The following is a 62,643-nucleotide window of genomic DNA, read 5'->3' on the forward strand; positions in this document are numbered from 1 at the left end:
CATTACAGATTTTTAATTATCCATGCTTGCAATTACTGAAAGGTATTGAATTCTCCACCTGTAATTGTGTAGTCCATCTGTCCTCTCTAAGATCTATGAGTTTTTGTTTTACGCATTTTGAAGCTCTGCTATTGAGTGCACCCATATTTAAGATTAATATGTATTATAGATAAACTGAACCCTTTGTCATTATATAATGATTCTTTTATCTCTGGTAATATTCCTTGGTCTGAAGTACAGTTTTCTCATATTATAATAGCCATCCAGCTTTGTTTGGAAAGTTTATACATGCTACATATATTCCATCCTTTTACTTCTAATCTATGATGTTGTTATACTTAAATAGCTATCTTGTAGAAAGGATAAAAGTTCTTTCATTTTTATCCATTCTAACAATCTCTGTATATTAGCCAGGGAACAGTTAGGAGACAGAAACCACAAATGGGGATTATCTACTAAAAGAAAATAGGAATTTTAAATAGAAGATATAATGCCAAAAGGAAACAGTGCAAATGTCCATCAACAGATGAATGGATAAACAAAATGTGATATATATATATATATATATACACACAAACACACACACAATGGAATATTATCCAGCCATAAAAAGGAATCAAGTAATGATGCATGAACAACATAGGTGAACCTTGAGGATATCATGTTGTGTAAAATAGGACGGATGCTAAGGGACATATATTGTATAATTTCACTGCTATTAAATAATTGTAATAAGCAAACTCATAGAGCCAGAATCTAGAAGGTATGTTAACAGGGGATGAGTTGAGGGTAGGGAATAAGGAATTAAGGCTTAAAAATGACAGTTTCTACTTGGGACAATGGAAAAGTTTTGGTAATGGATGGTGGTGATGGTAGCACAGCATCATGAACATAATTAACGGCACTGAACCATATATGTGAATGTGGGAAGCTACCCTCTGGGATGTTGAAGAAAGCTGCCCACAAGAAAATCACCCCCAGCAAGACATCTGAGAACCTACCCTCTGTAGTTCCAGGGGAAGTTAACCACATAGGGATGCCACACTGTAGAATTATTTGGTAAGTCTAGCATGGTGTTGGTGAATTGAGAAGCCACACTGTGGGGTGCTAGCTGCCCACCAGAAAACGCCACGTGCTGCTGCCCACTGCGAGCTGCTGGCTCCTGTGAAGCAGGACTCCGTTGAGAGTTGCTTCTCAGAATCCTAAGAAAAACCTTTTCCTCCTGTGATGTCCCTCCAATGCCCTCTGCTGATAAATTATAACATAATGCCAAAGTGTTCGTAGGGTTTACCTTCTTAAGTACACAGCAGAAAATGAAAAGTGGATTTGGAGCTGAGTCAAAAATGGATAACTGACATAGGTTGTCTTGATCATTTGTGTTAAATTTTATCACGTATGTCTGAATTTAAATCTACTCTCTTGCTAGTTATTTTCTACTTGTCTCATTTTTCCTTCTTTTTGCCTTTGAATTAAATGAGAATTTGTTATTCTTCAATTTTACTCCTTATTATTGGCTACCTTTTAATATTTGAGTGTCTATTCTAGGGCTTATAATAGACACCTTTAACTCATTTCAGTCTATCATTAAATAATATTACATATTTCATGCATAGTATAAAAACATCACAACCATATACATCCATCTATTCCCTCCCATTTTTTTGTTATTGTTCCCATAAATTGTACTTCTATGTTGTAAGACTCATAATACATTAACCCTTTTTGCTTTAGGAATTATCTTTTAAAAAATCTAAAGCTAAGAAAAGCATCTTGTATATTTATCTTCATTCTTACCATTTCCAGTGATCTTCATATCTTTGTATAAATCCAGATTTCTCACTTGTGTCACACTCCTTTTGCCTAAAGAACTTAGAACTTCTTGTACTGCAGGTCTGCTGGCAATGAATTTTCTAAAGCTTTGTCAGAAAAAAAAATGATTTCTCCATTATTTCTGAAATATTTTGTAGGGCAAACATTTCTAGATTAATTTATTTTTTCATTCAGCATTTTAGACATTACTTCAATATAGTCTTATTACAAGCAGTTTTAATTACATACCATACTCGATGTCTTTTTAATTTCATTATTTCTCCTGTTAATATAATCCTATGACTCTGAATGTAATGTGGCTTTCTTCTCTTTATTTCTGCTTTCCAACAATTTGATTATGATGAAATCACTGAGGTGAAGAAGAGGGGTCCTGAGGATGCCACACGGCTGCAGTCAGTGTCGTACACATGGATTGGCCAGGTGGGTGGGGAAGGGGATAAAAGACCAGAAGGCCAGGATCCAAGACCAGAGATAGAGATGACTCCTTAACTTCTGCCCTTTCTCCAAGCCCTTTCCTTCCCAAACCCTTCAACACTGACTCTGTTGAGTCATTTACTAGGTCTCAGGCACAGGCTCAGGTCCCTGGTTTCCCACTCCCTTCTGCCTTTTCTGCCCTTCTTAGCCCAGAGATGGAGCTACTTGAATTTATGCAGCTCCCAGGCCTCCAGGTCTTGGCAGACCTCCCCTGCCTTGAGTTGGGACCACCTGAGACCTCCAGGACAACTATAAAGTCCAGGTAGCTAGGGTGGGGAATGCCTGCTTCAGGGATCTGGGGGTGAGGGTGTTTAGAATCGGTAGCACCATGCACAGCCTCACAGAAGTTATAAACTTTCTGTTTTGATTTGCTAAAGCTGCCAAATGCAATATACCAGAAATGGATTAGCTTTTATGAAGGGGAATTAAGTTACAAGTTTACAGTTCTAAATCCATGAAAATGTCTAAACCAAGGCATCAACAAGAGGATACCTTCTCAGAAGAAAGGCAGCTGGCATCCGGGGTCCCTCTGTCAGCAGGGAAGATACGTGGCAGGCATCGGCTGAGCCTTGCTCCCTGCTCCGCAGCTTTCAGTATCTGATTCCAGGGGCTTTCACTCTAAACCTCACTTAGCTTCTCCAGGGCAAACTCCAGGTTTCATCTCTTAGTTTAGAATCTCCAAACGTCTGTGCCTGAGCTCTCTCCAAAATGTTTCCCTCTTAAAGAGCTCCAGTCAGCTGATAAAGACCCACCTTGGTTGGGTGGGGCCACATCTCCAAGAAAACAACCTAATCAAAAGATCCTACCCACAATAGGGTGTCACATTTCCATGAAAATAACCTAATCAAAAGAACCCACCCACATCTGGGAAGGCTGCATCTCCATGGAAACAGCATAATCAAAAAGTCCTACCCATAATCCGGTGAGTCACATCTCCATGGAAACAATCTAATCAAAAGATCTCACCCACAACTGGGTAGGCTGCATCTCCATGGAAACAAGCTAATCAAAAGGTCCAATCCACAACTGCTGAGTCAATCTCCATGAAAACAACCTAATCAAAAGGTCATACCTACAACTGGATGGCTCATATTTCCATGGAAACAACCTAATCAAAAGACCCCACCCACAGGGAGCCTGCACCCACAAGATTGGATTAAAAGAGGATGGCTTTTCATTGAACAATGGGAAACTGAATCCCAACAAGAAAGTCTGAAATAAATGAGAGTCGTTGCCCAACAGAGGAAAACAGAGTCTACTCAGCCTGCACCATGCCAGGCAATATTTAAGATCTTATGGAAAAGGTTGTCTATTTAGTCCACAGGAAATGAGAAACAATAAGGCCTAAATGTGGCCTATAAACTTTAAAGGCTGTGCAGAAAGCAATCTGTTAATTGCAATCTACCTAAGCAGTACACTGAACGGCTAGTGTATACTGTCTGGGAGCCTCAAACAGGAAGAGAAATCCATAAAGTGCCCTGGGAGCATATGACTACAGGGGTCATTTTCTTCTGGGAAACCCTCATTTGCATAGATTTAATGTCAAGTAATTAAATGACATATGGATCTGAAGTTAATTATTCTCAAAAGGAATGAATTAAATGCTTGAAAAGGTTATCAGAGAATAACCTTTTTTTATTTTATTTTTTGCTGCTCAAAGCAGCAAAAGTTTCTTTTGAAGTAATCCATATTCCAAAAACAAATCTCTGTAGATGAATGTCTCCTTAAAGATAAAATAAGAAAGCTGGAGGGAAAATAAATCCAGTGGTGGTAGAACTGGTAATAGATTCTCTGCTTGTTAATATGAAAACTGTAAACAGACAGTAGAAATTCAAATATTTATTGATGCAGTACAAGATATTTTTGTCAAAATTTCATAGCTAAAATGAGCCCTTCCTTAAATTACCTTTTAAAAACGTGCATGGGGGCACTTCTCAAACTTTCAAATGAGCTCTTGTTGGTGACAAGTTCACCAAAGGACTCTGATGCTCACACAGGTAATGTGAATCAATAGTCCGGTCATTTATGGGTCCATAAAATACTATGACTGGCATTTGATTATGAAGCAAGTTTTAAAAAAATTGCTACCAGGGGAGTCCTTGAAAAATACTTTATCTATTATCCCATTTGACACTGCTGGGGGGTAGACATGTATTACCAAAATTCAGAACTCATTTATTCAGAACAACAACAAATTAAAAAACTACCACAAATTATGAGGGCTACACTTACACTTATCTCTGTTCTAAGGAATTTGCCTACATTAACTTATTTAAAATTCACATCAAGCTAGAGGGAAGATTTTCTTATCACCTATTAGTAGAAAAATGAAATCAAAGCACAAACAAATTAAAGTAACTTCTCATGACTTATAGAACACAGCCAGTTTTAACAAAATTTCTGTTTGAAGACAGGTAATGTGAATCAATAGTCCAGTCATTTAATCACTGCCCTTTGGATCCCGGATCTTCCTTCTTTCACTCATCCAGCAGAATTGCTGGACATTTTCAGCTTCACCACATAATGTCAAGTAGCCATTCAAAGAACTGTACAGATTAGCAATTTCTATTACTTTTGTTTTCAAAAAACCAATCCCACCTCCTCCAGATCTTGTAATAGGGACCGATAAGAGATATATTTTTTTAATGAGTATAAGATATTGCCTTGGAAGGACAGCTAGGACATCTTTTATCTAAGAATAAAAGAACTATTTGAATACTTTTGTGTGTAGGGTAACCCATCTCGGTTAAAATGTAAACTGTGTGCAAGATAATGGGAGGACACACATCATAGGGTTTATGATGGTTAGCCCAGCAATGTGAATTTGTAGTACGCTGCCTAACACTCTTCACATTGCAGAGAGCTTTACTCTTTTTAATAGAGGCAGCCATTCTTGACCTTGAAGTGTGTTATCTTCAAGGATGCTAGGAAGTACAGGTAGAAGTTGCTGCCTTTAATTGAAAAATGTCCAATAGCCGTCATAAGAAAAATCAGGTTAGCCTGGGGCAATCAGATGCTCAACTGGGTGTCTTCAGATTTGTCGACCCTGCCCACACCCACAGCTGACTAGTCACAACGTTGTGGATTTGCCGACAATGGGTGTCAACTAAGACGGAATGGTGGGAGCTGTACACTTGCTCCAGCAAAGGATCCTTCTGGGTTCTTTCAAGTGCACAGCTGAGGCTGCAGCTCCATTGGCAGCTCCTGCCTTTAACGAAAAAACCTCTGGTAGCCTCTGTTAACTTGCTCTGCCTTTTGGATGAGCGGAGGCCAAGGCTGATGATATTGGGGCGCCTCTCATAGCCAGTGCCCTGGTAGAGCTAGCTACTGGAGGAGATACTGTTGCTGTCCTGATAGGTCATGGCCCATGTCCTGAAGATGTTGATCTGGTCCATGGATTATAGAGCTTTGTGGCAGCAGCCCTGGACACCTCCCATCTAAAAGCTGCTGCAATGGGATCCTGGATTCTCTTGAACTTCTTGTTGGATATCTAGCTTCTGAGGAGGTCACCAACCAAGGTAGGAACTATCCAAGCAGGAATTGCAAGTTTTGCAACTGCTTTTGTTTGGAAATCCTCTTGCAGCCTTTGCAGTATTTGAATTTGAACTCTGTGCTCTAGCCCAGGCTTACTCTGGGCACTTTGAACCTCCAGGAGGAGGGGATGAGATCCATATAGAGTCTGCCAAAGGGATCAATAGCTCAGAAAGCATTCTTAAAGATGGCTCTTTTTTTTTTTTTTAACGTTGGGCTGCTGAAAAGATTTTTGGCTTATAGCTGCCTATTGCTCTCTCAACCCAGGCTTTATTTTCTGGGGTTACTTCTCTGGTCCCTGAGATGCAGACCAATGGAACAGAGAGGACTCCTCAACCCAATGCTGCTGCACTTGGGCCCTGGGATGCTCTGCAACTCCTTGCTGAAAATCTTGCTCTAAAGGCAACAGTGGTGACCTGATTACTCTTTGGGGCGTGGCCTGCTGTTGCTGTGAACATAGGGACTGTCCATTATTTTGAGGATACTGACTCTGCTGCTGTGACTGAATGAAGGGACATCCCTGCCCTAGATTCCCATGCCTCACATGCTTCAGAAGCGGTTCCTGGAACAGTGGTTTCTCTTGAAAATTCTGAGGCTGTTGAGGCTGCTGCAAATGACGATACCAACGACTCTGCTGCTGTCCTTCCAATGGTGAATAATAACAATGGGCCATATTCTGCTCCTCCTGCTGCTCCCCCACTCCATGTATACTATGAACAGAGTTCAAAAGGAAGGGGCTGCCATCCTGGCTTCTCCCTGCCTCAGGCCTGTACTTGTTAAAATAATGCACGGAAGGTATAGGAGGCTGAGCATACACTGATGAGCTGTAGCTTGATAAAGGATAGGCAGGAGAAGGTCTTCTTCCTTTCTCATCTTGATAAGCCAAAACGAAGCCTGGTTCCTTTTCAATGCCTGGGTTGTCAGAGCCATCTGAATCCACCTGTTGAGAGGGAACCCACTCCTTCTTCAGAAAGGAGCTGCCATCTCCACGCTCCTGGGCACAAGAGAAGCCCTGTTTAGTGCTGTATTTTGGGGCTTCAGCCTGGACATCCAAGAGGCTTGGAAGTGGGTGATCTTGCACAGGGTGCTCATGTAGTTTCCTAGCAGCAAATAATCTGTGTCTCTCTCTAAGTGGTAGTCGGGCTCTTTTGTTCTGGAACCAGTTCTAAAGGAGAAGAGAATATTGTTTTTATAAAATCTACTTAAGCGGTTATATTCCACAATGCATTTCTATAATGTAGCTAGACTTTGAACTTAGATTTCATTGCAGCATTATTGCTAACTTGTCTTCTGACCTGGAAGAAGATGTGAAAAATCCTTCCCGAGGCTGCACATGTGGTTACAGAGGTCACAGACTGCACATGAGCAGAACCACAAGTCATGCCTCCTGAATGAAGTAGCCCTTCTGTACCTGCAGATCCAGCTTTTCAAGATCCCCACCCCCACCCCCAACCTGTTTGCAACCCACTGCAATACAGCCTTCTGCATTGAAAAACCAAACAGTATTTCCAGTTGTTCCCTGAACACATTGCACTGTTTCCACAACTTCTTTATTTTACTCAAGTTGCCTATATTGTTGGCACCCTTTCTCAACATGAAAAAGTTAGAATGGACATAGCCCAAATACCCCTAAAGATTGGGAGAAGAGATGTGGCCTCTCTCTTCAGCCAACATGACCACCCTCACCACCCTCCCCCTCTCTGTGTGGGACATGGGGTGTGGACCTTCCTGGCAATGTGGGACAGAGATTCTGGAATGAGCTGAGACTCAGCATCAAGGGATTGAGAAAACCTTCTCAACCAAAAGGGGGAAGAGTGAAATGAGACTAAGTGTCAATGGCTGAGAGATTCCAAACAGAGTCAAGAGGTTATCCTGGAGGTTATTCTTACACATTAAGTAGATATCACCTTGTTGTTCAAGATGTAATGGAGAGGCTGGAGGGAACTGCCTGAAAATGTAGAGCTGTGTTCCAGTAGCCATGTTTCTTGATGATGATTGAACAATGATATAGCTTTCACAATGTGACTCTGTGATTGTGAAAACCTTGTGTCTGATGCTCCTTTTATCTACCATATCAACAGAAGAGTAGAACATATGGACTAAAAATAAATAATAGGGGGAACAAATGTTAAAATAAATTTAGTTTGAAATGCTAGTGATAAATGAAAGCGAGGGGTAAGGGGTATGGTATGTATAATCTTTTTTTCTCTGTTATTGTTTTATTTCTTTTTCTGTTGTCTTTTTATTTCTTTTTCTAAATCGATGCAAATGTTCTAAGAAATGATGAATATGCAACTATGTGATGATATTAAGAATTACTGATTATATATGTAGAATAGAATGATATCTTAATGTTTTGTTTGTTGTTAATTTTTTAATTAATAAATTTAAAAAATTTCTGGATCACTACAATGATGTTTCTTTTAGTCTCTAGTGCTTTGGACAGCTAGGAAGAAAAACCTGAAATTGTGGAACAGTAACCCATATCAAGCTTTGAAATCTGTTCTGTAACTGTTTGTTAAAATGTACTTTGAAAACCATTGCTTTTTGTGTATATATATTACACTTCACAATTAAAAATGTTAATGCATACAAAACTTTGAACATTTGACTTACATCAATTACAGATACATAGCAATGGACTTGTTTGGCCAGTTCTTCTCTGGTTGTAAAATCAGGGTAAGGATCCTCTACAAATTTATTGTTAAGGATACTCAATTCTTCCTTAGTAAACTTATGTCTTTGTTTTCCTTTTCCTTTTCTCCACTTCGTTTCTCTTACTTGATTATGGCTATCCTTTTCAAATGGTGATCCTGAAAAAAGTGTAAGTGGAAAGTGAAAAGCATTGTATTGTCTAGAAAAAGAAAAGACTACTTAGTACACAGTATTGGTACAATTAGCTATTGGTTACCCATTCATAAAATAAAATTTTAAAGTAGAGCCTATCACATAACTACTGACAATAATAAAATTTCAAGTATATTAAAGGTCTATCTTCAAAATTATGATTTATGTTCTCCAAGGTAGAGAAAGAATTCTTTCATCTAACAAAAATGCACGTACTACCAAGGAAAAACCTGATAAAACTCTTGGAAAGAATATCAGTCTCATTAGTAACGGGAAATACAAAGAAATCAGGTCATACCCCTTTGATAACCAACAATATAAATGTGTGGTAGGGCAGAAAGAATAGTCAGAATTAAGGTAAACAGCAAACCAGTATCAGTGTTTACAAGAATTCATTGTTTGAGCCACTTTGGAAAGCAATTTGGTTATATACAGTTAAGGCGAAAGCATACATGCCCTTCAACACAGCAATCAAATACTTCCAGGTATTAAAGAACAAGTGTGGTATGTCAGGTTTTAGACAGTAGCCAATTGAGAAATCAGAGAAACTGAGTTCGAGTTTAAAATTGTATTGTCCCGGGGCAAGGTTCCAGGTCTGGGTGCTCAGGGTGCAGGCGGGGGAAGTCGCACCCCCCTAGGAGCAGCGAGGTTAGATGTAGGCTAGCTAGTGGGGGTGCTGACGATGCCTACGGGGCCTCCTGTGGTAGGTTAGGAGTTTCGGGCGCTTTAGGGCCGGGGGCATAGCTACGGGCCGTGTGCAGTGGGGATAGATACGGGCCATGGCCAGGGGGCATAACTACGGGCAGTGTGCAGTGGGGGTCCTTTGTCAGGGCAGGTCCTGATTGGCTGAGTTTGAACAGCTGTATGCCCAGATGTTCATGGTTTTAGTTAGGGTGGGGGCCTTCCAGCCAAAGGCTACCGGGCCAGGCCTTACATGGTATTGACATAAAAACAAACATTTGACCAATGGAATAGAATTGAGAATCCAGAAATAAACTCACGTATCTATGGCCAATTGATCTTTAACAAGATAACAAGTATATTAATTGGAAAAGGATAGTCTTCGATAAATGGTGCTGGAAAAAACTGGATATCCATTTGCAAAAAATGAAGTTGGGCCCCTACCTCATATACTATACAAAAATTAACTCTAAAAGGATCAAAAACCTGAAAATTTAAGAAACAAAACTATAAAACTCCTAGAAGAAAATGTAGGGAAGCATCATCTGAACCTTGAGTTAGGCAATGGTTTCTTAACCTTTGCAACAGAAGCATGAGCAACAAAAGAAAACATAAAACGGACTTCATCAAAACGTAAAACATCTATACATCAAAAGATACTATCAAGAAAATGAAAAGACAACCTACAGAATGGGAGAAAATAATTGCTAACCTTTTATTGGATAAGGGTTCAATAACTAGAATATATAAACACCTTCAATTCAACAACAAAAAGACAACCCAATTACAAAATAGGCAAAGAACTTGAATAGATATTTCTCCAAAGAACATAAATAAATGGCTAATAAGCACATGAAAAGATGCTCAGCATCATTAACCATGAGAGAAATGCAAATAAAAAAATTTTGAGAAAACATATACCAAATATTGGTAATTTAAAATAAAATTGATAGGGCGGTGCAATGGTGGCTCAGTGGTAGAATTCTCACCTGCCATGCCAGAGACCCAGGTTCAATTCCTGGAGCCTGCCCATGCCAAAATAATAATAATAATAATAAATAAAATTAATAATAGCATTGAAATATATATATCTGAATGTGATTAAAAGGGGAAATGTTAAATTGTATATATGATAACAAAAAATTTTAATTCATGAAACTAAAATACATAAACACTGACCCCTAAATTAAACCATGGATTATAGTTAATAGCGCAATTATAAAAATGTGTTTTCATCAATTGTAACAAATGTTCCACACAATGCAAGGTGTTACTAATAGGGTGGTATATGGGAATTCTGTATTTTCTCCATGATTTTTCTGTAAACCCACAACTACTCTAAAAGAGAAAAAAAAAAAAAGAACAAGAGGGGATAAAAAATAAAAATAAAATCAATAAACACTTGCTGAATAAAAAGACATTGCACATATAAATAATATTAGAAATTTAAAAAGGGACTATCACATAGATTTATAAACTTCAGGAACTTTTGGAATGATGGAAACGAGTTTATCTTGATAGTAGTAGTAATTACAAGACAGCATGCGTTTGTCAAAATTCCCAACACTGTATACCCAAAAAAGGGTAGTGTTAATGTAACTATATTTCAATAAACCATAATTTAAAATAAACGAGTTCTCAAGAAGATACTGTGTCAGGTGTCCACAAGACTACCTGCATCATCAGAGAATAGCTAAGAAGGACTTCCAAGACTCCCAGTTGTACTCATGGTTAAGATTTATTACAGTAATAAGGGAAGATATATAGTCTGGAGGAATCCATATGCTTCTTTATGCTCTCCCACCCGTGAGGGCACACAAAGCACACCCTAACCCTAGCAACAAAAATGCATAGCCTTTGTGCAAGTTTGTGCCAGGGAGCCCATTTGAGACGCAGAGCCCTTGTTTTGTATTGGGGGTTGGTCGGGTAGGCAGCCTCTGCTTAGCAAGGATCAACCTCCTCCACTCCCAGAAGGCAGATGCTCAGTGTAAACCACATTGTTTGCACAAACAATGTGGGGACAGGGAATCCATTAAGTTAACTGTTGATTGTAAACAGTCTGAAACCCAGGCTCCCAGCCACAGGGCCAACCTCAGGCAAAGCAGACCTTTCAAAGAATAAAAGTCTCAGACATGCTATGTTAATTCTTTTCTGTACAGTCCATCCCTTAGGCCCTTGGCCAAAGTGTCATTCCAGTAAAATAAAAATATATCAGTAGGATTCCACTCTCCCAGGGTGAGACCAACTAGCCCTCAGCTGTGCCCTCGGGGATTTGGATTTTAGTCACTTAAAACAAATCCTATTAATGGATAAAGCACTATCTTAGAAAGCCAGGTGGCCCTACTTAAGCTTTTGTGTTCATCTTTTTTGCCTAGCCCAAGGCATCGATTCAAACTCAGGATGACCCTGGCCAATAAACTGAAGTTGACCTGAATACCTACAATCTCTGAGGACCAAGTATAAAATATGAATAATACAACTGAGTCATTGGTTTCAGAGAGGCTGCCTAAAGGCAGCCAATTCCAAACAGTTTTGCTTGCACCGTTCACCAGTTCTTGCCTTACAAGTGTGGACCACTGGAGAAGTTCTTTGTGCAAAGTTGAGTAACTGGGGCCACTCCCTGTTGTCTCATAGTCAATGCTGTCAGGTATGATTATAGGCCCAGTATTCACTTTGAATTTAAAATGCCGCGAGCAGCTTAGAAAACAACACAGTCCTTTATCTTCAGGAAGAAAAAGTTTTCAGGAGCAGTTCTCTGGGCCAATATTGTTTCACAAGAGAATTCAACAACATTGTTCCTCAAATATTTAAGAAACAAATGATGCCAATCTTACACAAACTGCTCTAGAGAACAGAAAAGGGGGAAATAATCCTCAACCAGGTTCATGGAACCACTCTATGCATAAACACAGATTTGCAAAACCTTAAAATATGAGCAAACTGAATAAAGCAATGTATAAAAATAATATATCATGATTATTTTTTGTACATTATTATTCCAGGAATTTGAAGTTGGCTTAACATTAGAAAATCAGTCGATGTTATTAGCCAAATTAACACCATATTAACCAAATAAAGGCAAAAAAAATGATATGGCCATACCAGTTTTATAAAACAGAATATCCACTTTTAATGGAAACTCTGCAAACTAGGGATAGAAGGAAACTTAATCCGACAAAAAAGAATGTAAAAACTTATGGCCACATCACTCTCAACGGTAAATGTGGACAGTCTTAGATCAACAGGTTCCCCAGAAGAAAAACCTGAGAAGAAATTATTGTGCAAGTAATTCTTAGTGGTGAGAGCTCTCAGACTGAAACCGGCAAGAAAGGAAGGTAAACAGGATAGAGCAGGGGGAAAGTAGGCAGTTATGGGGGAATCCACTGAAGTTCAGCCTTAAACTCATCACATAGGGAGCCCTGAATCATCTATGGCATCAAAGACTTAACCAAACTTGAAGCAAAGTGGCTGGACTTTGGTAACCCTTATCATTCATTGGCTGTGTGCCACCACCAGGAAGATGGCATAGCCTCCCAAGCATTCCCTTTCCAGGGACCTCCCCACCCTCAACAGGCCAAGGCAATACTCAAGGGGGAGGGGGAAGTCATGAATTGATAGCAGCCAACACTCGAAGAAAATCGGGGAATGGTTATACTGTTCCGGTAAAAGTTATCTAAGGGTGGGGATTCCTGGGGGGGAAGGGGGCGGGCAGAGAGCAGGCAGAGAGAGACAGAGGACTTTGTGCTTAGAGGAAGTACTACACTGACTTTTTTGAGATTGAGAGCGAAGAACTCCCATTATCACTACTTATTATCACCTCTACACAACATTGTACCAGAAGTCCTGGGCAAGAAAAAGAAATGAAATATATAAGGTTTGGAATGGAAAAAAAAAAAAAGTCAATGGGCATTATTTGAAAATTATAATTATAATTATGTATACATATAAAATCCAAACAAACCTAGAGATCAATTGTTAGAATTAATCAGTGCGTTTAGGGAGAGTTTTGAATGCAAGGACAACATACAAAGGTCAATTGCATGTACATACAAATAAATAGAAAATAAAAATTTAAAGAGACAACTCATAAACACTTAAAAATCAAGGGTTAGGAATCAATATAGTAAAGAATCAAAATTTCTATGTGAAAATAAAATTTGAGAGACATTTAACACTTAAATAAAAGATCTAGACCATGTTATGAATGTCGCTTTCCCCCACAGATTCAATGTAATCCCAACAAAAATCCTGATAGGAAAAATGACAGTTGTTTAATTCCAAATCTCTCCCTGCCAAAAAACACTATAAAATCAATAAGGAGAACAAATAAAATCGGAACTGAGACCAAACGAAGAGCCATATTAATAAAATGTGAATGCCATTAACTTGTCTGTAAAAAAAATTTCAAATTAGCTCACAAAGCAAAACTCAACTCTATGCTGCATGTAAGAAACATTGCAAATATAGGACGTAAATCCATACATCTATGGCCAAACATTTTTTTTGGCTGAATGATTTTTGACAATTATTTGTCAGAATGTATTTAATGCTAAATACAATAATTCAGGGAAGAATAGTCTCTCCAACAAATGGTGCTGGGAAAACTGGATGTCCATTTACAAAAGAAGGTGGCTGGGTGCATGGGTGGTTCGGTGGTGGAATGTTACCTTTCATAAGGGTGGCCCGGATTTGATACCCAGACCATTCACGCAAAAAAATTAAATAAAAAAATAACAAAAGAAAAAAAAAAAAAAGGTGACCTACTACCTCCCATGATATAAAAAAATTAACTCAAAATGGATCATGGGCCTAAACATAAGAGCTGAAATAATAAAACTCTGAAGAAAACGTGGGGAAGCTTTCATAATCTTGGATTTTTTCGTGCTTTCTTAGATAGGACAATGAAAGCTGAGCAACAGAAGAACCATGGTTCCCTTCTCCTAAATGCCAGTAAGTGCCCTGTAGTTAGTGTGACAACCAAAAAGCTGCATGCACACATTTCCAAATATTGATTTTACTGACATTCCTAGCTGCAGCCGGATGAGTAAATGAGCTTCTGAAAGTTTCCGTTTCTCCATATGATAACAGGGTCTTAAAATACTGTCTATGGTATGGAGCTATTAAAAAGATTAGATGACCTAGGGCATTATATAAGATTCTACAAAGGTTCCATGCACTAAGGTTACTTTCCAGACACCTACAGATAAGTCCTGAAACCTCGAGGGCCCAGCCTCTTCAGAACATCAGCTAGTTTCATCTCCCGACCCCTTATTATTGACAGCCCTTCCAACATGAAAAAGTTAGAATGGCCATAGCCCAAACACCCCTAAAGAGTGGGAGAAAGATCAAAGGTGAAGGTGAAGTTTTACAGAGAAGGTAGGGTTTAACAAAGGAATATGATTGCTGAATCATTATACTGATATTTCTTTTAGTCTCCAGCATCTTAGAAGTAAAAAGGTAATATTTAAATTGTAACACACACCAAACTCTGAAATCTTTTCTACAACTTGCTACAATGTGCTTTGAAATACATTGCTTTTTTGTATATGTGTTATTTTTCACACACACAAAAATAAGTCGATTGTGGTGATAAATATTTATTCCTTCTAGCCTCCAATGTTCTGTAGCAACTAGAAGGAAAACTCTGAGATGATGGTATGGTAACCCATGACAAGCTCTGTAATCTTGTTGAAGAGTGCTTTGAAAACGATTGTTTTTTTTTTTTTTTACTTTGTTTTGTATATATGTTATATTACACAATTTAAAAAGTTAAAAAAAAAAAAGGGCCTCGGCGACTTAGTGTCAGAGTTCTTGCCCGCCACACCGAAGACCCAGATTCGATTCCCAGTGCCTGCCCATGTAAAAAAAAAAAAATTATTTTTTAAAAGATTAGATGAATAATTCATGTAAAGCATTTTTAATAAATCCAGTTTCATACTAAGAACATAATAAATTTTGGCTCTTAACTCTTTTTTTCCTGAAGCTCACAAACTAGGAAAGAACTTTCACCATTTTGGGTTCCAGACCACGCCTAAACCAGAACCCAGCACCGAGCACTGAGAGCTAACTGGATTGGGAGAGGGAGGCAAGGGGGCTACAGGAGAGGATTGTGGAGGCTATTTCCTGGCCCAATGGGTCTCTACCCAGATTACCTCAATAAAGAGGAAAAAGACCCAGCCAGGCCTCCTTAACCTAGTCAGTACAAATTCCAAGGCAACCCCCAAAGACCAAAGATCATTTCAGGGGAAAGTATTGTAATTGACCCTGGAATTTCCATATTCAAACCTCATTAAGAGACGCCCTTCACTTTACAAATAAAAAGGCATAGATTCCTTGCCTCTCAGCAGCAAGGGTGATGTCCAGTGAGGATTGCTCAAATGCTTAGAATACTCAGGTATCTATCCTCTTGCTGGAATATGAAGATTAAATCAGCAACTGTATGAAAAAAAATCCAAACCCTGGTCGGGGCTTGTCTTGGAAACACAAATAATGACAGCTTCCTTTCCCTATTCATAACTTTCTTTCCTCGATGAAGTTTAAGAGTTGAGGACACAGTGGAGTAAACCTTACGAAAACCAGAGACTTATTGGACCTTCAGCAGATGTTGTATCATCTGTGCTGAGATTAACCTCACAAATGGTAGAAAGGGCCAGAAGGCAATCGGGGAGAGAAGCCCTAGTGTTTTGTAAATTCCGTCTCTCTGGGACAAACCTCAAGCATATCAGCCTCCCCCCTCAGAGACAGAGGGCTCTTGCATAAATTATCTGCCTGAGAGTCATAACTCCAACCAACGGGGATGGGGTGTTGAAAGTTATGATTTCCCCCTTTTACACTGGGAAGAAGCAGAAGTTGGAAGACATTAAGTGCTTTGCCCAAGGAGAAAGAGCAGAAAGAGGCAGAGGCCAGAGGTCAAGTCAAGCCTTTTGTCCTTAGAGCTTTTTTAGAAAGAGAAATCAAAGCCAGAACCTCAATGCTTGCGTATTCCACCTTCTCACAGAACAGGAAGGTCAAGTTCCCATCCATATGTCAGGTTCAGAATGTCCCAAAATATTTCTGAACGTCACAGAGTATCGACTGCAACATTTGTAAAATGTGGAATAAAGCAATACCCAGGACCACTTCCACAATTCCTCCATGATAGCACTTTTGGTTTTGGGAACTTCTTGTTTTTACTTTTTTATTCTGCTAACTTTTAAACATATATGAAAGCAGAGGGAATGATACAATGCAGCTGAAAATCCTATCGCCCAACTTTAATATATATCAATACCTGGCCACTCTTGCTTCAGCTGTACCCCATATAATTCATGGTCTCCCCAACCATTCCCCCTCATTATTTTGAAGTGAATCCCAGGCATATTTCATCTGATATCTCTAAAAAATAAACGAAAAATCTTTTAACGTCACCACAGCAGACTTCATTTTTAAATAGTGCCTATTTCCTTAAGTCCTAATGCCCAATTCCACTCTGAATAGCAACTGAAGAAAATTACATCAGTAATACTGGCTATCCCCAGCCGATATGCCTTCACTTTTAAAAGATGAAAGCTCAAACCTGAGCAAAAAACTAGTAGATCGCGCAGTTTCCCAGGAGAGAGCACCGTTAGCTTCCCACCAAAGGCACTCACCATTGGAAGCCATGTCGAACCTTGAACCCAGAGTCTTTCTGAGTGATCAATGTGGTGAACTCCAGAGCAGTGTTAACTAAATATACCCCTGAGGTGCCCACCCTAGCCACAGCTCCACCCTGAACTCAGCTCCACCCTAGGCTCTGCTCCGCCCTAGATAGACCTGTTGATCTCTTTATCAAATCCACTTTTTCAAAACCTAGCTTCAGTTCACTGAGACTAATTTTCTTATTTAATCCCCGCAATACCCTTATAAAGTGAGTAGTACTTTATTCCCACTTAACAGTTGAGGACCCTGAGGGCAGAGTGGGCCACACGCAGCATAATCAGTCTGACCTCCAAGCCCATGCTTGTCACTATCGTCCTATTATGTTATAAACCCCACGCTCTATGATGAAGCTTGGTTAGGCTCACAGCTGATCTGCATTGCTTGATGTATCATTGACTGAAGAACACCGGCTTTAGGGGCAGGTGAGACCAGAGACCAATGCCGAATAAGGATTACAGACATTAGCACATCTGCTAACTCATTTTATCCTTAAGATAAGATGTGAGAAAACCAAAATTTCCATTTTCCAGATAGGGGAACTGCAGGCATTTGAGATGTTTCTTCTTCACAACTGTGGGCGGGTCTTTGTAGCAATCAAAATGTATGGGAGAAGGTAGCAGCGTTTCTATATTCTAGGTATGGAAAGTATGACCCGTGCTTGATAGCTGTTTCAGATTAATTCATTTGAATTCAGAGGGATCCACGTGTCCCTCTTTCTACCTAAACAAATCACTACCGATTTATAAGAACTAATTAGGCAGCAGGCCACAAGAGCAGGTTTTTCATACATTATCTTATTTACATCTCATAGTTGCCCTAGGGGAGGGGTGCATCTTGATATGGATGAAGACACTGAAACGCAGAGAAATCTGCCCAAGGTCTCACTCTGAAGAAGAATGCCTAGAGTGACTTAAAGCAGGTGAAAATAAGATTTTTAACTGGATAACTTAATGGCTCAGGTCCTAACAGAAGGAAAAGAACCCAGAATGGATACTCTACAATGACTTGGTTGCAGAATAGATCTTAGCCTTACCAACCAACATGAAGAAAAAGCATGAGGGACAGACTCGATGTCCCCCCTGAAACAACGGGTTGTGATGTTTTGTTATAGGCCATCTACTCAGGGGCCCGGGGCATTGATCGCTTGGCAGGTTCTGTCGGGCAGTACCAGGTGCTTAGGGAGTAGGTAGGGGAATATTCTGGGAGATGGAATGTTGGAGGAGATTGGAGACTGAGAGAGCAGAGAAGACCAAAATAGAGTTGCACCTTAATGGCTTTCTTTTTTTTTTTTTTTTTCCTTTCCAGGAATTCAAAGTGCAGGTCAGCTTTTTTTTGTTTTGTTTTGTTTTAATTTTCCCTTTCTGTCCGTTGAATGCATACTAGGTGGCAGCCTTGGCCGTCCCAGTTCCCTCATCAAGTTGCTTTTTCAACCCCAGTTTTACCTCTGTCCTGACTCCACCATTTAGATTTAACTGACAAAGTATAACAAATCAGTTCCTAAATTGCCCAATCTTATGGTTACTTTACTTTCCTCCCTAAAGACCAAACATTATTGCCCAATTTTTTTTCTTGAAAGCTCTCTTACTTCAGATTCTTTATACTAAGCTTGGCTTAAAGTCCTTCAGCAGATGTCCATAGAGTTCTTCACGTTTTTTTTATTAAATACTCCATAACAGTCAGAGCCCAACATATGTCAGGTCCTGTGTATTGGGTCCTTGATACTGCTGTAAACAACACAAAAACAATCTCTGCTGTCAGAAAATCAACATTCAGGTGAACATTTAAAAATATATAACTCCCAATGATCACACACAAGAAAAAGTGGGAACTTGCTCAAAAGCCTGAAAGGGAGCTGCATGAACTGGACACCACATCTCTTTCAGCCTCACCTTTGATATTCCTTCACCATCTGCAAACTCTTGGCTTCAAGTGGGTTTGGACATTTCCAACTACTAAGATGTTCTCTGCTCTTCTGGCTTTTACATCTGCTTCAGCTACCCCTCAGAAGGGCTCCAAGTAACTTTGGAAGAAAATACTTTGACCACAAGCAAGCTGATCACATGGCAATTTGATTAAAATGATGTGGTTAAAATAGGGAAAGGGCAATAACAACAGGTAAGTTTGAGAATTTGGTGCATTGTACAGTGCTTTCGTTTTCCTCGAGTAATTTTCTCTGTACCTGACCACTGCCAGAATTTTGTATTCATTTCCCCCATTATTTCTGTGATGTTATAAGTTACTTTAACCTAAATGTCCAATGCTATGGTTAGTCCTTGGTTGCCTACTTAAAAAATGCAGCATTTTCCTTCTAGGCATTAAGATATTTGAAACAAGACATTTTACTCATTCATTTATTGAGTAAATAGTTCTGAGCCCCTACTATGTATCAGAATTGTTCTATGCACAGATTAGCAATGACGTGTTTGCTATATCCAAATCTAGATCATTTCTTGTGGTTTGTTTTTTTAGAAAGAATTTGCATTTGCCTCTGGGTCATACTCTGTTTCTTTTTCTTTCTCAATGAGTATGCGCAAAGGAAAGTGATTAGGTATTTTCATTTCCTTCCATCTCTTACCCTACACTGAAATATTGGTTATTCATAAGGAATAGCTGAACTCTGTTGAATTCTATGCAATGTCCAGCAGTATGCCACAAGAAAGAGTCAAATTATTCATGCAGAGTGTGGTGTGTGAGGGTCATCCACAAAACCTTGACTTCAGAAGCACTAAGGGAGACCCCCCCCTTAAACAGCTGGGATGCCAACACTCAGACTTCTTTTTTTTTAATTAATTTTTTTAATATTAAAAAATGAAACACAAACATTCTCAACATATGATCATTCCATTCTATATACATATCAGTAATTCACCATATCATCACATAAGTGCATATTCATCATCATGATCATTTCTCAGAACATTTGCATCAATTCAGAAAAAGAAATAAAAAGACAACAGAAAAAAATTTATACATACCATACCCCTTACCCCTCCCTTTCATTGATCACTAGCATTTCAATCTAAGTTTAACATTTGTTCCCCTTATTATCTATTTTTATTCCATATGTTTTACTCGTCTGCTGATAAGGTAGATAAAAGGAGCATCAGACACAAGGTTTTCACAATCACACAGTCACATTGTGGAAACTATATCATTATACAATCATCTTCAAGAAACATGGCTACTGGAACACAGCTCTACATTTTCAGGCAATTCCCTCCAGCCTCTCCAGTACATCTTGACTAACAAGGTGATATCTACTTAATGCATAAGAATAACTTCCAGGATAACCTCTTGACTCTGTTTGGAATCTCTCAGACATTGACACTTTACTTTGTCAGACTTCTTTTATGTGGGAGAAACATAAGGGTTTCATTTTTCCATAGCCATCCCTAACCCTAACTAATATAGTATCATATCTGAGAAAGTGGTCAAAGAATCCTTTAAAAATTCCAAAAGGTCAAAATTTTGAAAGATTTACAAAAGATCAGTATAAACAGGAAAGTTACTCAGTGACTGAACTTGGAACTCGTCTGATAAAGCCAGTTAATGTTCCCATTGAAGCCACAATCCATAGATTTGGTGAATTTGGCCAACAGACAATTCGGCAAATTGGCTTTTAGAGCATTGGGTTTCCTTGAGAAGATTTCATACAGATTGCCCAAAATACAATGAATTTGTATTTTCTTAGATTGTTTCTCAGTCATTTTCCTGCCTTTTCCTCCCACTTGAACTTTTTGATGTTGACTGAGTTTTCACTTTGTGCCACCTCTAAACAACTACTTCCCAAGTGCGTATTAGAAAAACAATTCCCTGCAGGGCCAAATTCCTGCCCAAAACCCATTTCTCTTCCTCCTCATAATCATGCCACTCTTCATTATTTGAATTGCAAGATTTTTAAAGTAGGACAAACACTCCTGCTCCCTCAATCTTCCCACACCCTATTGGATTATCCCTGCCCTCTTCATTCATGTGTTAAATCAACGCCCTGAAGACATCTCTGTTTGCAACCCCTGAATAAGGGATCTCATACTTTAAGGATAAGACAGGTACTTATTTGAAAAGTTGGGCAAGTTAGACATCAAATTTCGATTGATTTGTCTGAACTACATTTTACCCAACGTAAGAGCCTGGACTGCATTTGTCTTGTTCTCAGCTTTATTTCACAGTATCTGACACTAAATGGACCCTCAGAAATATTTCTTGAATATTTTGATTGAATGATATCATCTTTTCTCCATTCCCCATTATACTCCCCTATCAAGCCTTATCTTCTCTGCTGTAGAAATAAACAAAGAACACCCAGATGAGAAGAAACAAAGGCTGTTTATTCACAACTGGCTATAGAAGGGCATCAACTACCATCATTTGCTTTTGACAGAGACTCAAAGCAGCCAAGAGTGTGAAAGCATTTTAGTGGGAAAAGAGGAAGACTTCTGGTATGTCCTGTTTGGAAGCTGTTGGTCTTAGGAAGATGGAGGCAAGCCAACTACAAGCGGGGTATCCTATATGATTGGTTAGCAAAACATATTTGTTTTTCTCCAGCTGGTCCCAAATTGGAAGGGGTAGGTGAAAGGAGGTTAGAAAAGCTGTCAGTTCCTAAGTAGTACTGGCTATTTTGAATCAATTTGTGGTGATTCTGTTTTGACTTCTTGCCCTGCTTCCACGTTTACCTCCATCCAGTATACTCTCTGCAATCATAACACATCCCACTTTTTTTTAAAAAAAAAGCCTTCTCTGAATCACCTTGCTTAAGGTTTAAATCAAAACATCTGTTTCACACCTAACCTTTCATGATCTGCACCCTACCTGTCTTTTCAGCATCATCTTTCTTTACTCTACTGCACAATTTTTCTTTTAGCAACAACAAACAGCTCCTAATTCTCTGAACACACACAGTTCTTTTCGTATTTTCTTAAGTTTGTTTTTGTTTACAATGCTCTCCCCCTTTTCTCTGATCCTGGGAAAGCATGTTTTCCCCCCTCCATCTCAGCTCACGCCCTCCTGCTCTTACAGCCATCTCATCTGAACTCTTGTAGGGGTACGATATCCTATCCTGTGATACTTCATTATCTATGTATTTGTGTGTAGGGAGGTGGAAGTGGGGGGAATAAAGTTTAAAATGTTTTTTCCCAGATAGATAACCAGCTGTCCTACAATAATTTACTGAATAATCCATTGTTTCCTCCTTAATTTGAAAAGGTTTCTTTTTTAATTCAAACATAAAATGATTTTTAATGTTTATTAAAATATATCATAGAAATAAATAAAATCAGTAGTCAGGTAAAATTAAATTATTTAAAAAATCTATGTAGTCCATTAGTTGAATTTTTAATGTTATGTAATGACCTGGCTTAGTATATTGGGAAAAACAGTATCTCTAAGAAAATAATATTCCTGTGAAGTTTCACATCAAGTTCTAGGTTTACTTGATCTGGCTAAAAGTTTAAAAAGTAAAAATTAAGAAAAAAAAAAACTACATGTATGTTTGTATTTTAGATGTAGGTGTAAAAGAGTTCAACTTATTATTCCTTTTGGAAATGTTACCTTTAACATAAATGGTTGTGTGTGTTTGTATATATATATGTGTATATATATATATATGTGTGTGTATGTGTGTGTATATGTATATATATATGTATATATATATATATATACATACACATATATATGTATATATACATATATATGCACATATATATATATATATATCAGATCCTTCTCTACAGTCTGTTGATCTATGTATCAAATACCAAACATTTGTAAATTATTATAGCACTATATAGTGTGGCTTGATACCTGGTAGGCTGATCTCATGGGGGAAAGATCTTATTTTTATTTAGCACTTCTCTAATTGACAGTAAGGTAGCAGTAAGGTAGAACATGTTTCATGATTCCTGGTCATTCAAGTTTTCTCTTTTGAGGATGTGCAATACATACGTTTTACTCATTCGTCTATTATATATGTTGAAAATTCCTTCTTCCAGGTCTTCCAACTTTATTTCTGGCATCTTTCAAAAGAATGATGTTTTTAATTTAGATGCAATTAAATTTTCAATCTTTCCCCTCTATGGCTTTTAATTTTGCCTCAAAGGTTGTAAAATTATTCTCCCAGTTTCTTCATTGTTTTCCATGTTTAGGTCATTAAAGTATCCAGACAGCAGAAAAAGAGTATGTCTAAGAGTGAGAGATTTCTCTGCCAATCCAGAGGGGATGGCAATGTCTGGCAGATCATGAAGTTGGCCATCCTCTCACACACGCAGGGAGTGAGTTGGATAGAAGAGAGGGCCCCTCCTGAATCTCCAACTGACTGGGCTTGTTGTTGATGACATAAACTATTCACATCTGAGTTAAGATATTCTGGTACATTCTTCTGGATTCCTCATGGATGTGTGGCAGGCTCACGTTAAGACCCTTTGATTATGGGCTGCAGCACTCCACACCTCAAATAGGTCTCGTGGAGCTGGGCAGTCACAGGACAGTAGGCAACTTGCTAGGCTCAGAGATGATCATAGGAGATACGACACTAGAGCCCAGGTCCCCAGAGTCGGAATCCTGAGTCCTTTGACTCAAGCCATTTTGCCTCTCCAAGCTATGTTATTCCGACATGAAATATTTCTCAACTCTCTCTCACATTTAACAACTGAAGTGAAATACTGAAAAACAATAGCCTAAAGTTAGGGAAATTCTTGAAAAGTTTTGGTAGGACAAATAATCAAAACTATTTTCTTCAAGACTTGAATTGTGGGGCAAACTCAATAAAGGAACTGCATGTGGGTTTTCCAAGTGGAAAGTTCTTGTGGCGCTTCTGGCAGAGAATAAACAACCATGGTTTAATTCAGAAGGGTGAAATATCATTGCACCCAATCAATAGTACTCTTGGCAGGTGACTAGATATGGGAAAAGTCAAAGCTGGGGGTCTGGGCACTTGGAAGAAAAGCGCTATTAACATAAATAGGGGATCCTCGGTGAGGATTGACTCTATGGAAAACTATAGAGGACTCTCTCTTTCGGGTGCGACTTGATACCTGGTAGAGGTGCCAGTAGACAACTGAGACAGTCCACACTGGAGAGATAGGCTGGGGAGATAATGTAAAAAATGTGGAAACTGAACCATGGCTGGCTTCCATGCCAAGTGAAGACATACTGAGAGTATTCCACACCCTATATTAAGGAATAGCATCTTCCTTAAGAGTGCCAGCTCTGGAGTTGGACCACTCTCCTACCACTTGGCTTTCAATTTCTCTTACCCACTTATGCATTAAGAGCTTGGGTAGTTGATTTAACTATTGCATACAGTTGTTTCGGAAAGTAAATGTGCTAATCCTTGTATAGTGCTTAGAACAATGCCTTCAACGTACTAAGTGCTTAATAAATACCAGCTATTGGTTTTATTGTTGTTGTTGTTTTTACCCATTTTTAAGGCCCACGTGAAATTTTACTTTCCTCATGAACCCTAGTAAGAAGCCATTTGCACTGGACCTATGCCTCTCCTAAAATACCACCGAGCATTGACCGTGCAGCACTAAACAGAGCCAGGGACATACCATAAACAGTCAATCGGTAATATTAATAACGAAACGCACTATGTGCCAGACACTTTCTAAGTACTTTACAGGTTTTAACTCATCTAATCTATCCCAAAAGCCCTGAGACAGGAACTGATATGTGCCCATTTCACAAACAGGAAAACTGAGGCAAAGACAAGTCTATGTTTATTATACAAACAGTGGCCGAGCAAGCATTTAAACCCAGGCACTCTGTTCCAGTCCCGTAAGCATGCATTGCTCTATGGTTCCATACGTCTTAATTTATTCATTAGGAAGAACGTTATTCTCCACGTTGTACAGCAAAGAGCTGTGCTAATAGAGTTGGGGAGTACTATCTAGTCTAACATTTTCCCAGCCCACTAAGCCAACGCCTAGGTGTCAGGATTCCAAGATCCGTTCACCAGCGCTGGGAGAGGCGGTGACTCGCTCTAGCCACAGGAGTTTCTACCTCCCTCTTTGCAAGGAGCTAGCGGGGAGCGTCAGCCAAGACCCCGCTCCAGCTTTGCCTTCCGCTCAGTCCGGAGCGGTAAGGGGCTGCTCAGTCCAGAAGAAGCTACCTCGATGAGGGCAGTATCGAGTGAAGCGGCTTACTTCCAGAGGGTCAGTCTTTTCTGGCTGACGGTCGTCACCCTCTCCATGGGCTACTACACGGTAAGAGGCACCGCGCCGCGAGAGCAGCAGGCACTCCCTTCAGCGCAGGGTCCCCTACTAGGCGAGGAGGGATCGCGCAGGCGCACTCCCGGCTCCCAAGCGCTCAGTACCGGGAGGGACAATACCAGACCGGAGGGAGACGCGGGCGCACTTGTCCTCCCGGGCCATTAGCAGGTGCTCCACGCCCTGAAGAACCGGTTAGTCAGGCTTTCCCTACTTGAGGGCGATGACCGCTCCCCACCCAGCGACTCAGGTTTCTAGGTCTTTCAAGATGGTGGTGATGAAGTCGGAAGCTGGCCGGGCTACTACCACCTACTTCCGTTTGGCCAGACCCTTGCCCTCGCTGGTCACGGCCTTGGCACTGGGTTACTGCGCGGTGAGGCGTGAGGCGGCGCGACGCGTGTGTTTTGGTCTTCCAAGCCCCTCGTAGGTCGGGTGGCCGGGACGCAGTGGGAGAGGTCTCTGCGCCTGCGCTCCGGGCGGTTGCCGTGGCTACCAGTGTACTGCAGATGCTGGAGGGGCTCAAAAAACGGTTTCTGCTTTAGAGTAGGCGTAGCTTGGCCGCTGCTTAAGCCTGAGCAGAGCTCACAGAGGGAAAAGGCAAGTTGACAGACTGACATAGGTCCAGGATTGAGCTTCCAGAAGCAGGGTGTTTGAGACAGTTGGAATTGCTTGAAAAACTGGGATGAATCTACGGATGGTTAGGATTTACAGCATACCTCATTGTGCATCACAGATATTGCATTATTTATAACTTGAAGGTTTGTGACAACCTTATCTCAAGCAAGTCGGTCGCTGTCATTTTTCTAACAGCCTGTGTTCACGTCATGTGTCTGTGCCACATTTTGGTAATTCTTGCAATATTTTAGGCATTTTCATTATTATTGTTATGTATTTTATAGTGATCTGTGATCCATGATCTTTTAAAAAAAATTTTTGTTGTGAAATATAACATATACAAAAAACAATAGATTTCCAAGTACATTTTACAAGTAGTTATACAACAGATTTTAAAGTTTGGTATGGGTTACAGTTCCACGGTTTTTCTTTTTTTTTTTTTTTCCCCTTGTTTGTTTGTTTCCTTGCTACTCCAAAGACACTGGAGGCCAACAGAAATATCAGTATAATAATTCAGCAGTCATACTCATTTCTCTGTTATACTCCTCCTTCTGTTTAAATAACATATATACATAAAAGCAATAAATTTCAAAGTACATTGCAACAGTAGTTATAGAACAGATTTCAGAATTTGATATGGGTTACAATTCCACAATTTTAGGTTTTTATCTCTAGCTGTTCTAAGGTACTGGAGACTAAAATAAATACCTGTATAATGATTTCACAATCATACTCGTTTGTTAAAATCCTACCTTCTTTGTATAACTTCACCTTTACCTTTGATCTTTCTCCCACTCTTTAGGGGTATTTGGGCTATGCCCATTCTAACTTTTTCAGAAACTGCTGATAATATGGGCTAGGGGATGGAACTAGATGATGTTCTGAAGAGGCTGGGCCCTCTGCATTTCAGGACTTATCTGGTCCAGGGACCCATCTAGAGGTTATAGATTTCTGGAAAGTTACCCTAGTACATGGAAACTTTGTAAAATCTTAATAATGTCCTAGGTGTTCCTTAGGATTGGCAGGAATGGTTTTGGTGGGGTTTGGCAAGCTACGATAAGTAGCAACATCAACTGGAACTTGTGTAAGAGTGACCTCCTGAGTTGCCTCTTAACTCTGAACTTTCTCAGCCATTGATACCTTATTTTTTTACACTTCTTTTCCCCCCTTTGGTCATGATGGCATTGTTGGTGCCAGGGTCAGGCTCATCCCTGAAAGTCATCTCCCAAGCTGCCGAGGATGCTTTTACCCCTGGATGTCATGTCCCGCAAACGGTGGAGGGCAATAATTTCACTTGCAGAGTTGGGTTCAGAGAGAGAGAGAGAGAGAGAGACCACATCTGAGCAACAGAAGAGGTCTTCTGGAGATAACTCTTACGCGTACCTACAGTTAGGCTAAACTTCTCCACTACATAATAAGCGTCACAAGAGCAAGCCTCGAGATCAAGGGCTTGGCCTATTGATTTGGGTGTCCCTAATGTTTGATGGTTTCAGGGGTTTCCCTGGTGGTCAAGTTTAACAGTTCCATATCTTTTCTCTCATCCTTTTTTTTTTTTTTTTTTTTTTTTTTTTGATGGTGGTGGGGAGCATGGTCTCAAATGACTTTTAATAGCAGCCATTCTTACAGGTGTGGGATATCTCATTGTATTTTTTTTTGATTTAGTATTTCCCTTATAGCAAATGAAGATAAGCATCTCTTCATGTGCTTTTTAGCCATTTGTATTTGTTCAGAAAAAATGTCTTCATATCTTTTGCCCATTTTATTATTGGGTTGTTTGTTTTATTGTTAAGTTGCATAATTTCTTATACACATGATATCAAATCTTTATCCAAACTAGATGTCAACAAGCAGAGTACATGTGCTAGGGGGATGAGATTCTTTGCAGAAGAAAAGGCAATGTCTTCATATAGATTGCGGTGAGGAAGGAATGGCTATGTGATTATAGCAGGAACCACTGATGTTTTATTTTGATTGGATTCTATGATTTGCAAATTAAACTGTTTAAAAATTTTTTAAAAAACAAACCTTTATCCGATATATGGTTACCAAATATTTTCTCCTATTGAGTTGGCTGCCACTTCACCTTTTTGACATAGTCCTTTGCCATAAAAGCTTTTGATTCTGAGGAGTTCCGGTTTATCAGTTATTTCTTTCACAGCTTGTGCTTTAGGTTCAAATATACCTCCTATTATTAGGTCTTGAAGATGTTTCCCTGTATTTTCTTCTAGGAGCTTTATGGTACTGGCTCATAGTACAAACTGCTTTATTAGATGAGCAAAGAAAGTGGTTTCTTGAGATGGAATCTACTCCTGTTAAAGATATTGCAAACATTATTGAATTGACAACTAAGGATTTAGAATAGTACATAAAGTTAGTTGATAAAGCAGAAACAGAGTTTGAAAGGATTGACTCCAGTTTTGAAAGTTCTGCTGTGGGTAAAATGCTATTAAAACAGCATTGCTTGCTGGAGATGAATCTTTCATGAAAGGAAGAGTTAATTGATGCAACAGACTTCCTAGTTGCCTTATTTAAGAAATGGCCACAGCCTTCAACAATCAACTACCCTGTTCAGTCAGCAGCTGTCAGTACTGAGGCAGGACCCTCCACCGGCAAAATGAATATGACTCGCGAAAGGCTCAGTTGATGGTTAGCATTTTTTAACAACAAAGTATTTTTTAATTAAGGTATGTACATTTCTTTTAGACATGATGCTATCGCACACTTAATAGACTACAGTCTAGAGTAAACATTGTAGTGTAAAAGCAATATTCACTTTATTGCAGTGGTCTGGAACTCAACCTGAAATAGGTCTGAGAGATGCTCTAATTGTAAGAGAGGCTAGAGAGCTGTTATGGTATAGGGGTGGCGGTATATATAATAAGCAAGAAGACAGGATCTCTACTGAGAGAAAAAGCAAGGACTGCCAGGCTGACAAAAATTTGCTTAAATGATAATGGGAATGAGGCGTTGGGGCAAAATTGGGTTAATTTTGAAGGAAGGCAAGGAATTTGGATATTGCCGAGGAGACCCTGGAGATTTGGGCTTAGATATGTTTTTGTCATGCCCACGGCATTATGTTTGTTGGTGTCGAATCTGACCACCTCCTTTGTGGTTTCCCCATGTGTAAAATGGAGGTGTTGAACTGAAAAATTAAAAAGGTACATTTCTATTGTATAATTCTATGTCTGTGACTAGTTAGAATGTAGATGGAGAAAAACTTTGAGGGACTTCAGATTGGAACATTGTGGACCTAGCAGATGCTACCCTTGTCATGTCCCATTGATTGGGAGAATTCAGTGATATTTTGTCTTTATATAATTTTGAATGTGAAACAACAGCGAAAGAGAGACAGTAGTGCTCTAGTTTGAGATGTGAATGGAATACTGCATTTCATTATTCTCATAGAAGCCCAAGCTGCAAAGGTGACAACACAGAGACACAGAAAGGGTTAAGATTACAAAAATCTGTGTAATTAAGCAGTTTCTATTAACATTTCACAAACCTGATGTCACTTATTTCCCAATTCTGCACAGTGAATCATTCCTGGTTTTAGAGATAGAAAAACAAAGAAGAGAAAGGGGTTCTAAATTAAACGGGTTTGGCTCAAACTAGAGTTTCACCAGTAAAGAAGTTAGCCTGAGCATAGAAGTTACAACTTGTTTTGGTGGAATTCATCAAGAATAGGCATCATCCACCATGGGCACTGAGTCATAAAACCACATAATTTCCTAAGCATATAGCTCCCACTTGGGTAGCTTTTAGGAAATAGAAGTTGAGAGCCACACCCCAGATGATTTTATTCGGAGTGTTGTTTTGTTTGTTTGTTTGCTTTTGGTCTGCATTTGTTTACCAAATTGAATGTGTGTGGTCTTGTAGAATCAGAGTTATTTCGTAGCCTCTCTCAAATGCAAAATTTTGCTCATCTAAGTGACCTAATAAGTATTTTGTGCCTTTGGTTCTCTTTCAGTGGGTTGTGTTCTGGCCTCAGAGTATCCCCTATCAAAGCCTTGGACCCCTGGGCCCCTTTACTCAGTATTTGGTGGACCACCATCACACCGTCCTGCACGCTGGGTAAGGAGAACTGTAGAAACAGCATGTGGACACAGGAGCTGCAGTCTCTGGAGACCTTGAAGGCCTGTAGTTGCCTTTAGATATCTTAAGTGTTATGCTAGTTCACATTTAGGTGCCTTTCTCTTTGAGGTTTCTGGGTTAGAGTTCATGAGCAGATAAACATCAACTGAAACTAGACTGGCGGTTTTTGTTTGTTTCAGGTTTTGGCTTGCCTGGCTGATTCACCTGGGAGAGTCCTTGTATGCCATGGTATTGTGCAAGTAAGTCTTTGTAACAGGACTCCGTCACCTTTCTCTGGATATCTCGTATAAATTGGGAGTAGCCACATTTAAGTAATTCATGCAGTTGCAGGATGAGAGTTGAATCCCCACACCTAATACTGAACCTGGCCCTGAGGAGCACTCAGTAAATATTTGATGAGTGAAATATTTTCATTTGTGTTAATCAGTTATTTAGGTATTTAATTTAGATGATTTTTGTCATTAAAAAAAAATCTGTATAGCCCCAACTAAAATAAAGATTAGGAATCTGCCTTTTAATTTGAATAAGGGCTAAGTTATTGACCTAGGTAGATGATTCTCAGTCCTGCCTGGTTTCACAACTGAATCACTTGAAGAGCTTTCTCAAAGTGTCCATGTCCAGTTTCCAGGTCCAGAGATGCTCTTCAGTAGGTCTGAGTTCAAACGTCGAAATCCTTTATTTTTCCAGGCTGTACAGATAATTCTGGGGTGTAACACAAGTTAAAAATCACCAAACCAGACCTTACCCAGCACACACCAGTGTAGGTTAACACTTCATCAGAGTCCCAGAAAAAATTCTTTACACTTGTACTTTAACATATACAGAAAGTATAGGGGAATGAAAAGGATGGTTATAGTAACATCAAATTGCTTTGGAATTAATATTTTTTCCAGTTAAGATTAACTATCACCTTTATTGTTGTGCATTAGTTCTGAAAGTGGAAAACATAATATTATGATGCCAAACCTGCTAAGTGCTTTAAAAAGATCATGTTACTCTCTCTTCTGATTTACTTAACAAGCTGGACTTTCTAGGATAGGGGCAAAAAGAAACTTTGTTCTTTCTCAACCCTCTCCAAGTGTACCTCACCCTGTAGCTTGTTCACTGCCTCCCACCCCAGCCCTGGATGAAACTGCAGGCAGATCATTGGTTTTCTAGTCACTCTCTGATATTATTGAGTTCCATTCTACTTATTTAAACTGTGAATTATCATCAACTTCAAAATGCCTGCTTTCCTTTTATAGTATGACTGTGTGATTGTGAAAACCTTGTGTCTGGTGCTCCTTTTATCTAGAATATGGACAGATGAGTAAAAAATTTGGATAAAAAATAAACAAATAATAGGGGGACAAATGGTAAAATGAATAGGGTAGGTGGAAATACTAGTGGTCAATGAGAAGGAGGGGTAAGGGGGTATGGTATGTATGAGTTTTTTCTTTTTCTGGCGTGATGAAAATGTTAAAAAAAAAAGAGCATGGTGAAGAATACACAACTATGTGATGATATTGTGAGCCATTGATTGTACACCATATGAAATGTTTGTATGTTAAGAATGTTTGTATGAAATTTATATTTTGACTAGTGCATTTCCTAATAGAACTTATATGGACAGTTTAATTGAACACCATGAGTACATGGAACCTTGAATAGGGCATGAGATTTTGTAGGTTTGTCCAGAGGGATATCCCAAGAAATCCCAGAGTGATTTGAACAGTGAATAAAAAAGTATTTGCAAAGTCCCCTTGCAGGAATGGTGAGAAGGGGGAAAATTCAACTTCCCCATTTGGAGAACTGCTGATATTCTTGCAAGCAGTGAGAACAACCAAATCAATAGGCCAGGCCCTCAGTCTTGAGGTTATTCCTTTGAAATTTATCCCTGCAAAGGATAGACTAAGCCTACTCAAAATTAGGCCTTAGAGTCAACCCCACAGAACCTCTTTTGTTGCTCAGATGTGACCTATCTCTCTCTCTCAGCCAATACAGCAGGCAAACTCACTGCCCTCCCCCTCCATATGTGGGACATGACTCCCAGGGGTGTAAACCTCCCGGGCAATGTGGAACAGAAATCCTAGAATGAGCTGGGACTCAGCATCAAGGGATTGAGAAAACCTCAACTGAAAGGGGGAAGAGAGAAATGGGAAAAAAAATAAAGTGTCAGTGGCTAAGAGATTTCAGACAGAGTTGAGAGGTTATCCTGGAGGTTATTCTTACACATTATATAGATATTCCTTTTTTAGATTAAGAGGTACTAGGCTAGAGGGAAGTGCCTGAAACTGTACAACTGTGTTCCAGTACCCGTGTTTCTTGATGATGATTGTATAATGATATAGCTTTTGCAATGTGACTGTGTGATTGTGAAAACCTTGTGTCTGATGCTCCTTTTATCTATGGTGGGGTCAGATGAGTAAAACATATGGATTAAAAATAAATAAATAATAAGGAAATGAATGTTAAAATTAAAAAATATATATAGTGGATTAGATGGAAATACTAGGGGTCAGTGAGAGGGAGGGGCAAGGGGGTATGGTATGTATGAGTTTTTTCTCTTTTTTTTAGATATATATTTTATTTTTTATAAAAATATAATTGTACAGGGCTCTTCAGAGAAAGAAAAATGCCTCCAATGCCCCAAACACCATGTGGTTTAACAATAATCTTCGTCCCTTTTAAAACTAAATATGTAATTGGTAATATGAAAATGATTTCTTGTGAAATATGGCATTTATGTTTTAAATTTTCCTTGCCTTTATATCAACCAAAGGAAAGTCCAGTTTAAATTTGTGCTTTTTGCAGTAAGCCAAATCAGGTCGCTCATAATTCAAAGATGATAATATACAATGCTAAATGGTGCTGCTGATAAAGGTTGTCAGTTAGCTGGTAAATAGTGATACAGTAAGAGACATTCTTATTTAGATATATTGGAAAGATATATTTTTAAAGAACTTAGACTATATCCTAAAACTTGGCCTGGTCAAACTTATTCCATAATATATGTAGTTGCTCTCAGGAGTAGCAGATCTATGCTAAATTAATGACAGAATATGACTGGTCGAAGCCCAAATGAATTTTCTCCTTATCTTTCTTTATTTGGGAAAAAAAGAAAGAAAACACATTACTTTGTTTATAGAAAGAAAGGAGAACAGCACTGTTCCGGAGGGACTGAGCTCACTAACACTCTCACTTTCTTCCTTTCTCTCAGCTCTTTTGTTATCATTACTGGTAAGTGAGAGATGCCAGGACTTCAGTATGCTGCTTCTTACCTGGAATGGGGAAGGAAATGCTCCAGGTGTTTTAATCATTGACATTTATCACCATGCTTCAAAGTGGCCAAAAGCTTGCAGCCAGCCAATACCCAAAGCAATCAAATAATTCCTTTTAAGACCAAGGAACTTTCTCGTGGTTTGATGTATTCCCAATGACCAAATAGACAGATTTAAGAATAAACTCAAATAAATTTTAATTCACCTTTACCCCAAATTACACATCCTCTACCTGAGGACATAGACACTGTTCTTATGAAGCTTCCTCCAAAAAAAAAAAAGAAAAAAAGGGAGAGAGGGAGAGAGAGAGAAAAGAAAGCTCAAATACCCCTTTAATTTAGAATTAGAAACAGAGGAGAAATACTTCAAGCACAATGGAGACTTTCTGTTCACTAGCCACATTCATTTTGGAATGTTTGCTTTGAAAATAACTCTTCTGAGGAATTCAAAAGGTACTGAACAAAGCAACAAAGTCTTGGGATGCTTTGCAAAATAAAAATAGACGATTGAGTAGAACAGATGGCAAAAACATACCCACTGCAATCTGAACACTATATTTAAAACACTTAAATTCTAAAGGCCTAGATTATCAGCAGTCCTTAATCTACCTGTATTTATGATCCTAAAAAGGCATTAAATACTTTTTTTTAAACTTTTTTATTAATTAAAAAAAATTAACAAACAAAACATTAAGATATCATTCCATTCTACATATACAATCAGTAATTCTTAATATCATCACATAGTTGCATATTCATCATTTCTTAGAACATTTGCATCGGTTTAGAAAAAGAAATAAAAAGACAACAGAAAAAGAAAACGATAACAGAGAAAAAAAAAGATTATACATACCGTACCCCTTACCCCTTGCTTTCATTTACCACTAGCATTTCAAACTAAATTTATTTTAACATTTGTTCCCCCATTATTTATTTTTATTCCATATGTTCTACTCTTCTGTTGATATAGTAGCTAAAAGGAGCATCAGACACAAGTTTTTCACATTCACAGAGTCTCATTGTGAAAGCTATATCATTGTTCAATCATCATCAAGAAACATGGCTACTGGAAAACAGCTCTACATTTTCAGGCAGTTCCCTCCAGCCTCTCCGCTACATCTAGAACAACAAGGTGATATCAACTTAATGCATAAGAATAACGTCAAGGATAACCTCTCAACTCTGTTTGGAATCCCTCAGCCATTGACACTTAGTCTCATTTCACTCTTCCCCCTTTGGTCGAGAAGGTTCTCTCAATCCCTTGATGTTAATTCTCAGCTCATTCTAGGGTTTTTCTCAGTCCCTTGATGCTGAGTCTCAGCTCATTCCAGGATCTCTATTCCACGTTGCCAGGAAGGTCCACATCCCTGGGAGTCATGTCCCACGCAGAGAGGGGAAGGGTGGTGAGACTGCTAGTCATGTTGACTGGAGAGAGGGGCCACATCTGAGCAACAAAAGAGGCTCTCTTGGGGGTGACTCTTAGGCCTAAATTTTAAGTAGACTTGAGCTATCCTTTGTTGGGTTAAGTTTCATATGAACAAACCCCAAGACTGGGGGCTCAGCCTATAGCTTTGGTTGTCCGCACTGCTTGTGAGAATATCAAGAATTCCACTTGGGGAAGTTGAATTTCTCCCCGCTCTCACCATTTGCTGAAGGGGGCTTGCAAATACTTTTCCAGTCACTGATCAAATCACTCTGGGATTCATCGGGGCATCACTCTGGACAAATCAACAAAATCTCATGTCCTTCTTGAGATTCCAAGTACTTATGACATTCAATCAACTATCTACATGAGTTATATTAGAAAATGCTCTAGGCAAAATATAAATTTTGTAACAAATAAACATTTTTTGCTTTAGTCTCACACATAAGGTGACATTTTAAAGTATTAATTACCATCTACTTTCAGCACCCTGCAATAATGACATTCCTTTGTTCTTCCTCATGCAAAAACATTTTTAAAATTTGTACATTGTACATTTCACTATTATTATACACTCTAGGCATTCCTAGATTATACCATCTCGATCTTTACCATCTATCTTTCTTTCTGATTTCATTTATGTCCCCAGCCCTCCTCCCTCTATCATTCTCACATGCAGTTTCATTCAGTGTTTTAACATAATTACATTACAGTTAGGTAATATTGTGCTGTCCATTTCTGAGTTTTTATATTCAGTCCTGTTGCACAATCTGTATCCCTTCGGCTCCAATTACCCAATATCTCACCCTATTTCTAACTCCTGATGGTCTCTGTTACCAAGGAAATATTCCAAGTTTATTCACTAATGTCAGTTCATATCAGTGAGACCATACAGTATTTGTCCTTTTGTTTCTGGCTAATCACACTCAGCATAATGTCCTTAAGGTCCATTCTTGTTGTTACATACTTCATAACTTTATTCTGTCTTACAGCTGCATAATATTCCATCTTATGTAAATGTCACAGTTTGTTTAGTCAACGGTCTGTTGATGGACATTTTGGCTATTTCCATCTCTTGGTAATTGTTAATAATGCTGCTAAACATTGGTGTGTAAATGTCCATTTGTGTCCTTGGCCTCATGTCCTTTGAGTAGAGACAGCATATAGATGGGTCCTGTTTTTTAATCCATTCTACCAGACTATGTCTTTTGATTGGAGAGTGTCCTAGTTTGCTAGCTGCTGGAATGCAATATACCAGAAACGGAATGGCTTTTAACAAGGGGAATTTAATGAGTTAGTAGCTTACAGTTCTAAGGCCGAGAAAATGTCCCAATTAAAACAAGTCTATAGAAATGTCCAATCAAAGGCATCCAGGGAAAGATACCTTGGTTCAAGAAGGCTGATGAAGTTCAGGGTTTCTCTTTCAGCTGGAAGGGCACATGGTGAACACATCATCATCTGCTAGCTTTCTCTCCTGGCTTCCAGTTTCATGAAGCTCCCCGGGAGGCATCTTCCTTCTTCATCTCCAAAGGTCACTGGCTGGTGGACTCTCTGCTTCGTGGTGCAGCAGCATTCTCTGCCCTCTCTGAGTCTCTCATTCTCCAAAATGTTTCCTCTTTTATAGGACTTCAGAAATTAATCAAGACCCACTCAAATGGGTGGAGACATGATGTCACCTAATCCAATTTAACAACCACTCTTGACTAAATCACATCACCCAGGGAAATGATCTCATTACAGTTTCAAATATACAGTTTTGAATAGAGATTATTCTACCTTTATGAAACGGGATTTATATTAAAACATGGCTTTTCTTAGGGGACATGCTTCCTTTCAAACCAGCACAGAGAGTTTAATCCATTAACATTCAGTGTTATTACTGCATGGGTAGTACTTTCTTCTACTATTTTGCCTTCTGGATTTTATATGTCATATCTAATTTTCCTTCTTTTTACCTTTACTCATAGTCTTCCTTTCTACACTGTTCTCCACACCTCTCTCTTCTGTCTTTGTATCTGTCTCTAGTGTTCCCTTTAGTATTTCTTGCAGAGCTGGTCTCTTGGTCACAAATTCTCTCAGTGATTTTTTGTCTGAAAATGTTTTAATTTCTCCCTCATTTTTGAAGGACAATTTTGCTGGATATAGAATTCTTGGTTGGCGGTTTTTCTCTTTTAATAGTTTAAATGTATTATCCTACTGTCTTCTGGCCTCCATGGTTTCTGCTGAGAAATCTGCGCATAGTCTTATTGGGCTTCCCTTGTATGTGATGGATTGCTTTTCTCTTGCTGCCGTCAAAATCCTCTCTTTCTCTTTGACCTCTGACATTCTGATTATTAAATGTCTTGGAGTATGTCTATTTGGATCTATTCTCTTTGGGGTACGCTGCACTTCTTGGATCTGTAATTTTAAGTCTTTCATAAGAGTTGGGAAATTTTCAGTGATAATTTCCTCCATTAGTTTTTCTCCTTCTTTTCCCTTCTCTTCTCCTTCTGGGACACCCACAACACGTATATTCATGCGCTTCATATTGTCTTTCAATTCCCTGAGTCCCTGCTTGTATTTTTCCATTTTTTTCCCTATAGTTTCTGTTTCTTGTCGGATTTCAGATGTTCCATCCTCCACTGTTGAAATCCTATGTTCTGTCTCTCGAAATCATACATTCTGAATTAATTGTTTCAGCTCCTGTATGTCATTTGACGCTGTGTGTCTGGTCACTGACGTGGCCCCAGGAGCTGTTCTGTACTGTTTCTGGTTATTTAGTAGTTGTTATGGAGGACGAACTAAAATGCGCATGTTGTTAAGCCGCCATCTTGACCTGGCATAGGCATTAAATACTCTTAAACCCTAGTCCTCAAAAAAAAAACAGAGAGACCCAACAGCCTGGGCTAGTGGTATATCAGTAGTCACACAACCTGACTGGAAATCTGAGTTTGCAACCTAAATGCAAGAAGTCTTTAGGAACTCATGCTAAGGGAAGGCACTTTATTCAAATTCATGGCCTGAGTGAAGGGGAAAAGTACCTTATAATCTTAAACTCTGTGGTCCATTTCATGTTTCACCTCATAGACAATCTAGAGTGTGATGCATCCTCTTAAACTGCCAGTTCATAACAAAACCTTTTGTTTGGAAGCCAGATATTCGCTTCATTAGTGTGAAGGACAATTATAACTTAGCAGCACCAGCGAACACAACTCATGATTTAATTATGGGGAAAAGAGAGTTATAATGTTTCATTGAGACAATCAAGAGTCTTAGATCTATGCAAGTATCATCTTATGAACTTGATTCCTCAGGCTTCACTCCATATGTTAGTCAGGAAGAAAATAAGTGTAGCTGTGATGGGGGCTGGAAAGAGCTGCTCTTTTCTTCTGATTCTCTGGCCAGGTTCACTGGTGCAGGGCCCAACCCCGGCACTGGTGCACCACTCCACAGTGGAGGCATGGCCAGGGCTGAACCAGATGCATACCCATAGCATCTTTCTTTCTGGCTCAGAACACATTCATGAGGAAACTTGTGTCAGTAAAGAAACTACGTGTTCTGGTTACAGCTACAGCCATTAGATCTATCACTAATTTGTCCCTTATTTTACTCTAGATCTCTTGAGGCAGAAACTCGCTCTCAGCAGCTAGCTTCCTCCTGTTTTCTTCAGAAAAGTTCTCTGAGGTAGTTGAGTACACAAGAAAATGTGTGTGAACATTCACTCCTGCCCTCCCCTCATACCTATACAGACGTATAATAGAAATACGTACATACATACATACATGTTCTGGGTTGTCAAAATGATGTATGCTGCTGAAATGTTACTTCTTGCTTAAAAATAAAATGTGACTAAACTATTCCCCAAGTATAGATGAGGCTGTAGCAAACTTTTATAAACTGTATAAATAAATACAGTTTAAGAAGACAGCAACAGAGGTTTTAAGTAGAGGCTATCTTGAGGCCTTTCTTGCTGCATTTTGCTAACGTGTCCACTGTAACAGGTAATACTACTGTGAACTATAAAAATAGAAATGTATTTATTTGTTAATATGTATTCACAGCTTAGAGAAATCATGGTTCATGAAGGAAATATACATTATTCAAGTAAATGAGTCAGAAGAGAAGAAATAAGATGAGGTCCATAAAGGCTGAGAACTTACAGTCAATAATCAGCCCATTTGGTTTCTCTTTTTCGGGCAATCAAAAACGTGAAAAGAGGGGACACCAAAATGCACACACACACAATTCATGAATTACACAGAAAGAACATAAACAACCAATAAAGTAATGTGGAGTTTCGGTGCAAAAATACAGTCTTCAACCCGTTTTTCTCTGCTCCTGTGTTTTCAAGCATCACAACATGTTAAATGCCACGGGTGACAACACCAACCAGAACAGGTCTGAATGTTTGTAAATTTTCTAAATGTTGAATGTTAAAGCAAGATCATTTGAGATTTAAGATCACACATTTTGGTAGAAGTTGCAGATTTACAGAGATGACTACTGAGCAGTAGGTAGTGAACCAAGAAGTGCAGTGTTGTCCATTCTTCCTCCCTGGAATCAGAACATTGGCTTCAGTCACTGAATCAGCATTTTATGTGATCTTCTTCCCAGCCTTGGTGTGCCTGCTTGAATTCTGCTGAGATTTATTCTGTTCTTCTCCAGTGGGCAGGGCCTTTATTTCAGAAGGGATTTTTCCTTGGTGCATTGCTGTGCACCACTGCTTGTACATTTCCAGTTCCTCTCTGAGAGCACATATGGCTCTTTGCCGACTAGATACCAATTCTTCTAAAGACTGATAACTCAGCTTTTTTCTGGCTGGGCATTCTCTTGCACTCTGTCGGCTCCTCTCAAGTTTTGCCTTCAAGTCAATTTTCGCTGGCGTCAGACCACGTTTACAGGCTTCTTTGCCTCCAACCATCTTACTGTCATCCATCTCGGCAGTCTGCCTGCCCAGCCCGGCGCGCCCTCCCCCGGCCCCTGCCCCGAGGAAGAAGGGGATTTGTTCCTGACTGGCCCCTCCTCTCGCCTAACAGCTTGCTTCACTGATGCCACAATCACAGGGAGGAGGGATCAGTTCAGGAATGGCAGAGCGAACCCTGGAGGCAGCCCAAAACGCCTCCCTTCTCGGCGTCGGCGTCAGCCTCCCGCTCCGTGACAGTCTCTGGGTGTGTTTACAAGACGCCCTGGGAACGGGGAGGAGGCTCCTTTTTCTTTTTATATCTTTCTCTGGAGTGATGCAAGTGTTCTAAAAAATGATCATGGTGATGAATATACAACTATGTGATGATATTGTGAGCCACTGATTGCACACCATGTATGGAATGTTTGTACGTTAAGAATGTATGTGCTTGTAGGTTGTTTGTATCAAAAAAATTTTTAAAAAGAAAAAATGTTTGTATGTTAAGTTTTATCAATAAAAATATCTTTTAAAAAGCACCTGCTTTCCAGCAGGGCTCAAGCACCTGTTGTGGGCAAGAGGGTGCAGTTGATATCTTCTCCCCTTCTACCTTTTTTCCCCTATTCACTAATAGCAGCTGCTTGTGGTACCTTGGGATGGTGGGAATAGTTAGGGAAACAAGGCACAGTATTAAATGGCTGCTGCCTTGCAGTCTCACAGCTGGGTCCTGTGGGGGTTTGTTCTCTCTCTCCAGAAGGGCTTTGATGGGGTTTTAGGGAAGCTGTCTGTCACTAGGCATCTCCCTTCTCCCTCCCCTTTCCCCTTCCCTTACCTTCCCTTGGTGGCTCCTTCCGATGCCTCCTTCAGCCAGCTGTTTACAGTTTTGCCCTTATGATCTGTGTTTGGGAATGGGGGGATCTACCCTCCACTTGGGCCTCTGGCAATGGGTCCCTTTTAAACTCCCCCATATCCAGAGCCCTTCCACAAGATCTGTAAGGCTCACTGTCAGTGTCTCCTTATCCCTCCTAAATCTGGAAGAGCACACAATTCCCAGCCAGGTCTCTTTGCTCTCCTGCCAGACAGGCTGCACCGGTCTTTAAACTTTATAAGCATGAATCAGATATTAATCCTTTCATCTCCCCAATTCCAGGGAGCTCATTACACTCTTCAAGGGATTCTTCAACTACACTCTTCCAGTGATTCTGTCAGAGCCATTCTCTGGGCTTCACCTGTGGTGGGCTGTGCTGCAGCATTCTAGGGCCTCTTACCAATTGGTCTGTTTAGCTGCCTGGTGAAATCTGAGCTTCAAGATGTGCAGTCCAGCCCCTCAATTTAGAATGTAGGAATACTTGACACATGTTTGTTTTTGGCATGTACAATCTCTAATGGAAACCAGAAGAGTCAAATTTAGCATCCTGCTGTACAGTTCTTTGAAGGGTGGAGGGGGAAACAGGTGTAGAGAGGCTAGATCACTGTTAATCATATTCTTGAAATCATTTCTTTCTGGTCTGACATGTTAGACTATATCATGGTCACTATAAATCTGAATAAGTAATCCTTTTGAATTATGAGATAAATGAATGAATAAATAAATTTAAACGAGTGAATACATGGAGACATAGTACATTTGCAGCCTTCCAAATCCCACTATCAAGCAATAACTAATTGTAACATTTTGGTGAATTCCTTTTAACTAGAAATAAGATTGAGCTATATCCTTGACTATATCCATCGTAGTCATAAAATTAGGCACTTTCTTATGTATTTTTAAATCTGTTGGTAAATAAATAAAGCCTGCATACTAATCCTCTATTGGATATTCCTTAATTTATTTATCTAACCCTCTAGCAGAACATTTTTTTTTTACCATTTTTTACTATCATGAATAAGCTATAGTAAAGACCTTTTTTCTCTAAAACTTTTTTTTGTGTTTCTGATTTACCTCCTTAGCCAAAATTCCTGAATGTGGAATTACTGACTGAAAGAGTTGAAACACTTTTAAAGCTCTTGATATTTATGGCAAATTGCTTTTCAGTAGGGTTTCACATTTTCACTAAAAATGTATGAGAGTGTCATTTGGGGAGGAAAAAAACAGCTCTTTGCTATTTTGATTGGTTGAAAAGGGTGTCTGGCCATTTTGATTTGTAATTTTTTATTACAAAATGAGGTTGAGCTTTTCTTTAAAAAATTCCTTAACTTACTTCTTGTGACTTGGTAACATTTTAACCAAAAAATTAGATTTTCCCTTGGGGATAATTCTAATAGTAGTTCTTTCAGGCCAACATTAATATTCATTGCATTTCTTGGATCATTTCATAAATTTACTTTCCAAAATGCAAATACTTTTCTTGTTTGCTCATTTCAAAAGTAAGCATGTTTGTTGTTAAAAGTTAGATATATGGGCAGGCCACAGTGGCTCAGCAGGTAAGAATGCTTGCCTGCCATGCCCAAGGACCCGGGTTTGTTTCCTGGTGCCTGCCCATGTTAAAAAAAAAAGTTAGATATATGCTAAAACCTCAAGAGCATATAAAATTGAAAGTGAGTCTCCCATAATCCCAAAGATAGTCACTTTTAAGAGGTTAGTTTTTATCATTATAAACAATTTAATGTGCTTCTAAACAAGTATAGAGACATATATATATAAACTCTTCTGTAACTTTTTTCCATTGTCACATATGCCTGTTTTTCCATGTCTATATATATAAATTTACCTCATCCATTTTATTAGTTGAGTACATAATATTCTGTGCATGGATTTGCCTTAATGGAGTTCACAAATCCCTCCTCCGATGGACTTCTAAGTCTCCAGGTTTTTTGTTTGTTTATTTATTACTATAAGCAATACTGAACGTGAATTTCATACAGCTTAGCCCGGTCGTATATTTATTCCCTTAAAAAAAAATCCTATATCTGGAACTTTGAGATTAAAAAATAAACACACACTTTTGATATATATTGCTGTATTATCCTCACAACTGTGGAACTAATCCATTTTCCCATACCTCACATTTTCCAATGGATTGTCTGTTCTTTCTTATCCATTTGTAGGCATACATTGTTTATTCTGGGTTAAAGTACATTGTCAGTTACGTGCAAATATCCCCTCTTGTGTCTTTTAATAAATAGAAGTTTGTCAAGGTAGTAAAATTTATTATTTTTTTGTTTATATTAAGGTCGTGAGTATATTCTTTTACATTGTCTTATAAAAGCATTACAGTTTTGCCTTTCAACTTCAGGTCTTTAATCTACCTAGAACTGATTTTTGTGAAAGAGAGGTTTCTAACTTCACTCTTTTCCATATGGATGCCCACTTACCTCAGACAAATTATTGAGAAGTTCTTAACATTAATGTGCTTTAACTTATATACATATATATACAAAAAAGCAATAAATTTCAAAGCACACTACAATTAGTTATAGAACAGATTTCAGAGTTTGGTTTGGGTTACGGTCTGCAGTTTTAAGTTTTGCAGTCTAGTTGCTCCAAGACACTAGAGATTAAAAGAAATATCAATATAATGATTCAGCAGTCATACTCACTTGTTAAATCCTATCTTCTCTGTTATCATTCCACCCTCTTTGATCTTTCTCCCAATCTTTAGGGGTATTTAGGCTATGTTCATTCTAACTTTTTCATGTTGCAAAGGGCAGTTGATAATATGGAATAGGGGGATGGAACTACTTGATGTTCTGGAGAGGTTGGCCCCTGTGGGTTTCAGGACTTGTCTGGCCTGGGAACCCATATGGAGGTTGTAGGATTCTGGAAGGTAATCATTAGTATGACCTTTGTAGAATCTTAAATAAAGCCCTGGGTGTTCTTTAGGGTTAGCAGGAGTGGTTTTGATTGGGGTTTGGCAAACCATGATAAGTAGCAATATCTAGTTGAAGCTTGCATAAGAATAGCCTCCAGAGTAGCCTCTTGACTCTATTTGAACTCTCTCAGCCACTGATACCTTATTTGTTACAATCTTTTCCCCCTTCTGGTGAGGAAGGCATTGTTGATCCCACAGTGCCATGGCCAGGCTCATCCCTGCGAGTCATATCCCAGGTTGCCAGGGAGACTTTCACCCCTGGATGTCATGTCCCACATGGGGGGAGGGTAAAGATTTTACTTGTAGAGTTGGGGTTAGAGAGAGAGAGAGCCACATCTGAGGAACAAAAAAAAGGTGCTCGGGAAGTAATTCTTAGGCATAGCTATAGGTAGGCTTAGCTTGTCTGCTACATAAGTAAGCTTCACAAGAGCAAACCTCAAGATCAAGGGCCTGGCCTATTGACTTGGGAGTGCCTAATATTTGAGACAGTACCAGGGGTTTTTCTGGTGGTATAGTTTAACAGCTCGATATTTTTTTCTCCCATCCATCAAGGGACTTTGCAAATACTTTTTAATTATCTGCTCAACATACTCTGGGATGTATCCCGGTGTATATTAAACTATACAGAATTACAAGCCCTCATTCCCCCTCTGGGCTCCATTTGTTTGAGTTGTTTAAATGACCTATCCAGATACGTTGAGTTAGGTTATATGCTACAGAAAATTAAGGTTTTGGGCAAAAGAAATCCCTCTTCCTTTGCTGAAGTTCTAAAATAGAAAGTTCTGCCTTACCTCTGTCATCTGATTTACCTTAGTCTCGACCAGCTCGGCTTTGTTCTTATCTCTAATTGAAGCCTGATCTCTTTTTTAGTTTCTTTAACAGTTGTTGTATGTGGCAGTGCTGATTTTCAGATCTGCAAAACTCCTATTCTGAGGGCAGGCCATGATGGCTCAGCAGAAAGAGTTCTCACTTACCATGCTGGAGACCCAGGTTCGATTCTCAGTGCCTGCCCATGCAAAAAAAGAAAAAAAAACTCCTACTCTGAGTCTTAGGTGTCACACAAATACCCAAAATTCCAGTGAAATATCAGGTATACATATATAGCACAGCCTCTCAAAATGTATAAATAACAATTATAGCTCCGGACTAAATATGACTTCCATAAAAGCTTACAATTTAGGCCCCAATATTCTTATAAGTATTTTCTAAATGAGACCATTCAATATTTGCTCTTTTGTTTCTGGCTTATTTTTCATAACATAATGTCCCCCCAGGTTCATTCACAAAGTTGCATGCTTCACAATGTTGTTCCTTTTTGTAGCAGCACAATATTTGATCATACGTATACACCACAGTAAACTTACCTTTCAGAAACTAAACTCTGCAGATTGTTCCTAGGCCAGATGAGTCCTGAAACCCAGAGGTGCCAGTCTCTCCAAGAACCATCAACTAGTCCCATTCCCCTATCCCATATTGTTAACACCCCTTTTCAACCTGAAAAAAGTTAGAATGGGCATAACCCAAATATTCCTAAAGATTGGGAGAAGGATCAAAGGTGAAGGAGGAATTATAATAGAGAAGTTAGGATTTAACAAACAAGTGGGACTACTGAATTATTATATTGAAAATTTTTTTTAGTCTCCAGTGTTTTGGAGCAGCTGGGAGGAAAAACCTAAAATTGTAACTGTAACCATACCAAATGTTGAAATCTGTTATAAGTACTTGTTAGAATGTACTTTGAAATTTATTGCTTTTTTATGTGTTATATTTCACAATAAAAATGTTTAAAAAATGAATGTTGAACTTATCAAATGCTTCTCCTATGTCTATTAAGATGATCATGTGATCTTTCTCCTTTAATTTGTTAATGTGAAAAAATGGCATTGATTTTTATTTACATATATATATTTTTTAAATTTTTCTTAAATAAAAAGTCATCAAATTGAGACCTATTTATATACAAATGAGAGTGTAGCAAACCATTCACTGCAGTTGGGTCATTTTCTTTTGTGATTCATTTTAGGCACTTTAATTAAATATATTTGCAGGTGTTTATTATTACCACATGATAGGCTCTCTACTAAGCACTTTGTGTATTTTATCTCATTAATTTTAAAAGTTGACAAGATAGGTACTATTTATTTCTATTTTTCATATGAGGACACCAATTCTGAGAGCAATGGCCTGGCTTGCCCAGGCTCACAGTTGGTAGGTGGCCAAGCTAGGATTCATGCTCTGAAGTCATACCAATGCTTGTTATCCTCATCTGCACGTCAGAATCACAGGGGGCACTTTTATAATACAGGTGCCTTGGGCAGTGTGCCAGACTGGTTCTCAGTGAAGAACATGCCTTTTTTTTTTGGTGTGCTGTATGGTGGGGATCACATACAGCATACAAAAATTACAATTTAGGTCTCAATTTTCTTATAAGTATTTTCTAAATGAGACCATACAATACTTGCTCTTTTGTTTCTGGCTTATTTTTCTTAACATAATTTCCCCCCAGGTTCATTTACAACATTGCATGCCTCACAACTTCATTCCTTTTTCCATGTGATTATCCCATTACTGCAGCACCATTTGTTAATTTTTTTATTTGAGGGGGGAGTAGTGCACAGGCCAAAATCAAACCCAGGTCTCCCGTATGGCAGGCGAGAATTCTACCACTGACCTATACTTGCATCCCCAGAACATGCCATTTTTATCCTTTTTTTAGAAAATCAGAAGGATGAAAAATAAATGAACTAACCAATAAGCTAAGAAGCCGAAAAAAAAATCTCAAAATAAACTTAATGAGAGTAGATGGAAGGAGCAAAATTTTTTTAAGACAATAATTCCTGTTCAACCACAAGATTAAATTTTTGTGTTTAAACTTTGCTTTTGCTTTTTTCTTTTTTAGGTCTAAAGGTGTCACGAATGGTCAAGCTCAGCTACTCTGGTTCTTACAGACTTTCTTCTTTGGAATAGCATCTCTGTCCATCTTGATTGCTTACCGACCAAAGCGCCAAAAACAAACGTAAAGAAAATATCCAAATGGCTTTCTCTACACTTTGACATTCAACCCCATCTTTTGAGGCAGATGCTTTACTTGATGATCTTCTATCCTTTAATGCTACGTAATACCCTCTGTTTCTCATTATTCTTTCAAATGCTCTGGTTAAGCCTGAGTAGACCAATTGTTTCTAAAGAGAGAAATAGGTACTATTTTGGCTTTTTAATTGATCAGACTAATCGACTTAACAGAGGGCCTCCAGCTCCCTTTTTAAGGTCCTTGACTGTATTGGGGTTGTCTCCATCTTTTGGGATAAAAACCCAGCAATTGTTTTGGACTTACTCCTCTTCTGTCCATCAGTGTCCAAGCTCTTTCATCGCTGCAGGACATCCTTCCCTCTCCAACTGTAGCCACACTTGTTCAAAGCCCTCTAATTTCAGACTTCTCTGTACTTCACTATGTCACAACATTAATCTTTCCAAAGTCAAGCTTAAAACAAGTCACTTCCTTGCCCTCAAACCTTCAGATGTTCCTCCTTGCCTCTAAAATAAAGTCCAGATGCTTTAACCTTGTACTCCAGTGACACTATCTTCTTATTTCAACTTATTCAGTCCCACCAGATCCAAGTAAAGCCCTGCTTTCTAACTCATCTGCGCTACCTGCTGGTCACAAGTCAAACTGAATTTGCCTGTTGGTACGTTTGCTCCTCCCTTCCGATTAGAATGCCTTACATCCACCATCTTAGCTCTCCTCTCCCCCAAATTTTCCCACTTTTCTGGACCAAAATAGAGCAATTTTTCCAAAAACATAAATTCCACATAAATATTTATTAGGCACCTGAGCTATAAGATCTTACCCTCTCACACTTCTGTTTCTCAAATTACAGAGGAAGATAAGACTAGCAAGTGCCCAGAACGCGGCAGACCGAGACATTAGCACAAAGGACGCTGAGAACCAAAAGGAGGGGACTGGGGGAGGGGCGGGTGACTTTCTTGATCCTGCCAATCAGAAGTGATCCTTCCCTCCCCGGGGCCCCTGAGACACAATTTGTAGTGTGTCTGAGATCTGATGCCCACTGCCAGATTGCTCCTGTGAGTCAGGCCCATAGCTCAGCTTTGTTTGTTTTCCTCAGCACCTGTCCCACTGGCTCGCACACAGGTGCTCTATCAGTGTTCATTGAACAAACAAGAAAACTTCCCTTTTCTTTTATTCGGTATCATACCAATTTTCATGTGCTAACTGCAGAACCCATTCAGTATACCTTTATCTCAAAGGAAAGCCCTAGATTAACCCTGTCTGGTAATACCACATTCTGTGGGACCCCAGTAGGAAACTTGTATTTTTGTTCACACACTTCTCTGTCACATGCTCCAGACTCTGTAGGTGTCTCCCCCCAGCTCTAGCTTCCTGTAACAACAGACACATCCCTATTTTAGAGATGCTGACCCACGGGTTATCTAGCTAGTTACTACCTCTCCACTTCACCTGGTTATATCTTTTCACTACTGACTGCTAGTAGTTACTACTACTGACAAGGGAAGGGGTTACTGATTCTGTCCCTTTACCCTGGTAGGATGAGCCACTGGGGCTCGTTTTCTGAAGGACCACCTGCTTTTTCTCTGGGGACTGATCTTCATTTCCCTTCTATGGAGACAGCAGGGCAGGTCATTTGTAGGGTGGGGAAGCAATCATCCCAAGCAATCACCACCTTCCCCACCAAAAGGCCCAGTAAAATACAAACCTAAAAGGTTATCAGCTATGAATTTTTAGTAGAGATATGTTTCTTCAAATCTCAGTGTTATCTCTTCTTCTCTTGTGATTAAGGGGTTGCTTTATGGTAAAGAGTTATTCATGGAAACGCAGCCCAGACTTTTTAAAACTATGGTCCTTTCAAAGGAAAAACCACAGTGATATTAATATTCATGGTGCTGGGAACTGCGTGGCAGGTTACTGAATGAGATGGAGTCACTTGAGTAAAATGCTGTGGATTGTCCGTCCAACCACGTGTTTTCTTGGTGTTCTGTTTTTCATATTTGTCAGCTTTGGTATATTGTCACATTTTTTCTCCTTTTCCTTAAATAGAGTACTATGGAACTGTTTGTACAGTTCACATATGAGTTTGCTTTTCACTGTTGAGGAAATACAGAATGCCTGGCTGTAGGGAGCTCCCCTGACTTCCTTATCTCTTCCACTCAGCAGAGTCACTGGGTGAACATGCGTGCCTCCCTTTCACTGTTAGGTTGTCTCATTTTCCTTCTCATTTTATTCAACATTTCATACGGTTTATGAAGCAAGTGAGAGGAACAAAAGCAGAGAAATATTCTGGCATTATTAAAATGCCTAATGTATAAAATCTTACAATCTTATTTGGGATATTATCATGGCTCAGAATCAAAGGTAATCTTAGTGAACAGTTGATTATTCATTTTATCGACCCAGAAACAGCATCCCAAAGGGGTGAAGTAACTTATCCAGTGTCACAGGGAAAGAGGCAGGACTCGTGTTGCTGGCCCCCCTAGCCCAGGATCTTAGAAGTAAGTCTGTGAAGCAAACAATAAAGAACAGAAAAATGAAAACATCTTGGCTTTGTGTTGCAGCCACTGTGGTGATACAGTAGAAACAGCTTTATATTTGATAAGAGAAGGCTGGAGGCATATTGATGAAAACAGCTGGGGAGGGCATACTAAATGTTTTTTTTTTTTTTTTACCCAGTTCCCATGAAGATTTCCAGAGTATAAGTTGGAAGAACAAGGAAATAGGAAAAAACAAAACACCTGGACCCCCTAACTAATAACAGGCCCAATATATAAACTAATACTATTTTCAACATTCATCATATTATGACCCCATGAAATTAGAGCCTAACACGTGCTTAATAGCCTTGGCGTTAACACAAGCTTGGGTTTCAGAGGTTACATGCCAAACGTATAAAGAGGTTCTTCAGCAAAACAACTCTACACTGAGGGTGTGAGAACACAGCAGAGGTTAAAGAACCTGTAATGGAGAACAGTGCAGTCGCACTTTATCTTGCTAGGACTCTTCCTAGAGTCTGGTTTAGTAACTAAAGCTCTTAGTTTAGCTGCCTGGATTATAAGTGTCATTGAACTTTCCCTTTCTTAGCAGCACAGAGAAAAATTTCATAGGAGGGCAGCTGAGTAAAATGTACAAGACTCCTTGTCCACACTAAATGGTGAATTATGTTTCCTTTTAATCAAAGCAGAGCAGGAGTTCCATAATTACCCTTTCACATTTCTCTTTTTGAAGAGATTTATACTCTGATTTCATAGTGGTCAGTTGAAAATCCTTTTCAAAATAAGTACTTGCAATTTCAAATATTGTAAGATGGCTCCTGGGCTCTTAAAATAGGAGTGAGTACAGCAGCTGCTTCATTTCTGTTCACGTTAAGTCATAAGTTTGGCTTAGGAAAAATACCATTGACACATTACAAAGGCTGTTCAGGGAAAAATACTCAAGAAAGAACTTTAATTTCTTTCTTTTCAGTTTTTTTTGTTTGTTTGTTTGTTTGTTTGTTTTGGCGGGGGTGGGGGGTGGGGTTGGACCAGAATCAAACCTGGGTCTCCAGCATGGCAGGCAAGCATTCTACCACTGAAACACCCATGCACCCTTAAGTCACTTTTTAAAAAAATTCATGTTTTACCAATACGTTGCATAGGATGTTCCTGGTAAATAAAAATTACTCCAAGTAAAACTTGCCACTCAAATGGTGGAATCTTGACATTGCTACAAATGAAAGAGGAATGACATCTATCATATAAAGTAAGGAAGTATTTTCTAACCTCCAGGCATGCAGGAGTCACCTTTACAGTTTTTGTCATGTCTACACTAAACTTGAATTTATTTTATTTAAAGCAATTCAATTTCTTAAAAAAACCTTCCTTAGCAAGAATAACTATGAAAACCCCAGCAGTTTGTTAATTATATTTTTGCTAATACGTATGAGAATAAAATACAATTATTACCTGAAATCACCATGCATACTAGTGATGCATTTGCTACACCATTAATAACTAAAATGTATTACCCCAGTTGCTGAGACTAAACTTGGAATTTAAGCTTCCTCTAGCCGTAGGATTTTTATCTGGACCTTAATTTCATCATTAGAATAATTTTACATTGCGACTGAGATAAAAACATAATGGTAAATTGAAATGAAATCACCTTGGTAAAGAAACTTCATAAGCTATAAAACAAGTGTTAAGTTTTACTGGAAGCTTTAAAAATGCTGTCAATGCCGGTCAGTGGCAGTGTTTTAGGGCCATTCCTCTCAAACTTAATCATACCCATGAATCACCTGGGGATCATGTGAAACTGCAGATGCTGCTTCAGTGTGAAGTGGGACAGAGATTCAGTATGTTTAACAGATTCAAGATCCTAATCTGCAGACCACTTTGAGTAGCAAGGATATTAGGAAAAAATTCACCCTGATAGAATCTTTACAAAATGAGTTGAGTTAATTTGCCTTACTTTTCCTGCTACTTGAAATCACCCAGTAAAGACAACGTCTAATAAGGGCAAAGCCCGTGGGAGGAGACTGGATTTGTGTGAATCTTGCACATGCATTACTTCCCAGTGGCAAATTAAACAGCCTAGCAACCCTCTGGAAGAATTGTTAAGAAGTCACATTTCCCTTGTTTGTTGTTGTTTTTGTTGTTTCCACTCAAGAGGAAAAAGCAGTGTGTTCACAGTGAGGTAACTGGAAGCTTATAAACTAGTAAATTCCGTTGTTAAAAGCCAAAAAGAAAAAAAAGAGCAAAAGCAGCAGGATGTAATGGAATAATGGCCTGGGGCTTTTGTGTGACTTCTCTGTTCAAATTATTACACACCACTTACTAATTACATCATTTAGGGTAAATTACATCATCTCTTTAAATCTCAGTGCCTTCCCTCCTCTCGTTTTATTTCCCTTTATCCCCATCTCCCTACTCCACCCACCCCAGGCAGCAATCCCAGTGTCTTTCATGTGCATGTATTCCTGCAAAATGTACATTGTTGCTTCAAGAGCATATATTTTTCCATTCAATTTAAACTTTTGTGACATGTGTGTGACTTAAAAGTCCCATTTATGCTGCGATATGACAATTGCTAATGAACTTTTGCACTTTGGGAGGGGCCCTGAGGACAGTGTGAGCTTGGCATCTCAGTTAAATCTGATTTTCATTTAATTCTTGATGATTTTCCAACAAGAATTGGTTTGCCCATATTCCATGATACTCCCTTGGTGGGGAGAGAATTCTCTTTCCAAGTTAGTATGAATGCCAAAGGGAACATGCTTGGTTTGTGAAAGAGGTAAGTAACGAGAAAAAAGAAAACCCAGGCTGGCCAGCTAGCACAGCCAGCTCATCTTGGATGCCTCCAAAATCTAAATGTTGCTCCACATAGCTACAATATCATTAAACTACACAGGATGCGAGATGACATTATATTTATGATCTGCTTGTAATCAGAAAGCCGGAAGGAGCTGAAGAAGTCTTCAGGTAGACACCCTCCCCCTGATTTACACTGGGAGAACCTGGGGGGTTGGGGACCTGCTAGAGATGGTGGCCCCATTCGATGGCAGACCAGGAAATTTCAGCAAGCTGCCTGCCAGCAGTGTTGGATTCATCCCAAGCGATGTTCTCAACTGCATGCCTGACCTCCCAAATATTTTGCAGATATTATCCAAGAATGATGCATCAAGAGGGAGAATCAATTGCTTCCATCATTACTGTTAGCTGCCCTAAACCTCTACATCCTGTTCGTGTCATTGGCGCCTGTCTTTGATACTGTATCCATAGCAATGGACAAATATTGTAAACCCTTTGCAGACCCAGGGCTTTCTTACCATTGGTTAAAGGTGCAGCAGCCGTTGTTTTCACATGCACACAGAATGGGGGATTTTATAGCGTTTGTGAAGCTTTAACATCTGCATAGCCAGATCGTTTGCAAGGCTTATAAATCTGGATATCACTGAGTATTTCCTAGGAGACTGGCAATAAATACCAAAAGGGAACATGATGAAATTTCGGTTTTCAATGTGCGAGTAGTGTTGGCCTGGCATCCTGTCAGGCTAGTGGCAAAACACACTGTTGACCAGAGGTGGGGATTCCTTATGAAACCCTGTATATCCTTTGAATCTGCAAGCATCCCAAAGAAGGGCTTGTATGTTAAAAATAATAAGAGTGAACATTAATTGAACACTCAGGGTTGGCTGGCTTTTGCTGGCTCGATGCTAAAAGCCTTGTTTGCATCCTTTCATGTAATCCTCACTCTAACCCCTAAGGGGTAGGTGCTGTTATCCTAGTTTTCCCAGTGAGAGAATTGAGACCTCATCGAATTAAGTAGCTTGTCTGCTCTCAGAACTAGTGAGTTGTAGACCTAGGACTCAACACTAGATCTGCATGACTCCCAAAACCTGTTTGTCACGTGTTCACGGCCCCGGGGTGGGGCGGGGGTGGGGGGGCGGTAAAGTCCGAAGGTAACCATAACACGAAATGACTCCCTGGTATTAGCTTGCTCAAGGGGAGTGTATTTCCTCCATGGAATACACACTTAAAGTGAAATCCACCATTTAATCCGCCAGAAGTAGATGATTCAATTTCTACTTCAAGCAAGGAATCCATTTGTGACATTAATTTCAACATTCCTTTACTTCATATAAATATGTGCTTTTTTTACTTTTCCTTTGAACTAGTTATAGTCTGTCCACCCGGGTCCCTGACTGACTGAATGGAATAAAACCCTAATCACATGTCCATTATATACGTATTTGAGAGTCACAATTTTATCTATTTTTTTAAAATAGTCTTTTAACAGTCATAGGACAGACAAACAATGGAATCCTTAGGCATGAGAGTTTAATTCTCTCCCATAACCCTAGTGGAGTAAACCTGAAAGGCAGTAGCATTAACTCTCAACCACTCACTAACCTGCTCCCCCCTCCCGGTCCTGCGTGGGGTGGCCCTTGGGCAAGGCACATTCCTCTCCTCAGCCTCCCCACCCTCCTACTTGGATAGGTGGGGCTGGGATAAACCTTTCCCACCCTGAACCGCCAGATTATACTGGATGCAGGGTTCCAGCCCTGTATCAAAACACCATAGATAATATATTCTGGTAGGGGGCAGAAACAGGGTGGGTCAAGGAATCTATTGTTTTCAGCTGAGAGGTTGCTGCAGCAGCTGAGTCAGAAGGTAACTTGAGTTTTTAGAGCCGAGAGATAAGGACTTTTTAAAATCTTTCATTGAAGCATAATTTATATACATGATAAAAATGGAACACACCCATGCAAGCAACACCCGGATCAAGTTACAGAGCCTCACCAACACCCCAGAAGCCTCTCACTTCCCTCCCACTCATTCCCCCACCCCCGGACACACAGAAAATCCCTCTGTACTCAGTTCTTACAGCGTGGATTACCCTTGCCTGTTGTTGTACTTCATTTAAATGGAAGCATCCAGCATTTTTTTAATGAAAATTTATTTCATTAATCGTATATTTGCATGTTGTTGCGTGTAGTTGTAAGTCGTTCATTGTCTATTCTGCTGTCAATGAGCATTGGAGATAGTTTCCAATTTAGGACTATTATGAACAAGGCAGCCATGAACATTCCTGCCCATGCATTTCTGTTACATAGATAACTAGGGTGGAATTCCAAGGTCAGATTTATTTCCATATCTATCTCTCTCTCTCTGTATGAAAACCAGGAGTTCACACTGATACTGCCGATTCTAATCTAACGAAATAGAGTTCATATTATCCTTTCCTTATTTGTAATTTCCTTTCTTTGGCAGTGAGAAACCTGGCTCCCATTAATTGATATGTATTTACTTGTTTGTTGAATCCTAAAATACTTGTAAAGGTAGTTTCGGAATTGCTAACCCATATTCCCTAACTTAATTGGATGAAAGGGCCTAGAAGCAATGAAACTCAGTAGCAATGAACACACCCAGTACCCACATTTTTGTTAAAGTTTTTTTTTATTGTGAAAAATAGCATATATACAAAAAAAAAAGGAAATACATTTCCAAGTACATTTTAACAAGTAGTTGGACAACAGATTTTGAAGTTTGGTATGCACGATTTTTCATTTTTTACTTCTAGCTGCTCCAAGACACTGAAGACCAAAAGAAATATCAGCAGTCGTATTCATTTCTTAAATCCAATCTTGTCTATTATGCTCTTCCTTCTCTTTTTTGTGAAAAATAACATACATACAAAAAAGGATAAATTAATTGTACATTGCAACAATTAATTTTAGAACAGATTTCAGAGTTTGTATGGCTGACAATTTCACAATTTTAGGTTTTTATTTCTAGCTGCTCTGAAGTACTGAAGACTAAAAGAAATATCAGTATACTGATTCAGCAATCATACTAATTTGTTAAACCCAGTCTTCTCTGTATAACTCCACCATCACCTTTGACTCTTTTCCTACTCTTTAAGGCTATTTGCACTATGGCCATTCTAACTTTTTCATGTTGGGAAGGGGCTGTCAATAATATGGGATAGGGAGATGGATCTAGCTGATGTTCTGAAGAGGCTGGCTCCTCAAGGTTTCAAACTAACATTTAAATGGAGTAATTGTGAACTGATTTTGACAGAGGTTGAGAAAATGTCCATGGCAAATCAGCCATTACTACGTTTCCAGAGCTAACCTGCACCATCCTATCTATGCATATCAGAATTTCACTGCTTCCTGTCCTTCCTCCTTCTCCTCCTCTCTTCTGTCTGTCTGTCTCTCATTCCCGTTTTGTCCCCCATGTGTTTACATCCCTTCCCACTTCTTAAGTGCCCACCATGTGCCAGGTACGATGGTAGGTATCAAAATACAACAAAGAGGATATGGTCTCTGCCCTCAGTAGTGTCAAAATTTTATAGGAAGAAAAAGGCTGATAGGACGCCAGAGCTTCACAAGGCGACAAATGAGGGTGTTCATAAGAATGGAAGCACTGTTTCCTTGCCAGATCCCTAATTGCTATATCTCATGAACCTACATCATCTCAGAGAAGGGTCAGTTTTTAATAATGATAAAACCTATCACCAGTCTAACAACCACAGACTGAGGGCAAAACAGAATAAAAACAAAGAAGCTGTTAAATTTCTATTCAAGAAGGAGGTCGTTTTGGTCAACCATTTCTGCTGCATTGTTTTTCCATGGTGAACCGATACACAAGTAGGAGACAGCTAGGGAATGGAACGTACGGGAACGTGCTTTTGGGCAAGACCAGCAAGTCCGGGGAGCTGGCGGCCATCAAAAGGATGAAGAGGAACTTCTGTTCTTGGGATGAATGTATGAACTTGAGAGAAGTAAAGAAACAAGTTATTCCCTGAGTTGGTCATCAGAAATATTATGTATCAAATATTGCAAGGGTTGGCTTTAATTCATAAACATGTTTTTTTCCATAGAGACATGAAGCCAGAAAATTTGCTTTGTGTGGGTCCGGAACTTGTGAAAATTGCTGAATTTGGACTTGCAAAAGAATTAAGGTCACAGCCACCTTATACCGATTACATATCTACCAGATGGTGTCGCAGCACCCAGGTTTTGGTTTCTAAATACCTTTTCAAGAAAAGGAAACAAGTTTCCTCAGGGAAATGAGTCCAGGGCTGGGGCAGAGAAAATACAGGATGAGCCTGGAACATCTCGCAGTGTCAGTTAGTAAGGAAGCGCTCAAAATAGGATGGGCATATTTCAAAAGGACACAAGAGAAAAGCAGTAGAAATAAATAGATAAATTGCACTTCGTCATGATTAAAAACCTTTGTGCATCAAAGAACATTATCAAGAAAGTGGAAAGACAACCTAATAAACGGGAGAAAATATTTGCAAACCATACATCTAATAACGGTTTAATATGCAGAATATATTCAGAAGAACTTAATAACCAAAAGACAAGCAACCGAATTACAAAATAGGCAAAGGACTTGAATAAACATTTGTCCAAAGAACATATACAAATGGCCAATAAGCATATGAGAATATGCTTAACATCATTAACCATTAGGGAGATGCAAATCAAAACCACTAGAATGACTCTGATGAAAAACAGAGAAGATAAGTGTTGGAGAGGATGTGGAAAAATTGGAACCCTTGTACATTGCTGGTGGGAATGCAAAACAATGCTAAGCAACCCAAGTGTCCATCAACAGATGAGTGGGTAAACAAAATGTGGCATATATATATAACAGAATATTATTCAACCATGAAAAGGAGTGAAGTTCTGTTATATATGACAACATGGATGAACGTTGTAAACAATCATATTAGGTGAAATTAAGCAGACATTAAAGAACTAATATTGAATGATCTCACTTATATAAAATGCATGGAGGTGTGATGATGGCTCAGTGGCATGCCAGAGACCCAGGTGCATATCCCGGTGCCTGCCCATGTTAAAAAACAAACAAACAAAAAAACCCAGAATAAATCAATGGAATAAGTAAATACACAGAAAGTGGATTATAGCCTACCAAGGGTTAGGAGGTGGGATGGAAATAGAGAGTTATTGCTTAACGGGTTTGGGGTGATGAAAAAGTTTTGGTAATGGATAGTGGTATTGGTAGCACAACGTTGTGAATGCAATTAATAATATTGTGATTGCTGAATTGTATACATGATAGTGGTTAAATGAGAAATGTTGTGCAGTATGTGTTAACAGCATAAACTTTTTTTTAAAGGAAGCCTCGAGGTTCCATATTACTAACGTCCATATCTGGGCAGTAAAACTACCACATGCACAGATAGCATGGAGAGAAAATACCAGAGTGCAATCGCAGAGGGCTCAGCCAGCATAAACCATAGGAGCCAATCAGATCCAGCAGCACAAGCTCTGCCCTCCCAAGAATACAAAGGCATTTGGGCAATGGCCCAAAAATTAAATATTAGCCAGCCCAAAGAGAGGAAGGGATGATGGCAAAGGGCCTTGCCAATTTCTAATTGTCTTCAAGTCCTTCTCCTTGAAATATTTTCCTGTCCATGGTCATTCCTTGGGATTTTATACAGAAGCCTATTTCTGAGAAAGGAGATGATTTTATTAGTTAGCAGGGCCCAAAATTTAGCAATATCAATAATATCTTCATTGATTGAAAAAAAAAGGCACAAGAGTCATTTGAAGGATCTCCCAATAACCATATCTGGGACAAGTTGAGCAGCAAAACAAGTAATTTTAGTAATGAACTAAACTAGGAACTATTTTTATGAACTATGAACTACTGAACTCAATAATGAGCTATAAAACCATTGAATAAAATATACATGAATCCATACTGACATAAATAAATAACTGAGCAAATGAATAAATGGAAAAGAAGAGATGGTACTTCTTTACAGTTGATTTCTAATTAATAAATGTAGAAGAAATGATGGAATAGGGAATTGCCAGTTGGAAAATACCACAGTAATACATATTGTAGACAAGAACCATTGATAAATGCTAAAATGAAAGTATAATGATAAACAGGATGTTTGAATAGTTCCAAAATATTTCCGCACAAAATATTTACCAATTGCAAAGGCAAAAAAATAGTAATTTTACACGTGAGAAACATGGCAGATATCTTTCCCACATCATCTCATCAGTAATGAATGAGATAGTGACATTTGTGCCCCCTAATGCGATGCCTCGAGAGGGGCACCACATCACTTCTAATGATGCACTGCCTCAAACTAATCATGAGTAAACATCAGACAGACTCAAGATGAGAGATGGTCTACACACTAATTGGCCAGCATGCTTCCAGAGTGTTAAGGTTATGAAAGATAAGCTGGCCTGGATTCTTCAGATTTGCTCAAATCTTGGGAGTCCAAGACTGAGGAACCCTTCTAGATGAAAGGAGCCTAAAGAGACATCACTAAATGCAAAGCGGGGCCCGAAGTGAATCCTGAATTCCATTCTGGGCTGGATAATTAGCAAAATCTGAAAAAGGTCAGTGGTTTCACAACTAATATTGTGGCAATATTAATTTCCTGGCCTTGACAATCGGCCACTCATGTAAGACATTAACATTTGGGAAAGCTGATGGAGAAGAGACAAGAACTCTCAGTGCTGTTTTGAAAGTATAAAATTATCTCAAAATAAGGGGGTATGAGGGTAGTCCACTGGTAGAATTGTCACCTGCCATATGGGAGACCCACATACAATTCCGGGCCCTTACACTTCCCAAAAAAACAGATAAATAAACAAAAGAAGGCAACAAAAAATTCAACAGATGGTGCTGCGATAATGGGATACTCACATGGAAAAGGAAAGAAATGTGACCCCACCACAGAGCATGCAAAAAAAAATTATTTCAAAATAAAAAGATTATAACAAGGAAAAAGAAAGGTACTGGATATTATGTGCCATCCATCTGTGGAAAACCCTGCCAGCACCTCTGCCTGTAGGATACAGGTCTATTTTCCCAAGAGTGGCATCCGAAGTACTGGATCATCTGGCTAAAACCTTCCCCCAGACTCTCTGCCCCCAACTCCCCTCTCTGCCCCTCGCCTCCCCCCCCCCCTGCATGCAGTGTTTGCTTCTGGGAAAAATCCTCGTATTCAAAGCTGCCTGCCATGGGCGTTTCCTGTGTGGGAAGCAGAGCCAGGTGTCAGCTCTTACTCGGTCAGCAGGTGTCTCTCCTGATGCCCGAAAACTTGAAGCCCTCTGGAGGGCTTCTGCAGTCCTCTCAGGTTCTGCTCACCCCCTTTCTGCCCTCTAGTTCAAAGCCTGCAAATAAATAAAGCAATGTTTGGAGAGTGACAGGCTCAGGAAAGCTGGAGAAAGCAGGTCAGAGGGAGCCAAGGGAATCCACATGTGTGGCTGCGAGGTGGGTTTTTACTACCAGCTTCTCCGCTGGGGAGGACATGGAATCCCAGTGAGGGGAAGCGACTGGGCCAAGCTGCACAGCCAAGATTTGAACTCAATTCCTGTGTCTCTACTACTAAGGGGTTTCTAGCTCTGAAACTTGGCTTTGAAGAGTCAGCCAAGCCGTGTCTGCAGGCAGTTCATGTTTTACCCCAACTCCAGCCCTGAGATCATTTCCCTGAGGATCCTGCAATGAATGTCCTTGAAGAGCTGGAGGAGAAATGGCGACTGACTCCCACACCTCACCCCACCGCCGCGCCCACGGAGGATCCCGGGATCATGGCTTCATGCGTTCTCAGAGCATACCCATGGATGTTAGAATTAACCGAGTCAACAAATTTAGCAACATGAATCTGCTGCCAAAATGTCTCAAAGTAGAGCCAGTGGGATACCAGGTGCGGGAGTCAGCCAGGCCTGAGTTCATATGCATCACCTCTTAAGCCTGATTCCCACCTACTTTATTTATTTATTTTTTATTTAATTATTTATTTTAATTATTTTATTTTTTTAATACCAAATAAACGCAAACATTCCTATTTTGATCGTTCCATTCTACATATATAATCAGTAATTCACAATATCATCATATAGTTGCATATTCATCATCATGATCATTTCTTGGAACATTTGCTTCTATTTAGAAAGAGAAATAAAATGAAAACAGAAAAAAAAAATTATACATACCATACTCCTTACTCCTCCCTTTCATTGATCACTAGCATTTCAAACTAAATTTAACATTTGTTCCCTGTATTATTTATTTTTATTCCATGTGTTTTACTCGTCTGTTGATAAGGTAGATAAAAGGAGCATCAGACACAAGGTTTTCACAATCACACAGTCACATTGTGGAAACTATATCATTATACAATCATCTTCAAGAAACATGGCTACTGGAACACAGCTCTACATTTTCAGGCAATTCCCTCCAGCCTCTCTAGTACATCTTGACTAACAAGGTGATATCTACTTAATGCATAAGAATAACTTCCAGGATAACCTCTCGACTCTGTTTGGGATCTCTCAGACATTGACACTTTATTTTGTCAGACTTCTTTTATGTGGGAGAAACATAAGGGTTTCATTTTTCCATAGCCATCCCTAACCCTAACTAATATAGTATCATATCTGAGAAAGTGGTCAAAGAATCCTTTAAAAATTCCAAAAGGTCAAAATTTTGAAAGATTTACAAAAGATCAGTATAAACAGAAAAGTTACTCCGTGACTGAACTTGGAACTCGTCTGATAAAGCCAGTTAATGTTCCCATTGAAGTATTAAAGCCACAATCCATAGATTTGGTGAATTTGGCCAACAGACAATTCGGCAAATTGGCTTTTAGAGCATTGGGTTTCCTTGAGAAGATTTCATACAGATTGCCCAAAATACAATGAATTTGTATTTTCTTAGATTGTTTCTCAGTCATTTTCCTGCCTCTTCCTCCCACTGAACTTTTTGATGTTGACTGAGTTTTCACTTTGTGCCACCTCTAAATAACTACTTCCCAAGTGCCTATTAGAAAAACAATTCCCTGCAGGGCCAAATTCCTGCCCAAAACCCATTTCTCTTCCTCCTCATAATCATGCCACTCTTCATTATTTGAATTGCAAGATTTTTAAAGTAGGACAAACACTCCTGCTCCCTCAATCTTCCCACACCCTATTGGATTATCCCTGCCCTCTTCATTCATGTGTTAAATCGACGCCCTGAAGACATCTCTGTTTGCAACCCCTGAATAAGAGATCTCATACTTTAAGGATAAGACAGGTACTTATTTGAAAAGTTGGGCAAGTTAGACATCAAATTTCGATTGATTTGTCTGAACTACATTTTACCCAACGTAAGAGCCTGGACTGCATTTGTCTTGTTCTCAGCTTTATTTCACAGTATCTGACACTAAATGGACCCTCAGAAATATTTCTTGAATATTTTGATTGAATGATATCATCTTTTCTCCATTCCCCATTATACTCCCCTATCAAGCCTTATCTTCTCTGCTGTAGAAATAAACAAAGAACACCCAGATGAGAAGAAACAAAGACTTTATTCACAACTGGCTATAGAAGGGCATCACTACCATCATTTGCTTTTGACAGAGACTCAAAGCAGCCAAGAGTGTGAAAGCATTTTAGTGGGAAAAGAGGAAGACTTCTGGTATGTCCTGTTTGGAAGCTGTTGGTCTTAGGAAGATGGAGGCAAGCCAACTACAAGCGGGGTATCCTATATGATTGGTTAGCAAAACATATTTGTTTTTCTCCAGCTGGTCCCAAATTGGAAGGGGTAGGTGAAAGGAGGTTAGAAAAGCTGTCAGTTCCTAAGTAGTACTGGCTATTTTGAATCAATTTGTGGTGATTCTGTTTTGACTTCTTGCCCTGCTTCCACGTTTACCTCCATCCAGTATACTCTCTGCAATCATAACACATCCCACTTTTTTTTAAAAAAAAGCCTTCTCTGAATCACCTTGCTTAAGGTTTAAATCAAAACATGTTTCACACCTAACCTTTCATGATCTGCATCCTACCTGTCTTTTCAGCATCATCTTTCTTTACTCTACTGCACAATTTTTCTTTTAGCAACAACAAATGCTCCTAATTCTCTGAACACACACAGTTCTTTTCGTATTTTCTTAAGTTTGTTTTTGTTTACAATGCTCTCCCCCTTTTCTCTGATCCTGGGAAAGCATGTTTTCCCCCCTCCATCTCAGCTCACGCCCTCCTGCTCTTACAGCCATCTCATCTGAACTCTTGTAGGGGTACGATATTCTCTCTATCCTGTGATACTTCATTATCTATGTATTTGTGTGTAGGGAGGTGGAAGTGGGGGGAATAAATTTAAAATGTTTTTTCCCAGATAGATAACCAGCTGTCCTACAATAATTTACTGAATAATCCATTGTTTCCTCCTTAATTTGAAAAGGTTTCTTTTTTAATTCAAACATAAAATGATTTTTTAATGTTTATTAAAATATATCATAGCAATAAATAAAATCAGTAGTCAGGTAAAATTAAATTGATTATTTAAAAAATCTGTGTAGTCCATTAGTTGATTTTTAATGTTATGTAATGACCTGGCTTAGTATATTGGGAAAAACAGTATCTCTATGAAATAATATTCCTGTGAAGTTTCACATCAAGTTCTAGGTTTACTTGATCTGGCTAAAAGTTTAAAAAGTAAAAATTAAGAAAAAAAAAACTACATGTATGTCTGTATTTTAGATGTAGGTGTAAAAGAGTTCAACTTATTATTCCTTTTGGAAATGTTACCTTTAACATAAAATAAATGGTTGTGTGTGTGTGTGTGTGTGTGTGTGTGTGTGTGTGTGTATCAGATCCTTCTGTAGAATCTGTTGATGTATGTATAAAACAACAAACATTTGTAAATTATTATAGCACTATATAGTGTGGCTTGATACCTGGTAGGCTGATCTCATGGGGGAAAAAATATCTTATTTTTATTTAGCACTTCTCTAATTGACAGTAAGGTAGCAGTAA

The 62,643-nt window shown here is 39.1% G+C and overlaps 1 protein-coding gene and 2 pseudogenes across 8 annotated transcripts; 1 reads left to right on the forward strand and 2 right to left on the reverse strand.

Annotated features, from left to right (window-relative positions):
• Window positions 1–4,155: 4,155 nt before the first annotated feature.
• Window positions 4,156–17,280, reverse strand: LOC143653035 (cytoplasmic polyadenylated homeobox-like protein 2 pseudogene; annotated as a pseudogene). Its single transcript, XR_013161042.1, has 3 exons — window positions 16,992–17,280; window positions 8,452–8,648; window positions 4,156–7,000 (listed from the first exon to the last, which is right to left on the reverse strand). The product of XR_013161042.1 is annotated as a cytoplasmic polyadenylated homeobox-like protein 2 pseudogene (transcript).
• A 120-nt stretch (window positions 17,281–17,400) lies between these two features.
• On the forward strand, window positions 17,401–49,778 carry TMEM254 (transmembrane protein 254). 7 transcript variants are annotated; one of them, XM_077124770.1, is made up of 8 exons: window positions 17,401–17,462; window positions 17,852–17,959; window positions 18,346–18,360; window positions 18,924–19,155; window positions 21,326–21,479; window positions 24,946–25,241; window positions 29,827–29,930; window positions 30,131–30,194. In XM_077124770.1, the coding sequence occupies exons 6-8, from the start codon at window positions 25,152–25,154 to the stop codon at window positions 30,192–30,194; spliced, it is 258 nt and encodes an 85-aa protein (XP_076980885.1). In that variant the 5' UTR covers window positions 17,401–17,462; window positions 17,852–17,959; window positions 18,346–18,360; window positions 18,924–19,155; window positions 21,326–21,479; window positions 24,946–25,151. The 7 variants fall into 7 exon arrangements, 6 of the variants coding, with proteins under 6 accessions (XP_076980885.1, XP_076980884.1, XP_076980880.1 ...); XR_013161403.1 differs by lacking the exons at window positions 17,401–17,462; window positions 17,852–17,959; window positions 18,346–18,360; ... (1 more) ...; window positions 21,326–21,479; window positions 24,946–25,241 and adding exons at window positions 25,445–25,617; window positions 46,224–46,340; window positions 46,928–47,010; window positions 47,203–48,025 and having other exon boundaries at window positions 30,131–30,190; XM_077124765.1 differs by lacking the exons at window positions 17,401–17,462; window positions 17,852–17,959; window positions 18,346–18,360; ... (1 more) ...; window positions 21,326–21,479; window positions 24,946–25,241 and adding exons at window positions 25,445–25,617; window positions 46,224–46,340; window positions 49,029–49,778 and having other exon boundaries at window positions 30,131–30,190.
• On the reverse strand, window positions 38,875–39,588 carry LOC143653623 (cAMP-responsive element-binding protein-like 2 pseudogene; annotated as a pseudogene).
• Window positions 49,779–62,643: the final 12,865 nt, after the last annotated feature.

Source organism: Tamandua tetradactyla, chromosome 13 (genome assembly GCF_023851605.1).
Source record: "Tamandua tetradactyla isolate mTamTet1 chromosome 13, mTamTet1.pri, whole genome shotgun sequence".
Lineage (NCBI taxonomy): Eukaryota > Metazoa > Chordata > Mammalia > Pilosa > Myrmecophagidae > Tamandua > Tamandua tetradactyla.

What these genes read in the sequence shown, in the direction of transcription:
- TMEM254 (XM_077124765.1), top strand. Translation starts at nt 25,468, where the DNA reads ATGACCGCTCCCCACCCAGCGACTCAGGTTTCTAGGTCTTTCAAGATG. An exon ending in TATGCCATGGTATTGTGCAA is followed by an intron (nt 30,191 to 46,223) that starts GTAAGTCTTTGT and finishes TTTCTTTTTTAG; the next exon opens with GTCTAAAGGTGTCACGAATG. An exon ending in CCAAAGCGCCAAAAACAAAC is followed by an intron (nt 46,341 to 49,028) that starts GTAAAGAAAATA and finishes TTTTTTACCCAG; the next exon opens with TTCCCATGAAGATTTCCAGA.